This window comes from Primulina eburnea, chromosome 4 (assembly GCF_022965805.1).
Source record: "Primulina eburnea isolate SZY01 chromosome 4, ASM2296580v1, whole genome shotgun sequence".
Taxonomy (NCBI): Eukaryota; Viridiplantae; Streptophyta; class Magnoliopsida; order Lamiales; family Gesneriaceae; genus Primulina; species Primulina eburnea.
Window position 1 is genome coordinate 30,511,924 of NC_133104.1, and position 72,089 is coordinate 30,584,012.

Genomic DNA, 72,089 nt, shown 5'->3' on the forward strand with positions numbered 1-72,089 from the left:
ATATTTGACTTCATGGAGCAGACGGACGCTGACAGGGTCAGATGTGCTATATTCTAGCTGACAAGGGACGCTAGACTATGGTGGGAGAGCGCATCAGTGGCAGTCAATCTGCAAGTGCTGCCTTTGAATGGATTCAAAGAAGTTTTCTACTCAAAGTACTTCACTGAGGAAGTACGCTCCCGCCTGACCAGGGAGTTTATGACACTGAGGCAAGGGGATAGCAGCGTGGCAGACTTCGTCAGAAAGTTTGAGAGGGGGTGTTACTTTGTACCCCTCATTTCGAATGATGCCCAGGCAAAGCTAAGGCATTTTATGGACGGTTTGCGGCCGATCTTGCGCCGGGATGTGAGGGTAGCTGGTCCTACTACGTATGCAGTCGCCGTGTCCAGAGCTTTGGCGGCAGAACAGGACCAGCGAGACATAGAGGCGGATAGACAGGGCAAGAGTCCCTACCAGGCACCGCCGCAGCACCACGAGCATCAGAATCAGAGGCCCCAGTTTAAGAGGCCGTTTCAGGGGCCGCCAGCTAAGAAGCCTTTTCATGGACCACCAAGGGGCAAGTGTCCAGTACAGCAGCAAGGGGCGCCTCAGAAGCCCGTTAACTTTCCGGTGTGCCCTAAGTGCAACCGCCAGCACCCGGGACCATGCTTATATGGATCGGGCAAGTGCTTCAAGTGTGGAGCCAGCGACCACATGCTGAAGGAGTGCCCGCAGTGGAAGCAACCAACTCAAGGGAGAGTTTTCGCCATGCATGCCCAGGAGGCGAACCCAGACACTACACTACTGACCGGTAAACTTTTCTACCTAAGCTCAGCATTACGTTGCCTTGCATGTGGAATTCTATTTGGGATTACTAGTGTGTTATTATTATTTTTGAGTAACTTGGGATATTGGGTACTTCTATACTTAAGTTTTATGTTAGTAAATTTTGAGATATAAGTTAGTTTGTGTGATAACGTCTCTCAGGAAACATTTTTATTAAGAGATTATCCACGACTGCACTAATAGACTCAGGAGCCACTCACTCCTTCATATCGGAGACGTTTGCTAATCATTTGGACCTCAAGTCCATTGGCCTAGACGTGAACTTTTCAGTGACAGTCCCATCAGGGGAGGAGCTGTTAGCTACCAGTGTGGTCAGAGATATCGATTTAGAACTGCATGGCCACCTAGTATATGCAGATTTAATCCTACTGCCAATGCCAGAATTCGACATCATATTGGGAATGGACTGGCTGACTAAAAACAGTGTTCTTATCGACTTTCAGAAGAGATCAGTGTTAGTCAGACCATTGGGTATGGAACAATTTCTTTTTGAACCAGACAGATGGAGAAGTTTCCCTCGCATGATCTCGTGCATGCAGGCGAGGAGACTAATTTCCAAAGGGTGTCAGGCGTTCTTGGCCAGCATCAACTCAGCACCTGACATGCCCACTCCGTCACTATCAGATGTGCCAGTAGTCAGAGATTTCCCAGACGTCTTTCCTGACGACGTCACAGACCTTCCACCAGAGAGAGAGGTGGAGTTTGCAATCGAACTCATGCCAGGAACAGTGCCAATCTCTAAGGCACCATACAGATTAGCTCCAGCAGAAATGTTAGAACTCAAGCAACAGATTCAGGAGCTCTTAGACAAGGAGTTTATCCGCCCGAGTTTCTCACCGTGGGGAGCGCCAGTGCTTTTTGTGAAAAAGAAAGACGGTAGCATGAGACTGTGCATCGATTATCGTGAGCTGAACAAGGTAACGATCAAGAATAAATACCCACTTCCTAGGATCGAGGACTTGTTTGATCAATTGCAGGGAGCTACAGTGTTCTCTAAGATAGATCTTCGATCAGGGTATCACTAGCTGAAGGTGAAGGATGCAGATGTCCACAAAACAGCCTTCAGGACTAGGTATGGGCATTACGAGTTCTTGGTAATGCCATTTGGATTGACGAATGCTCCAGCAATTTTCATGGACCTCATGAACCGAGTATTTCAGCCGTTCCTCGACCAATTTTTCATAGTATTCATTGACGATATTCTCATCTACTCGAAGAGCCATGAGGAGCATCACCAGCATCTGAGGACAGTATTGGAGATTTTACAGAGCCGTAAATTGTTTGCAAAGTTTAGCAAGTGTGAATTCTGGCTGGAGAAAGTTGCATTTTTGGGTCATATTATATCTAGCAGTGGAATTGAAGTGGATCCATCTAAGGTTGCAGCCGTCAAGGAATGGGTTGAGCCAAAGAACGCATCAGAGATTCGCAGCTTTTTGGGTTTAGCCGGTTACTACCGTAAGTTTATTCGAGGATTTTCGTCCATAGCGGTGCCACTCACTTCACTCACCAAGAAGAATGCTAAGTTTGTGTGGAGTGATGATTGTCAGAAGAGCTTCGATACGTTGAAGCAAGCTCTTATTTCGGCGCCAGTGCTATCCATGCCAACAGGGCAAGGTGAGTTTGTACTTTTTACCGATGTATCTAAGCTCGGATTAGGCGCAGTGTTGATGCAGCAGGGTCGGGTCATAGCTTATGCATCCAGGCAGTTGAAAGTGCACGAGAAGAACTATCCGACTCACGACCTAGAGTTATCCGCCGTTGTCTTCGCCCTGAAATTTGGAGACACTACCTATACGGCGAGAAATGTCAGATTTTCACCGACCACAAGAGTCTCAAATATTTCTTCACGCAGAGAGAGCTGAATATGAGACAGAGACGGTGGTTGGAACTTGTGAAAGATTACGACTGCGAAATTAGCTACCATCCGGGAAAGGCTAATGTTGTCGCGGACGCATTGAGCAGGAAAGTGGCAGTTGTATCTCAGTTGTCAGTGCAGAAACCACTTCGGTCGGAGATTCAGAGATTTGGTCTAGAGATTTATCCTGAGGGCAGAGCCCCTAGACTGTCTAATCTGATAGTCAAATCTGATTTGCTAGATCGTATTCGAGCAGGACAGTCTTCAGATGAGCAGTTGCAGAAATGGAGACTGAAAGACGAAGCCAAGGGCAGTGTGCTGTACACAGTTTCAGACGACATTGTGAGATACAGAGGTAGAATGTGGGTGCCTAGTGTTGGTTCGGTCAGACGGGATATTTTGACAGAGGCACACGCATCTCCGTATTCCATTCACCCAGGAGGTACCAAGATGTACAAAGACCTCCAGATATTGTATTGGTGGCCAGGGATGAAGCGAGACATCCGTAGATTCGTATCAGAATGTTTCACTTGTCAGCAAGTAAAAGCTGAGCATCAGAGGCCAGCAGGACTGGTTAAGCCACTCCCCATCCGCGAGTGGAAGTGGGAGAACATTACTATGGATTTCGTGGTTGGGTTGCCAAGGTCAGTCAGAGGTTCGAATTCTATTTGGGTTATAGTGGACCGACTCACTAAGTCAGCGCATTTTATACCAGCGAAGACGACTTTCTCTATGACGCAATATGCGGAGCTTTACATCAAGGAGATAGTCCGGTTACATGGGTTTCCAGTTTCGATTGTGTCCGACAGAGCCCCGAGGTTCACATCGTCCTTTTGGAAGAGCTTACACGCAGCCATGGGGACGAAGTTGCTTTTCAGCACAGCTTTTCACCCGCAGACAGATGGTCAGTCTGAGCGAGTGATTCAGATTTTAGAGGATTTGCTAAGAGCCTGCATGATTGATTTTCAAGGAGCTTGGGAGTCTAGACTATCTCTAGTGGAGTTCACATACAACAACAGCTTCCAAGCATCTATTGGTATGGCCCCCTATGAGGCACTGTATGGGAGGAAGTGCAGATCACCAGTTCATTGGGATGAAGTTGGTGAGAGAGCAGAACTTGGTCCTGAGATAGTTCAGCAGACTGCCGACGTGGTGGTCAAAATTCGTGACAGAATGAAGACCGCCCAAAGCCGTCAGAAGGGCTATGCTGATAAGAGGAGGAGAGATCTAGAATTTTCTGTTGGTGATCACGTATTCGTTAAGATAGCACCTATGAAGGGTGTTATGAGATTTGGAAAGAGAGGCAAGTTGAGTCCGAGGTTTATTGGACCGTTTGAGATTTTGGACAGAGTTGGGACACTAGCCTATCGTGTTGCCCTTCCGCCGAATCTGGCCGGGGTACACAATGTGTTCCACGTTTCGATGCTAAGGAAGTACCTAGCCAACCCTTCGCACATTCTGAGTTATGAACCAATGCAGTTGGCTCCAGACCTGTCTTACGAGGAAAAACCAGTCCAAATCCTAGACAGACAGGAGCGCAGGCTTCGGAACAAGACGACCAAGTTGGTCAAAGTTCAATGGCTGAATCAACCAGTGGAAGAAGACACTTGGGAGTCAGAGGCCGACATGAGACTTCGCAACCCGGAGTTGTTCGGTAAGACTTAATTTCGAGGACGAAATTTTTATAAGTGGGGGAGGAACTGTAGTGCCCAAATTTAATACACGTATAACCCATGCATTCATTTAATTATTAAATCATTTAAATTAATTTTAAATGAGTTTTAGCGATGCATGATTTACTTAAATGCGTTATTTTCAAATTATTTATGTTTATGTGATGCACGTTAAAATGTCTTTCGAGTTCCATGTTTCAGGCGATCATTCGAGGCGGGATTGAAGAAAAGACCCGGTGACGATTTGTGGCAATTTAAAATGTGGTATTTTATTTTAAATTGAGAATGGGGCGTTTTAAATAATTTATTGAGTTGTTAGTATTTTTAAAGCTTTAATAATGTATTGAGTGAATTAAGAGTTTAAGACCTTTAAAATTAGTGTGTAGATATTTTAATTGTAGAGTTTGATTTAACTAGTGTGTGTTAACTTTTTATTATTATTTTAAATAATTTATTTAGTTAAGAGTTTCTCCTAATTAAAACGCACACACACTTTACACACACTCACACACACTTACACGTTTTTACACACACTAAACACACACACTCACCTTAAGTTTCAGTTTTTATTATTTTGAGGAGAGAAAACCTAGGGTTCTTACTCCTTCAAGCAGCCGCCCCCTTCCCTCTTCGATTTCCAGCAATTTTTCGTGTGTTTCCTTCGAAGATTTTAGCGCCACGTTCGTCCCGGATCAACCTCGCTTCCATCTCCGCTTCGGTGTCGTCGTACGGTATTTTTAAATATCAAAAGGCACGTATATTCTGTTCTTTCTGCATCGATCTTGTCATAGTATGCGTTGTGTATTTTTATGCGTGAAAATTTATGTATGACGTTCGTCGTTTGAGCGGAAATTGATTTGAATGCGTTTGAAATACTTTTTAGATCTGAAATCTCGTAACTTGCTGTTCTTCTCAAAACTGCGATTTTTCCGTCGGGAATTTGAGAAAACTTTCAACTACGAAATTGTAGAACTTTTCGATACCTTCGTTTTGATATAAAATTCGAGATTTTTGGATGAAAATTGAGTGAGTTATGGCGTTTTTCTTGGGACTGCTCAAACTGCGACTTTTACGATAATTGTGTTCTCGAAGTTTATTTGTTGCAGGCTTCGTTGGAGATCGATGGACGATCGTTGTTGCACCTAGGTATGATTATTATGTTGTTGGGTCGATATGTGGTACGTCGGTTAGTGTCGATAGGCACTCGAATGCATTAGAATTCGTAGGAAAGAAATTAGTGTCGTTTGTCACGTTTTTGAAATTGTATGCATCGTAAGATGAACGTCGTGGCTTGAGATGTTGTACGAAATTGGTTTTATGTTATGGTATGCTAGGATGGGTCTCGGGGTGTCGGTTCATAGTTCGTGCAACCGGGCCTAGAAAGTTAAGCAAAGCATGTACAAGAATTTTCGTAAGTTCGCGATCACAGAGCCTGCACGGACCCTGGCACGGGGTCTGTGCCCTTGTTCTTCCGGAGTGCCCTTTTTCCAGAGCCGTCACGGACCCTTACACGGACCCTGGCACGGGGTCCGTGCCGTTGTTCTTCCGGCGTGCCCTTTTTCCAGAGTCTGCACGGACCCTGGCACGGACCCTGGCACGGGGTCCGTGTCCTCATGGAGTCTTTCACCCGAGTCTACACGGACCCCTACACGGAGGTAGGCACGGGGTCCGTGTCCCTTCTTCTTTCTGAGTGTCACTGCACCGCACCTAGACGGACCTGTACACGGACCCGGGGTAGGGGTCTGTGTACTCACTGTTTGGGAAAGAATTGTAAGTATATTTTGGGATTTGACGTCATGGTTTAGTGCAAGGATTTTCAAGGTCGTGTCATGGGAAATGTTAGAACGTCCTAAGTATTGATTGGACTTGAGAGTAAGTATGATTCCTACATTTAAGTTATGCAAATTCATGTTAGTTGGTGCCGCAACGGCCCCGCTCGAAGTCCAACGAATCCCTCAACGGCAAGTAAGTATGTTGACGTGCAAAGAAAATATGTCAAGTTTTTGAGGTATGCTAAATGTCTTGTGACCAAATTATGTTAGGATTGAAAAGCGTTAAATTATGAACGAGGACCAATCCGCCCGTTAAATTATGAACGGGTTAGATCATGGTTGGAAAGCGTTAAATTATGAACGGGGACCAACCACCCCGTTAAATTATGAACGGGAATCTTATGTATGTGGCAGCGGATACGTCCCTGTCAGCCCAGTACTGTGGTGTGTCTGATCAGGCGTTTATTATGTTATGAGTCACTTGCTTTGAACATGCCTCTACGCAAAATGATGAAGTTATGTATGTTTACGTATGCAGTATGTTTAAGAAAGTTTATGTTGATGGCACGTCTAGTTTTGTATGTACGTACGTTCAAGTTCGAGTTATGTATGTCCTATTTTAAAGTTGCATGTGATCTTATTACGTAGTACTCGTTATTCCAGTTTATACGTGTTGAGTCTTTAGACTCACTAGACTTGATCGATGCAGGTGAGTATGTTGATGAGGAGGCAGGAGGTGGTGACCAAGGGACAGGCTTGGACTGAGCGGCAGGCTAAACTCGAGGACCGCCTATGTTATTTTACGATCCTTTTTATGCAAGTTTAAAATACTCTGATGTTATGTTTCATTTCAAAACTTTTGGAACAGTGTTTCCTTTTAGCAAATTTTATTGGTGATGTTGATTTCAAATATTTTATTGATGAAGGATGTAGTGACGACCGTATTTGATTTCATTTCCGCATTTCATTTAGTTTAAAAGAAAATTTTTAATTTTTCCGCAAATTTTAAGTAGTAAAGAATACGGTTCGTTACACGATCAATCTAGTGTCATTGCATAATTCAAGAGAATGATCTATGTTGGAGATAAAGTACTAATTCTTAAAGAAACATTTATAACGATAACTCACAAGATAAATTTTTTCAAGTATAAAAAAATAGTAATTGGTATTTAATATAAATTTATTTAACATGGATTATTAATAAGAGCCTACTAACAACCCCATAATCAATTTTGGCCTTGAAGTAATTTAACAAACAAAATTTGCCTGTTAAATATGTCAAATTCCATACATATATTTTAATTCTAAATATGTTAATTACCAATTTTTTCTTGTTTATATTATTTTGCATGAATAAGAAAATAATAAAAATGATAGTTTATATTAAATTGACTTACAATTATTTTTTAATAATCTATAATAATTCGAGAATTGTTGGTCTAAGATTAAAGTTAATATATTGAAGAGAAAAATGATTTTATACTATTACTGAAATAAATATATTAGATCTCAAAAATAAAACCAAATTAAAAATAGTTCATCTAAAATATAGATGAAATTTTTTAATTATAATAACTTTACATCTATATATATGCGTCATTAATTTTAAATTAATAAAATAATTTCAGCGGAGCACAATTTTTGAAACATGTTTCAAAATTTCAAAATTCATATTTAAATTTTGAATAACAATTTGAATTTGGTTAATAATTTCCAGAATGAAATTTTATTTCTGGATTTTAAATTTGAAATGTAATTTAATTTAGTTTGTAATTTCTAAGAAAGATTCAATCTTCAAGCAGTTATACATACAGACGTTAATATACAGTTTTAATAATGAATTAAATATTTTTAGACATTTATTATAATATATATTGTAATGCCCGAGATTTTATGTCGTGTTAAATTACGATTATAGATTTTTAATCGAGACGATTATGAAGGGGCTAACCAAAATACGAAATGAGATCACGTGTGAAAATTGATGTGCAAGAACAGAAGGATTGGCGCACATGCGCGACTATATGCGCGCACATGCGCGGGGGTTCCAGTAGGGTTGGCGCACATGCGCGAGACAACCCGAGAAGGGGGTATTTGGAGCAGACGCCTCGCGCATATGCGCCGAATAGGGCGCGCATATGCGCGGGTCGCGCATATGCGCGGAAAGTGGCCGCGCATATGCGCGAGACGTGCAGTATGCACATTGAGCCACTCGTCCTTTGCATGTACGTTGGTTTGTATATATATATATATATATATATATATATATATATATATATATATACATGCAAATCGTTCCTCAGAAGAAAGGAAACGAAAGCTTCAGGGGAAAAGTGCTTTTGATTTCAAAATTCGATTTTACGATAAATCCGTCCGTTAGATTTTAAATCCGACTTCAGTACTGTGTTCATATCAACGCAGGCTACTACAGGACGTAAGTTTTATTACGTTTTGACATGTTTTTGAATTATGATGTTGTTAGAATTGAATACACGTCATATATGTTGTTCTTCACATGTTAGACAGCGTAGAATCGAAGTCAGATTAAGAAACGGACTGAATATGGAATTGTTATGAATTTCAGAATGAAATTGACTAGAATTGATATCAGATTTGTACAGTGGTTGATTGTAAATTATTGGAATTGGTATAGACTGATATAGTATTACCAGTATCGCAAGATTGTACTGTTGTACTGTCAGAATTCGATAAAACAGAGATGTTGTGATTTGATTAGAATATTGATACAGAATATTGATATTTTCATTGTCAGATTGAACAGTGACAGACTTTGAATCCAGACTTTGATTGTATCAGATCGACAGCAAGAAATGTATAAATAAATGTTGATTCGGGATTGCACAACTCGAGTTAGGTTTGACTTGAGTTTCCCTAAATCACATACTTTATTTTATTGCATTGATATTTGCCGATTATCAGATTGATATGTTAATCTATGGACTTAGAGCCGAGTCAGAGTCCGAGTCTAGGGCAGATCAGCCTAGCTAGGGCAGAACCGCCGAGTCTTTCTCAGAACCGATAAGACTCTAGACTTACGGTGTATCGAAGAGCCTTAGATGTAGATCGACGTCTATCTCAGACATTCGATACAGAATACCATAGTCTAAATTAGATTGGGATCCCTAGATTTGAGATAAGATAAGAATAGATCACGAGTCATTGATTCATGTAATCAGATTAGATACATGTTTTGATGTTTGTTTATGCTTTTGTATATGTTTTATATGATTGTATTTACTACATTGTTTATACTGGGATATTTATATCTCACCGGAGTTATCCGACTGTTGTCTTGTTTGTATGTGTGCATGGCAACAGGTGGGACATGTTCAGGGTCACATAGATGAAGAAAGATCGAGTTAGAGTGGAGACTACGGACTTGGACTAGAGATAGGGTTTAAACACTTGATAGTTAGTTGTTGAACCTGAGATATGTATGATTGTATATTTTACCAGAGTTATACTTTTATACTGATATGTATAGGAGTTTGATTCCATTACCTTCCGCATTTTTTTAAAAAAAATTTTGACCCTGATTATTATAATTGATTAATTAGTCCCAATCACGATTAAAGAAGATGATTAGCGTCCGGGTCCCCACAACAGGTGGTATCAGAGCGATAGATCCTTTAGATTGAGATAGAAGAGGCTAGTGAGCGGGGTAGATTGAGGTTTTCTTTCATGCTTTTGAATGCTAGCATGTCTTACTGCTTTATTACATGTTACTTGTTTATCTGATTTGATATAGTAATATGTTTTATTGAGATTGGATCAGTACTGATTCTAGATCAGCAGTAAGATGATCAGAGGAGGATTGAAACAGAATTGTGGTATTTGTTGCTAATCTATTTGATTATCAGATATGCCTCCAAGATGAGTACCAGAACAGGGAAGTACATCCAATCCTACAATGGATGTCACACCGAATCCAATGGAAACGTTACTGAAACGATTTCAGGCATTTCATCCGCCAACCTTGAAAGGCACAGAGAACGCTGTGGAGTGTGAGAGTTGGCTTGATGATATAGAGATGTTGTTCGAATCCTTGGAGTATACAGATGAGAAGAGAGTGAAATTAATTGGACACCAGTTACACGACGTTGCCAAGGACTGGTGGATTACGAGGAAGAGAGCCATGGAGCATAGAGGTACGAATATTACCTGGAATATATTTAGAACTGAATTTTATCAACGATTCTTTCCAGTGTCGTACCGGAAGGACAAGGGGCGGAGTTTGCCAACCTCAAGCAGGGACAGATGAACATAGAAGAGTACGTATCAAAGTTCTCCTCCTTGCTGAAATTTGCTCCACATGTGGCTGACAGCGAAGAAGCTACTGCTAACCAGTTCATCAATGGCCTGAACCCCGACATTTTCACATTGGTGAACACAGGGCGACCGAATAATTTTACTGATGCCCTGAACAGAGCTAAGGGAGCAGAAGCCGGTCTGATGAGACAGAAAGGGGCTTCATTTGTGCCTCCGGCACCGAGACCACAACAACCACCTCCCAGATTTGAGGGTGGCAGCAGTAGTGGAGGGAAGAAGGAATTTTTGAAAGCCAGAGGAAAGCAATTCAAGAAATCTGGCAACAGTTCTTCCAGCTCCGGCGGTTCCAGACCGAGCCAGAGTTACACTGGAGTTTATTGCAAGACCTGCGGAGGAAGACATGCTACTGAGCAATGCCAGGGAGTGACTGGTAGTTGCAATTTTTGTAAACAGCCGGGACACTTTGCTAAAGTGTGTCCACAGAAAGGTTTGCAGAGAGCTCAGGGGGCCGAGTCATCGGGATCAGCAGCATGAGAGACGATCAGCTGCTGTTCATACATTCCAGCCAGCGCCAGCTCAGTCACAGCAGAGGCCAGGAGGAAGCCAGACAGTTGGTCAGCCTCCGAGACAGCAGGCCAGAGTCTTCGCATTGACATAAGAGCAGGCCCAGGAAGCACCAGATGACGTTGTGGCAGGTAACTGTTCTTTATGTGGTTATCCCGCTTACGTATTAATTGATACCGGTGCTTCAAACACATTTATTTCTGAACGATTTGCATTAAGTCATGCATTGCCTGTAGAGTCTTTAGCTACTGTAGTGTCGGTATCTTCGCCTTTGGGGATAGGTTTGATATCTGTAAATTCTGTTGAACATTGTATGCTACAGTATGATGGGCATGAGATTGAGTTAGATTGCATCGTACTTGGATTGTCTGATTTTGATTGTATTGTCGGTATTGACATGCTAACCAAGTATAGAGCGACAGTTGATTGTTTCCACAAGATAGTGAGATTCAGACCAGATAAGGCTGAAGAGTGGAAATTTTACGGTAAGGGTTCTAGATCGAGAATTCCTTTAATATCCGTATTATCTATGACTCGATTGTTACAGAAAGGAGCAGAAGGATTCCTTGTATATTCAGTAGATTTACTGAAGTCGAGTCTAGCATTGGCAGATCTGTCAATGGTACGTGAGTTTGCTGACGTCTTCCCAGATGAGATCCCGGGATTACCTCCAGTTAGAGAGATAGACTTCAGCATTGAACTGATGCCAGGTACAGTACCGATTTCTAGAGCTCCGTACAGAATGGCACCAGTTGAATTGAAAGAATTGAAGGATCAGTTGGAATATTTACTGGCCAAGGGGTACATCAGATCGAGTGTGTCTCCTTGGGGTGCTCCAGTAGTATTCGTAAGAAAGAAAGATGGGTCGATGAGACTCTGCATCGACTATCGGCAACTGAACAAGGCAACGATAAAGAATAAATATCCTTTGCCTCGTATAGATGATTTATTCGACCAGTTGCAGGGTTCTTCAGTATATTCCAAGATCGATTTGAGATCGGGATATCATCAGTTGAGAGTCAAAGATTCTGATATCTCAAAGACGGCATTCAGAACTAGGTATGGACACTATGAATTTATTGTCATGCCGTTTGATCTGACGAATGCTCCAGCTGTATTCATGGGATTGATGAATCGGGTATTCCAGAAATATCTCGATGAATTTGTGATTATTTTCATCGATGATATTTTGATTTATTCAAAGAATATGAGTGAGCATGCTGAACATTTAAGAACTGTATTGCGAATTTTAAGAGCTGAGAAATTATATGCTAAACTGTCGAAATGTGAGTTTTGGCTAAGACATGTAGTATTTCTGGGTCATATTATATCTGGAGATGGTATATCAGTTGATCCCAGTAAAGTGGAAGCCGTAATTTCTTGGCCAAGACCGACATCAGTACCTGAAATTCGCAGTTTCATGGGTTTAGCAGGATACTACCGTCGTTTCATTAAAGATTTCTCGAGTATAGCTAAACCAATTACTCAGCTGACTCAGAAGAATGCTCCATTTGTTTGGTCTGAAGAGTGTGAGACCAGTTTTCTGGAGTTGAAGAAGAGGTTGCCAGTGCCCTGGTGTTGATTATTCCATCCGGTATTGGTGATTTTGTGGTTTATTGCGACGCTTCTCACAGAGGGTTTGGGATGTGTGTTGATGCAACGAGGGCATGTTATTGCTTATGCCTCAAGACAGCTTAAACCACATGAGACCCGTTATCCAATTCATGATCTAGAATTGGCAGCCATTGTCTTTGCATTAAAGATATGGCGACATTATCTTTACGGGGAGAAGTTTGAGATATATTCTGATCATAAGAGTTTGAAATATCTGTTTTCACAATCTGAATTGAATATGAGGCAACGAAGATGGCTTGATTTGCTTAAAGATTTTGATTGTGAAATCAAATACTATCCAGGAAAGTCTAATGCAGCAGCTGATGCACTGAGTCGAAAGGTATGTTCTTTGTCCTTATCGACGATTGGTGTTTCAAATTTGATAGAAGACTGTTGTTTGTCTGGATTAGAATTTGAAACAGATTATAGACCGTTGAGACTTTATACGGTGCAAGTAGAACCAGAGCTGATTATGAGAATTAAGGCAGCTCAGAAAGTTGATCAGAATGTACAGAAATCAGTATCGATGGTTAGAGCAGGACATCGATCAGAGTATCAGGTACGTGATAATGTTTTATACGTGAATAATCGTCTAGTTGTGCCAAATATTTCAGAGTTGAGACGACAGATATTGTCAGAAGTGCACAACAGTCGATTCAGTATTCATCCTGGTGGCAGAAAGATGTACAATGATTTGAAAAGACAGTTCTGGTGGAAACAAATGAAGAATGATATTGCCGAATTTGTTTCCAAATGTCTGAATTGCCAACAGGTGAAAGCAGAAAGAAAGAAACCAGGAGGATTATTACAGAGCTTGTCTATTCCTGAATGGAAATGGGATCACATTTTCATGGATTTTGTGACGCAATTGCCGCGTTCCTCCCGAGGTTGTGATGCGATTTGGGTCGTGATTGACAGATTGACCAAATCCGCATGTTTTATTCCGTAAAAGATAACGTACAGATTTGACCAGATGGCTGAGATCTATGTCAGAGAAGTGGTCAGATTACATGGAGTGCCGAAGTCTATTGTATCAGACCGTGATCCTCGGTTTACTTCGTACTTCTGGCAGAGTTTGCAGCAAGCTCTCGGTACGAAGTTACATCTGAGTACCGCATATCATCCACAGACCGACGGACAGTCAGAGCGGACTATCCAGACACTGGAAGATATGATGAGAGCAGTAGTGCTTGATTTTAGCACTAATTGGCAAGATGCATTGCCACTTTGTGAGTTTTCGTACAACAACAGCTATCAGACGAGTATTGAGATGGCACCATTTGAAGCGTTGTACGGAAAGAAGTGTCGATCCCCTCTTTATTGGGATGATATCTCTGAAGTGCCTGAAATTGGACCTGACATGATCAGAGATATGACAGAAAAAGTGAAGCTAATTCAAAAGAAAATGAAGGCAGCACAAGACAGACAGGCCAAATATGCCAATGTTCGACGTAGAGCGTTGGTATTTGAGGTAGGAGACCGAGTATTTTTAAAGATTTCACCTTTCAGAGGAGTTGTCAGATTTGGCAAGAAGGGGAAACTGTCTCCACGATACATTGGGCCTTATGAAATTCTCGAAAAGATAGGAGATCGTGCCTATCGACTTGCATTACCGCCTTCATTATCTGGGATACATGATGTCTTTCATGTATCGTTATTAAGGAAGTACCTTCCTGATGCTTCACATGCTATTCAACCAGACGAGGCCGAACTAGATGAGACGTTGAGCTATGTTGAAAAACCGATTCAGATTATTGATCGCAAAGAAAAACAGCTCAGAACGAAAATGATTCCACTTGTGAAAGTGCAATGGACTCGTCATGGTGTAGAAGAAGCAACTTGGGAGACTGAATCAGATATGAGACAAGAATTCCTTGAGTTATTTCGATGATGTAAATTTTTATACAGTTTTGTATATATACTCCTTGTTGATACGAATAAAATGCCTGTGATTTCGAGGACGAAATCGTATCTTAGGGGGGGAGAAATGTAATGCCCGAGATTTTATGTCGTGTTAAATTACGATTATAGATTTTTAATCGAGATGATTATGAAGGGGCTAACCAAAACACGAAATGAGATCACGTGTGAAAATTGATGTGCGAGAACAGAAGGATTGGCGCACATGCGCGACTATATGCGCGCACATGCGCGGGGGTTTCAGTAGGGTTGGCGCACATGCGCGAGACAACCCGAGAGGGGGGTATTTTGAGCAGACGCCTCGGGCATTTGCGCCGAATAGGGCGCGCATATGCGTGGGTCGCGCATATGCGCGGAAAGTGGCCGCGCATATGCGCGAGACGTGCAGTATGCACATTGAGCCACTCGTCCTTTGCATGTACGTTGGTTTATATATATATATATATATATATATATATATATATATATATATATATATTATATATATATATATATATATATATATACATGCAAATCGTTCCTCAGAAGAAAGGAAACGAAAGCTTCGGGGGAAAAGTGCTTTTGATTTCAAAATTCGATTTTACGATCAATCCGTCCGTTAGATTTTAAATCCGACTTCGTTACTGTGTTCATATCAACGCAGGCTACTACATGACGTAAGTTTTATTACGTTTTGACATGTTTTGGAATTATGATGTTGTTAGAATTGAATACACGTCATATATGTTGTTCTTGACATGTTAGACAGCGTAGAATCGAAGTCAGATTAAGAAACGTACTGAATATGGAATTTTTATGAATTTCAGAATGAAATTGACTAGAATTGATATCAGATTTGTACAGTTGTTGATTGTAAATTATTGGAATTGGTATAGACTGATATAGTATTACCAGTATCGCAAGATTGTACTGTTGTACTGTCAGAATTTGATAAAACAGAGATGTTGTGATTTGATTAGAATATTGATACAGAATATTGATATTGTCATTGCCAGATTGAACAGTGACAGACTTTGAATCTAGACTTTGATTGTATCAGATCGACAGCAAGAAAGGTATAAATAAATGTTGATTCGGGATTGCACAACTCGAGTTAGGTTTGACTTGAGTTTCCCGAAATCACATACTTTATTTTATTGCATTGATATTTGCAGATTATCAGATTGATATGTTAATCTATGGACTTAGAGCCGAGTCAGAGTCCGAGTCTAGGGCAGATCAGCCTAGCTAGGGCAGAACCGCCGAGTCTTTCTCAGAACCGATAAGACTCTAGACTTACGGTGTATCGAAGAGCCTTAGATGTAGATCGACGTCTATCTCAGACATTCGATACAGAATACCATAGTCTAAATTAGATTGGGATCCCTAGATTTGAGATAAGATAAGAATAGATCACGAGTCATTGATTCATGTAATCAGATTAGATACATGTTTTGATGTTTGTTTATGCTTTTGTATATGTTTTATATGATTGTATTTACTACATTGTTTATACTGGGATATTTATATCTCACCGGAGTTATCGACTGTTGTCTTGTTTGTATGTGTGCATGACAACAGGTGGGACAGGTTCAGGGTCACAGAGATGAAGAAAGATCGAGTCAGAGTGGAGACTACGGACTTGGACTAGAGATAGGGTTTAAACACTTGATAGTTAGTTGTTGAACCTGAGATATGTATGATTGTATATTTTACCAGAGTTATACTTTTATACTGATATGTATAGGAGTTTGATTCCATTACCTTCCGCATTTTTTAAAAAAAAATTTAGACCCTGTTTATTAAAATTGATTAATTAGTCACAATCACGATTAAAGAAGATGATTAGCGTCCGGGTCCCCACATATATATTACCACATTTTTCGTTTATTTTACTTTTTAGAATGTCATTTAGGCGGGCACTTACTAAATTTAGCAACAACTCTGCTTTATATATATATATATATATATATATATATATAGATTTTTAACACTGAACCAATTTTATTTTTAAAAAATTTAATAAATTAATTAAATATTGTATTTGTTTTTAGTAAGTAATTTGGGCAGTAAATTACTTAAATTAGGAAAAATTATTTTTGAATGATTTACCTCATGAGTGATACTGAACATCACAATCATTTTTATTTTAAATTTATTTATACAATTTTTACTTAAACAGATTGATATAATTAATGCAAAAAATTTTAATATAGTTTACTTTTTCAATATAGTTTAGTTTTAATTTGAGTAAAAAATTTAAAACATATAATACATAAATTACATTTGAAATATTATAAAAATTAATTAAATTCGAAATTGAATTAAATGAATTGATGTAATCAATGTATACAATAATTGAAGCGGTCATTTATTGCAGTGCACGTATGTCAATATTGGTGATAAAACTTTCCTTTTTTAGAAATGATATTTTGGCGAGAAATTATTATTTTTGGCAAAAACTCTGCTTTTATATATATATAGATATTTGTATATGTCTTTTAGCTATTCTATCTATTTACTTGTTAAAAGATCAATCAATTAAACATATTGTAACTTATTAGTACCAGCTAGACCTTTCCAAACTTTTAAGTGGTCTAGCTAGTCGAGTTTCATGCATTAGCAACTAATAACTATTAAGGCCAACTCAAATTTAGAAATTTTTTTTTAAAAGATTTTATTCAACCTCTCTAAAGTTTGTTTCGATCTTTATCACAAATAGTTAATTAGATCATAAATTTGATAATCTTATACCAATATTTTTCAAAAATAATTATAAATGTTAGATCTTAGAAGAATAATTTTCAAATAACCTATTTAGATCCTTAGATCGAAAATATTATATCAATATTTTTCGAAAAAAAGTATAAGTATTTGTTTGTCACGAAAATTTGCGGGCGTGCCAGACACGTGTTCGTGCCAAATTTGTGAAAATTATCTGACTTCTTTTACCAAACGTTGTGTTTCTCGATTTGATCGTTCGTTCTAATTCCCTCGAAATGTCTCCAAAAATAAGAACATAAAATGAAGAATATACTGAAATTAAAGGTGGAATTCATAAACAACATCAACACTCATTATGCTGCCATGAATTTGATCGACATTTTCACAAGAAAGTTGGAGGAATATGCGAAATCTGAAGAAACTAAAATACTGGAAATTGGAAAATATGCAGATAAAATATTGAGAGAATTGAAGAAGCTTTGTTGTAGCTTTTGTTGGATTGATTTGTCGAGAGACTCTTTCTGATTCCTCCTTCTGCTTTTGTCGCATTCTACACATCAGTTTTTCCCTTCCACGATCACCCCACGTTCTTCCACCTTGGGTCATGGCTCAACTCCCGGCATCGTGCTTTTCTTGGACCAAACTGCAACTCTTCTTGGTCTTTTTCATTGGGCCTCCCCACATCATGCTCAACATCCTGCAGGCTGTTATTATTAATGGGCTTCCAAAGTTTGGGCTAAACAATTGCCCCCCTAACCAATTTGGGCCATTGGCTAATTTGGCCCAATTTTGGCTATTTGGTTGATTTTACTGATTTGGCCCAGTGGGCCAAACTAGTTATTCACATATGAGCTGAGCGTGGAGTCTTATGATAGAAAAGAAATGTCCCATGGATTTGAAGATGAATCGACAGCTGAAACACATCTTTTCCCTCCACCAAGTTAAATCCAAGTGTGCATTCCCTGAACCCCCAGTTCTTCATTTCCTTCCCCTAAATCTCCATCGGCGCCCACCGATCTTCCCCAAGAAACCACAATTTACATCGCCTTTGTGATGCCATCCAAGTTTCTGAAAGTTTCCATCATCAATCTCCTTTACCTCATGCCACACCTTCTCAAGGTAAGGATATTTCATCAATTTATCCAATCCCCCATCACAAAAACATTGTAGAATATAACACATTTAATGATGCACTCAAGGTGTTTGTTAATATGTCTGAATGAGTTTTTTTATGAGTAACACCTTGCAACACCCACTTCTTGCATCTTAACAGGGCGGCTCCCTTGGTGCGCATATTCAAAACTTGGCCTATAGCTGGTGCAACTTCTGTAATCTTCCATGTGCTTAAAGGAAATGCACCAACACAAGGAATTGTGATGCTCCACCAAATTCACTGAGGATGAGATCTCATTTTCTGGAATCTTAAAAACCAATAGAGATGGAAAATCCTCATGGTAGTGCAGTTGGCCCATCCGAAAGATAATTACCAAGCTTTGATGAATATCTCTGCCAGCAGCTGAACATATATGTATGGATGAGTGTCAAACACATCGAGAGGAAATGAAATATGTAGGCTAGGGACAGTAGGCGTATGTTTTTACACTTGTTTGCCATGATTTGGCAAGTGTATTTTTCTGATGTGTAGAGTTGAGAAAGTGGCTTGAAAGCCAAACTTTGTTGGTAAAATGCATTGTTGTTCTTGCATATGTTGCTTGGGACATATTTGCAGGTGTTTACAATTTTGGCATATCACATTTATAAAGGAAACTCTGCCAAAATTTTTCTAAAAACTAAAAAAAACGGCCAAAAGCCTGTTTTCTTTAACATTGACGCAAACATTGCGGGCCAACTCTGTCTGTTACCAACCAACGGTTGAACAACATTTTTCAAATAATGCCCTCCAAGGTTCCAAGGCATGCACTGAACGAAATTCATTTTGTCCTCAATTTGACCAACTAACACAACAAATATTCCTCCCCAAAATTTACCAACTACAGCGGATTCCATGAGCACTTATTTTTATTTATTCACAGATGCTCCATCATTATTTACAAACAACTTCAACAAAGAATGGCTTAAAGTTCAACAAGGAATGGCTTAAAAGCCTATTCCTCACATATTTACATAAACTTCTTATAGGCTAATATGACAAAATTAACCAAAGTGGCCATCCAGCCTACTTTGTACAATACTTTCCATCTTTTTCATCTTTATGAACCACCTGTCTCCGGCTGTCGATCTTTCATCTGAGCCGGAGCTAAGATGAAATCCTCTATTTGTAGCTTTTCTTCCTCACTACCTCCACAGTCCTCCTCAAATATTACTTTAGCTCCATCGATATCCCACAACTCTTCGTTCACCAGCTGCTGCATTTTGTCTTTCCACTCGGAAGTTGCAGCGACTTCCATTTCTTCTTTAGTGAACTTAATCATCGACCACCTCGATAATGGGTCGAACCATGGGTCTAGGAGAGACCATGGCAGTGGGTTTGAGAATTTTTTCAACTGCTTCCCTTACTTTCTTGGTGTCCATGTAGACTGCTCTTTGCTGCCCATTCACCTTGTAATCACGAATTCTGATGGGTCCGAAGGCTCCATCATAGTATCTAGCTTCTACTGCGTTGGAGTTTGACTGGTACGGCTGTGAATCAGCCTGTACCACTTCCACCTCATCTCCTTTCCACATCAATAGCAACTGGTGCATGGATGATGGCATACAATGATTGGTGTGAATCCAATCCCTTCCTAGCAAAGCGTGGAAACTAGCACTGGAATTTACTACGAAAAATGCTGACAACGAAGATCGGGACCCTACAGTGACGTTTGCTGGCAACACTCCCAAAGTTTTTGTAGATTCCCCGGTAAAAGCCGCCACCGAGACTTCGGTAGGAATCAAATCTTCAACATTCTTGCCCAATTTTTGAAGGATTCTGAAGGGTAGAATATTCACAGCCGACCCATTATCTATTAGTACCCTAGACAATGGTTTTCCATTCATGTGTGCTACAATGTAGAGTGGCTTGATATGCTTAGTCATTTCGTTGGTGGGTCGCTTCATCAATACTCTTTTCTCTTCATCGACAAGAACACCAACGCTCTCATCCACCATATCAGATTGAATGGATTCTGTGCCATTTTGATCTCCAGTAAATACATCGGTCTCACATGTCCCTTTGCGTTTGAATTCCTCTGGCAACATTAACGAGCCAGTGGCACACTCAAATGAAACCAAAATCTGTCCCACTTTGAAAGTAGCCCTCTTGACTGGTTCACTGTCTTCCTCCGATAATAGATCATCATCTTACTCGTCATTATCTTCAGTAGCCTTCCTCCCAAATTTTTTCTTCTCTTTAAATGACTCCTCTATCCCAGACCTACGTTCAGCAGCTTTTTCTCTCAACAAACGTCGTTTTTGGGTTCTAGAAAGAGGCTTTGGGAATTTTGGATGTTCTACTCGCCTCCATACACCATCAGGGATTGCTCTGGGACGAACAACAAAGCGGGAATTCCTCTCATATTTTTTATCGGTGCTCAGAAAAGATGGCCTCTGTATTATCTTATGAAATGACTGCTGGCCACTTCTTCTCTCATTATTCATCGACCAAGAATGTGGGCTCCTTCTGAGGTACTGGTTCTCCGGCCTTTTGGCCATGGATTCCCTGTCATACCTCATATTCCTTCCAGTATAATGCAGATCCTCCCCACTGTAGTAGCGATCTTTCCCATGAAAAGTTTCTGCTTTCTTCTCCCTAACCTCAAACATCATTTTTCGAGGCACCCAACACTTCTTTATAGTAATTCCTGGCCTAATGGACATGTCCCTGTTACCACTCCTTCTCTTCTCATTAATTAACAAAATGCAAGTCAGTACTGTTCATGTTTACATTGGCTACCGGGGGAAATGGATCTTCATTCACTATCATTGCTTCTTTTTTCTCAGGGAATTTCAGGATTCCCTTGTTGATTCTTTCCTGCAAGACATTTTTGAAAGCCCAACAAGCATTAATATTATGGTTGAAGGAATTGTGATACTTACAGTAATCTCTTCCTTTCAATTCCTCCCTAGTGGGCAGCTTGTGGTCTGGGGGGAATGTTATAAACTCTTCCTTCACTAAGTAATCGAAAATTTCCTCCGTCTTTGATGCATCGAAAGTATATGGTGTTTGCACTGGAGGAATGTTTTTCTTGGAGAGTTCTTCACTCTTGCGTTTCAAGAAAGGGATAGTGCGTGATCCAGAATTTGCTACTTCTGCCAATGCAACTTCCTCCACTTCCTGGAAATAAGAGCCCACTGTAGACTTTCTTTTATGACTCTCTTCTCGTAACAATTCCTCATACTCTGACACCTTGGCAGCAAGCTCATAAAAATCGCGGAATTCCATCCCTTGGAATTTCTTTCTCAACTCAAAGCCAAGTCCTCGCTGTGCCATTTTCACATATTCTGATTCTGGAATGCAAACTTTGCACCTACTCCTCACTCTTTTGAATTCGCAAATGAAATCATTGGCAGATTCCCCGGGTTTTTGGACCACCCTTGACAATTCTGCTATACTAATCTCAGGTACTGTTCTGAAGAATTGTGTATGGAATTGACGTTCCATATCATGCCAAGTCATAATAGAGTTCCGAGGTAGTGTTGCATACCATGTGAAAGCAGTACTGGTCAGGGAATTGGGGAACAGACGTAACTTATAATTAGAAAAGTTCTCCAAATTCGCCAATTCCCCACACTGAATTGTAAACCTGGCCACATGTTCCACGCTGGATTGACCGTTTTCCCCGGAATATAACGTGAAGTCTGGAATGCGGTATCCTTTTGGATAAGGGTTGTCACGATCCACAACATCAGGATACGGTTTATGGAATTCTGGTCTGTTGATTGGCCTCACTCCAGGGCCATACAACTCTTGAATCACATCACGTACCATCTCAAAATCCAACGTTGAAGTTTGTCTTAACTGGTGAGGAGGATAGATTGCCCCCCGAGTGTTATTCCCCAAACCTGGCGCTGAATATCCACGCATTCCCCCATCAACATACATCCCTGGATGTAAGTTAGGAGACGTCACAGAGAACACGTTACCAGCCATTTGTTTACTGTTGCCGCAGTTTTGGAATTTCAACCCCAACTCCTCATCCTTTTTGTGCGGAGGAGTGTATCTTCCTTCTTTGGCAGATTTAGGAATCAGTGCCTCCCCCAAGCGGCGACTTTCACCTGCTTGAGAAACCCCTGATCCTTGGCCTTGAACTTTTAGCAAATTAACGTCAGTTTCTTGAAGTTCAACATTTTCTGGTGTAACAGCCTCTCCTTTTGCAGACTTCCTCCATTCCTTCATTTCTGCCACAAATTCCATCATAACAGTAGAAAAAGTTTGGGTCATTTCTCTGAGATCACTGCGGATATTTTTCTCAATGGCCAACATAAAGTTCAGTGGAGACCCATCACCACCAGAAACAGCAATTCCTTCCTTCATAGTCTCTTCCTCGAACTGGTGTACAAGCCTTTCAACCGTTCTTCCTTCTACATCAGTTTCCTGAAACTCTTCTTGTGAACGATGGACTTTCCCCTGTGATGGAGGAATTCCCTCATTCTTCTCAGTACGCTTTGGAGGCATTTGGTCCCACCGGGCGTGCCAACTTGTTTGTCACGAAAATTTGCGGGCGTGCCAGACACGTGTTCGTGCCAAATTTGTGAAAATTATCTGACTTTTTTTACCAAACGTTGTGTTTCTCGATTTGATCGTTCGTTCTAATTCCCTCGAAATGTCTCCAAAAATAAGAACATAAAATGAAGAATATACTGAAATTAAAGGTGGAATTCATAAACAACATCAACACTCATTATGCTGCCATGAATTTGATCGACATTTTCACAAGAAAGTTGGAGGAATATGCGAAATCTGAAGAAACTAAAATAATGGAAATTGGAAAATATGCAGATAAAATATTGAGAGAATTGAAGAAGCTTTGTTGTAGCTTTTGTTGGATTGATTTGTCGAGAGACTCTTTCTGATTCCTCCTTCTGCTTTTGTCGCATTCTACACATCAGTTTTTCCCTTCCACGATCACCCCACGTTCTTCCACCTTGGGTCATGGCTCAACTCCCGGCATCGTGCTTTTCTTGGACCAAACTGCAACTCTTCTTGGGCTTTTTCATTGGGCCTCCCCACATCATGCTCAACATCCTGCAGGCTGTTATTATTAATGGGCTTCCAAAGTTTGGGCTAAACAGTATTAAATTGTAGGTCTAATATTTTTCGTGAATATAGACAGATCCTTGTATCATAATTTTGATAATTTTATATCAATATTTTTCGAAAATATTTATAGATCTTATATATCAAATCCCAGGTATAATATTCTTTTAGAATATATACATATCCTTATATTGTAAATTTGATAATCTTATATCAATAATTTTAAAAATATTTATGGATCTTAGATATTAAATTCTAGATCTAATATTCTTTGGAACTATAGATAGATCCTTATATAATCTTATATCAATTTTTTTAAAAATATTTTTAAATATTAGTTCTTAAATCTTAGGTCTCATATTTTTTGAGAATATAGAAAAATTCTTATAATGTAAATAATATATTCATTACCGATTCTTTAAATCAATATTTTTCGATAATATCGATAGATCTTACTAAATTTCAATATAAAATTGTGTTGTATCACTCTAGAAAAGATAATATAAATACAATTATAAGATTGTGCTACTTCAGCATAACAATTTCAAATGAAAAAATATTGCGTTTTATAAATTTAATTTAATAGAAATAGATTGTAGAGAAGACACTACAAAAAAAACGGAAATGGCCGTCGCTAAATCCGTCGCTAATTTACTCAAGCGACGGTTTTAACGACGGTTTGGCTATCCGACACCAAAGCCTCCGTCGTCTTTTAAAGACGACGGTTTCACTACCCGTTGCTTATATTAGCGACGGGTTCTTGAAGAACACTGTCGCTATTAGCGACGGTTATAAAACAACCGTCGTTAATATAAGCGACGGATAATAAAAACCGTCGCTATATGAAGCGACGGATTTAATAAAAAGACCGTCGCTATATTAAGCGACGGCTATTTTAAAACCGTCGCTATATGGTTCGGAGGTTTTTTAAAAATACCGCCGCTTAGGAGCGACGGTGTTTATCGTAGAAATCGATATAAGGCGATGTTTATTGGTAAAAATCATAAAAAACCTATACGCAAAACGTAAAATCATGTAGTAAAATTTCTGTATAAAAAAAATTTGAAACCTGATTTGTGCAAAGATTTGCAGCTCCCACGTAGTGTTGGAAGATCAGATCGATCAGCAAATCTACGAGATAAATACGAAAAAATGTTAGTATGAAATAAAAAAAACGAAACTTCGGAAAAACGGACGAGAGTTTAACATCTAACCTGATATAGACGAAATTGTTTAAGAAAAAGATTGGGAAGGGCAGTATAAAAAGAAATATAGCGATGGTTTCTTAAAACCTGTCGCTATATAGCCACGGTTGCGAATAAAACCGTCCCTATATAGCGACAGTTTTAACATGAACTGTCGCCGATCTAGGTCGGCGACGGTTCTATTAAAACAGTCGCTCTACGAGCGACGGAGTTTAAAAACCCGTCGCCGATCTTGGTCGGCGACGGGCTATCTTAATACTGTCGCTATGATAACGACGGGTATAAACAAACCGTTGTTATACTAGCGACGGTTTATTGAAAACCGTTGCTTATCTAATGAGGCGACCGTTTTAAATAAAACCGTCCCTATTTTTTAGCGACCGTGAGACCTAAACCGTCGTTATAATATTGCGACTGTTTTATAAACCGGTCGCCATTTTTGAAATGGCGACGGGTAAAAAACCCGTCGCACAAAATAACGACGGGTTTTTAAAACAGTCGGAATTTTAGCGACGTTTTATCAAAAACCGTCACTAAATAGCGACGGTGTAAATGTAACTGTTAGCGACAATTTGTAGGGAGAATGAGTTAAGATAATGATTTCAAATTATTATTTATAACTGAAAATTTCTATTTACTGATTATAATAATACATCAACGAAAAAAGATTAAGATACTATCTTAACTTAAAATCTATCGACATAATTATCAACATTCATATATAAATTTTTAATTTTAATTAAGTAAACCTAAAGATTTAACCAAATCCTGAATTAAACTTTCCTTCTCTTCGAAGCAAATAAAAAAAAGATTTACCTTTTTTTTCAAAATTTGAAAAATAAATAAACAAAATAGATTCCCATCCTCCACTCAACTACGTCTGACCTCTCCTCTCTCTGCAATCTTCTCCTATTTCCCCTCCGCCTCGCCACCGCCCTCGCATACATTCAAAATTTTCAACCCCGTCGATTTCAATCCAGTTTCTCAGTCAAATCTTCCGTAAAAAATGTCTTCGTTCAATTCCCAGATTCAATCTCTGTTATTAACCCTTTTCATCACTGCATTACTAATCTTCGCACGACCCTTGTCCTCCTCCGCCGCGCTGGAATCTTCACCGGCTCCTCAGCCGTCAGGGGATGATATTTCCCCGCCGAGTCCGAGTCCGAGTCCGAGTCCGAGTTTGAGTCCGAGTCCTTCCCCCTCGCCCATTGTGTTCTCCCCTCCCGCTCCTACGCCGTCAGATCTGTCTCCGCCACCCGCTTCCCAGGCTCCTGCGCCTGGGACAGATGAGAAGAAGTCTCCAACACCGGCCCCGGCTGTGGCGGGTGATGTTAACCAGCGGGATGTGGATGACATGGAGTCGAACGAAGAGTCCTCCGGAGGGATGAGTGGGCCCAAGAAAGCCGGGATTGCGCTTGGAGTCATCGCCGGAGTGTGCATTGTCGGATTTTCCGGTTTCGTCTACAAAAAACGCCAGCAGAATCTCCGCCGCTCGCATTTCGGATCCGCCGCGAGGAGGGATTTTCTGTAACCCCGCATTGATTTGAATTTATTTCAGGAAATGGCCATTACTATAATCGATTGGTGGACGCGAAATCTTGCTTTTATTATTTGATTTGTTTGATATCATTAATTTTTTAACAGATCCCATGGATGCAAGATTGTTTGTTTGTTGAGTTGCTTATGAATTATCTGAGATTTTTTACAATCACTTGGGTAAATTCATATCATTATCTTATATTATATGATTGGCAATGTATTTTGTTCTTAGCACCAATTCGGGTTTAATTTGAGAAATCACGTAACAGCATGTATATTTTGATTTTTTTTTATTTAAAATATAGAGTGACTTGAAAAAGTTTAAGTATAATAAGAAGTATAATTATGAAATTAAATATTTTGGTGTTCTCAAAGGTAAGTTCTCACATTTAATATAATAGTATAAATTATGCCAGCAAAATTTTGAGTTAACCCCTGCTATCGATTAAAAAGGTTTATCAAAATATATATGGTAAATTTTTTAATTTTTTTTATAAAATATCAAATTAAACTATTTTGAATAAAATTGGGTTTCTCTAGTGGCATATTGTCTCACAAAAAACGCGTCAATTTTGTCCATATTTTACGACAAAAAATAGTTTTTTTGGTACAAAAATTAATTTTTTTAATAGATAACTCAAATAAAAGATTTATGTAACAAAATTGATCAATCAGATTGTCTCACAATAATTTTGATGAAATCTAAAACACGTTTTCTTTTGGTTTGAAAGGCTGTCCAACTACATGGTTTGATTGATATTTTTTTTTCCTTTCGTGTTTAAAACAAATTTGAACAAGGAAGAATTTATTGGCTTAGCGGTAAACATTGATGCCTCTAAATCCATATGGTTTTAGGGTTATTTTAGATAAGAAATCCACTCATCCTCGCTGTATAAAAAAAAATGCGGTGTTGTAGTGTGTAGTGTATGTAATTTATTTTATGAGTGGGTCTCATGTGAGACCGTCTCACAAATCTTAATCTGTGATATGGGTCAACCTTATCCATATTCACAATAAAAAGTAATATTCTTAGCATAAAAAGTAATATTTTTTAATGGATAACTCAAATAAAAGATCTGTCTCATACAAGTTTTTTCCGTATTCTACTTAGTTATATGTTCTCAGTTGGAAAATTCGATAGTATGCTAAAAATAATCGAATGAGCAAATTGCGTATTTATTTTAGGGCTGAACCATTTTTTTTATAAATAAATACCCAAACTGCCCAAAAATTAGCGATACACAATTTCTGTAGATGACACGTGTACTTCAAAATCTTCCAAAAAAAAAAAAAAATTCCCCAAACTGCCCAAAAATTAGTGATACACAATTTCTGTAGATGACACGTGTACTTCAAAATCTTCCACTTTAACAAGGCAATTATTTCCTTACCATTTAACACTAAAAGAGAGTTTTCTAATTTGGATTATGTTTTTTTGATGCACCGAGTTAAAATTCATTTGGTCAATATGTATAAAATTTCTAAAATATATCTACACAAACAACAAAAAATAATATGTGATTCATGATTTATGCCAATAAATTTTTCGGGAGAGTAGCATGTGTTGAATTTAAAGATTATTTATAGATTCCCGTTTACCAAAATAATCTTTACCATAAAGTTGGCAAAAAAATTAAAATTTTAAATGATTAAAAAACTTGCAACGTTTTTCCTAAAATTTCGACACTAATTTTTTCACTCAAGACATCTCACATCATCGTCATCATCGCACACTCTTGCTAGTTGTGTGATCGGACTATATTAATGTTAGTTCTCCAAACTAAACGATTTTTTACATTTGTCATCTTTTAAATCAAGATCTAAGATATCCACATTAACAACATTTATCCAAGTTTTCAATGGTCTACACCTCCTACTCTTTATATTAACTTGCCAATTTAAGATATATCTAATTGATGTCGTATTTGGTCTCCCCTTCACATGATCAAACCATGTTAGACGTCTCTCCTTAATTTTATCGTATACGAGGGCTACGCCAAAATAGGTCATAATCATTTTATTTATAATTCTATCTTGGCAAAAACTTGTGTGAGACGGTCTCACGGGTCGAATTTGTGAGACGAATCTTTTATTTGGGTTATCAATGAAAAAATATTACTTTTTATACTAAGGATATTATTTTTATTGTGAATATCAGTAGGGTTGACCCGTCTCACAGATTAAGATCCGTGAGACGGTCTCACATGAGATCCACTCTTCTATCTTTGCACGTGTTTTCACACATTCATATTAATATACGCATAATTGCTATCAACATCTTATGCATATGTAGTTATATAGTGATATATCACTCCGACCCACAAAAAATAGTTGTTCGAACAATAGTTTTATAATATTTTCCTTTCAATATCGTTGTCATCCTTATATCGCATAAAACTCTTGATGTTATCATCAAAATGCATCCATTCTGCTTTAATCTTATAGTCTATATCATCTCCAATAAGATCCTAGTATTTTAGATATATAATAGATTATAAATATAGAAAATTTTCATACTCTGAGACTTCTCGACCTTCAGCCAAAGTTACAAGCTGCTAAATATTTCGTTTTTGATTGAAAAATACCAAAAATTCTGCTATCAAGAATTTCACATCATCTATATAATTTTTGATTTACATAATCTTTAATTTCATATATCAAAACAATATCATCATAAATAAGAGTAAAAAATATGTAAATAAAAAGAAGCCGTTTGTTGAACACCTTCATATGCAAGCATATGAGTAATTTAATTTGCAGATCTTTGACAGTGTTTAATAAGGCGCTAGGAGTTTGAGAGCAAGCTTGTCGAATTTCTTCCACGATTGGAGCTTCAATCGCAAAATGTGTAAGATCATGCACGGCTTTAACCGCCAACAACCGTTAGTTTCAACAATCCAAGGTTGCTTAGAGAAATGGATATCAGCCATAACACCTTCACAATGGCAAAACGTTCTGGAAGATGAAGAGAGCTCAAAACCTTGCACACAACGAACCAATCCAAAAAATATTGTTCAATGTCATCTCGCCCAACTACGCCGAGCACAAAAGAAAGAACCGATGGGAGAACCGATGCATCCACGTTAATTTTAATAAAGCGACGATTTAAAAAAGTTGTTAGAGTAGATGTCATGCAAGCCAACTGTTAGCTAATGAATTTATTGACTCAGTTGTAATAAACAGTCTTTATTTAAATATAATTTATATTTCATGATTTCGGTTTACTTTATCTATATACACATTCAATCATTATAGATAAAGATCTTGATTATACTTTATTACAAATTAATCGTATTACGATCTTGAAACTCATTTGTAAACATTGTATATTCTAAATTTGTTCTTAGTCTATTCAACCGCCAAAAAATAAGGATAAAGGTCTCTTGAGCTGGACACTAGCATCTATGATGTTATATATCGTGTTTCATGGTAAGGGAATAGAGGTGTCTAATCATGCAGATGAATAATCATATAATGATTGTTTGTTCGGTACAACTCTCCCTCAAACTTTCCAACTGGTTATCATTCATCGAGAGGAAAAGTATGTGTTTATGATTATACATAATTAATACTAATGACTCGGGACAATAGTAAGACTCTACATACTTTTATTATGCTTTGACTAGTTTACCGACTCCACGAGGGTCACAAGGTGACAAGGTTGGTGCAATTGCGAAATGTGTAGGAGCCAGTAGAACTCTCATCATAATATGTTCTTTATTTATTCTTTGTTGTCTCGCCCGATGAGCTCAATTCGCCGCTCTCTATAATTCTTTCTTGCCATATTTTAGGTGTCCTAAATGCATACTTCATGGGTCTGTCATTGTACATGCAAACAACCAATTTACACAGTGCTTCTACTTTATCAATGATTTCTCGTAATTTAAGAACAATAGAAACATCAACCGAATGTGTATATATATATATATATATATATATATATATATATATATATATATATATATATATATAAATGGCCATAAGGCAGACTCCCTTCACACTTAATTTCCTTTCTAGAAGCCTGAAAGATACCGTGGGCTCGAATAATCATTATTCAAAAACAATTTGGTCCCTGAAAGTGGCTGTAGAGTCCACTTGGTTCTCCATATTTCACAATATGCGAGTACTAAAAAACAAAGATATGCCAAAGTGGCCAAAATACCAACTCCCCGCTGGATATCAACCTCTTTCTTCTCTTTACTCGCTCCCTATTTCTTTTTATTCCCTTATACTTGGAAAGTACGGCTTTCAATATTTGTAATTTATGCATCTTTTATGTGGTTGGTCATCTAAACTTGTTAGCCAATATGCATTTTCGTCTAGGATCTTGTGTATCTTAAATGGGCCTTCCCAATTTGGGGACCATTTGCTTAAATCTCTGTCCTTTGTTCCTAGTGGTAGTACGTTTTTCACACAATATCTTTTTCTTGGAATATTTTCTTGTTGATTCTTCTGTTGTAGATTCTTTCCACTTTCTGCTTTTGTAACAACAAAGTGTTATATGCATGGATTTTCAGTTTCATCAACTTCTTCTAACTCCATGATCATTGTCTCACCGTAATGTTCATGGGAGAGTACGTTCTGCTTTGCCACTAGCATTGATGGTATCATAATCTCTAATGGCAACACTACATCGTGGCCGAAGGTAAGGGCGAATGGACTTACCACAATTGCAGCCCTTTTAGATGTCGTATACACCCATAACATTTCTGATAGTAGTCTTGGCCAATCTCTGGGATATTCTTCCATCATCTTCTATAGAATATTTATCAACACGTTATTTTATGTCTCAGCATGCTCGTTGACTGTGGGTAATGAGGGGATGAGTTTATCAACTTGAATCTGTAATCTTCTGCGAACTCCCTCATATAAGAACTCGTGAACATAGTTCATTGATCTGTGCTTAGTGACTCTGTAATTCCGAATCTTTGGATGATGTTTTCTTTCAAAAAGTTAATGACATCCTCTTATTTCTGCTTTCTTCAAAGGCACTGCTTCCATCCATTTAGTGAAAAAATCTGTTGCTGAAAGGGTAAACTAATGGCCTTTAGATGACGTGGGTAAATTTTCCCTATTAAGTCCATGTCCCAGCCCTTGAATAGCCATGGTTTGACAACGCTGTTGAGCTCATCTGCCGGAATCCTTTGGATATTTCCATGCCTCTGACATGGTTGGCATCTCTTCACATATCCGATGCAATATTTCAGAATGGATGGCCAGTAGTAACCATACCTTCTTATCAACTATCTCATCTTCACTCCCGATTGATGCGCTCCACAAACTCCCTCGTGAACTTGCTTCATGATCTCCAATGCTTCTGGGAAACCTATACACCTGAGGAACAAGCCATATAGCACTTCCCTGTACAAATCCACTTCTACTAAAACATAATTAAGAGCTCTCATTCTTATACCATGCGAAATATCTCTCTCGAGAGGTTCCAGCACCTGTTTTATGTCATCTCTCCAATCACCAGCTTCTAGTTTATTCTAGCATAACTAGAAGTTAATAAAATTATTTTCAAAAGTGATAAAGAAATAAATATAAAATAAGAGTGGGTCTCATGTGAGACCGTCTCACGGATCTTAATCTGTGAAACGAGTCAACCCTATCCATATTCACAATAAAAAATAATTCTCTTAGCATAATAAAGTAATAATTTTTCATGGATGACCCAAATAAGATATCCATCTCACAAATACGACCCGTGAGACCGTCACAAACAAGTTTTTGTTGATATAATATATATGCATTGTACATTTATTTAATAAATATTTTATTTGATTATTGCAAGACCGAATGCATGCCACTTTACCAAAAATTATTGTTGATAATAATGATATAACTCAAATATTTTAAACTGGACAACCATAATTTAATCGTTTCATACAATAAAGATAATTATTGCACTTAAACAATTATTAAAAAATTCGTTTGTGTATATGTGTGTGTGTGTGTGTGTTTATATATATATATATAAAGTGTTTTTTCAAACCTTTTTTTCCTGAAGAAACATTTTAAATCAGATAGACTTTCGATTTTATAATTGGTTTGATTTTGATCAAAATGCTGATATCATGTCGGATATACAACTAATATCCAATAGCTTGATTTTGTAACAACTTTATCTTTTTGAAAGACATAGCAACGCTTTATTAAAAAAAGCAAACCCCAAGAAAAACAACGTGTACATGCTGGAATTGTAAACCAACGGAGAAACACTGCACTTACAGCTTATTCCTCCTAACTCGATCATACGGACCGTGAACCAACGTCTCGAGACCCATCCTAGGATGTTACGACATTAACTCAAACCCATACAAACGCCCCAAATGACGACGCACTCCAAACAACGCAACACAACCCGTTTACGACATTTAACACAAAAGCTTTTCATACGACTTCTAATGCACCCAAGGACCATCGACACGAAACGAAGTATCAAAACTCATCCCAAAATCATACTCACAATACTTAAACACATCAGCAATAACCCAACGGTTCCAAACGAAGCCTGCAACAATTAAACTTCAAGAACACTTCAAGAACATATTTTCAGAAAATTACAGTTTGAGCAGTTCTACAAAAACAATCATAACTCACTCGTTTCTTATCCATATATTTTGAATTTACTGTCAAATCGAAGATATCAAAAATTTCTACGGTTTATATGTTGTTTTTTCAGAAAATCGACCGAAAAGTCACAGTATTCAAAATGACAGCAAATTTTGAGTTTTCAGATCTAAAATCATTTCAAAATCGATCCAAATAATTTTTCTTAAATTTGTACAACATACATGAATTTTTACATATAATAAACATAAAAATAAATATTATGATGAGATCGATGCATAACGAAATAATATACATGCCTTTTGATATTTAACGTTACTGAAACGACAACACCGAAGCGAGAAAGATACGATGGTTGATCTGGGACGAACGTGGCACGAGTTTTCTGAGAAAACTTAACGAGAATTCTCGGAAAAATTCAGAGGAGAGGGGCGGCTGCTCTTACTCTAAGAACCATAGGTTTTATTCTAAAAAAATATGAAATGAAATGTGTATGTCTGTGTTGTGTGAATAGGCCTGTATTTGTGTGTGTTAGTGGTGTGTGTGCATGAGTTTAGATAGTGGGGAGGGGACTAGGGGTTTTAATTATGGAAAATAAATTGCTTAATTAATAAATAACATGTTAATAAAAATATAATTCCCACACTAATTTTACAAAAACTCCCCTAATTACAATAAATGCACATGTGACAACTCTTTAAAAGTTTAGAATCATAAGATCACTTAATAATTAAATTATGTTTTAAACTGCTAAAAACTTAATAAATCATTTAAAATGCCCCAATCATAATTTAAAATAAAATACCACATTTTGAAATTGCCAAAATCGTCGCCGGTCTCTTTTCCTCGATCCCACATCGAATAATCGCCTGAAACATGAAACTCAAGAAAATATTTTAACGTGCATCACATAAACATAAATAATTTAAAATAATGAAATTTCACTAAATTCATTTTAAACTTAAATAGATAATTTAACAATTTAAATAAATGCATGAGTTTTACGTGTATTGAATTCGGGCTCTACATAAATTTTCTTTTAATTTAATTCGGTTCATCAATTGTGACTTTCGTATCACCTCTATCATATCAATTCTATTCTATGGATCCATCTAATATAACCGCGGTACCCGACGGCAGAGACATCAACGACAACATTACCCGTCCATTGAGCCTTGGCCTCAGCTCATAATATCTCATATAATCGTATTAGTCACAACCAACTCACATCCTTTAAAACGTGTCATCATATTCATAACTTATTAAAATCATGCATATACGTAAATTTCCTTAAAATCAAGCATGCAACGTATTTCATAAATTCATAAAAAATCAAATACATGATAATATAAACATGCCAAAAACGTGCTTAGGGCGCTGACAGGACTAAAAACTCAACTCGGTGCAAAATGACTATTTTGCCTCTGGAAACCCTAATTGACCATTTTATCCTTGGAAACCTAATTGGCCATTTTACACCCGAACCCTTAAATTTCGTTCCGAAGTCAACCAAACTCGTCAAAACATATTTATAATAATTTCATAGGCATAAATTCGAGTCTGTTTCAAAATTTACACGGTTTGATTTAAAACTTGGACCGGGGTGTAATGCCTGAAGTAAATATCACAAGTTGTTGATTTAGTAATGTGAGATTACTAAATAATTAATGAATTTTAAAGAATGAAATATGACATATCTTGATCATATGAAGTCCAAATGATTTGAAATTTGGATATACCGTAGAAAACTCAAAGATATAGAAGTTTCATGTTTTGAGTTTTGAAAAATTTGATCGTTTGACTGGTCTAAAAGGATGTACCGGTGTTAAAATGTTAAATATTATATATTATATTATATTATATTATATTATATTAATATAATATAATATTAATATAATATAATATAAAATAAAAAATTTTAAAAAAAAAGATAAGATAAAGTTGAAACTCACTTACGTGAGTTTCAATATTTTCAGAGAAAGCAGAGTAGCGAAAACGAGAGAATATGAACAAAAGTTTTCGATTTTATTCTTTTCAATCGTGTGATTTATCGGTTTATCCAATCGACGAACCGATTTCAGTTCTGGAATCGTTGACACGAGGTCTTCGATTTGAGGTACAAATTATATAGTTTTGGTGATGTTTGAAATTCGTCGATTTCTGGAATAAATCTGATAAATTGTTAAATCATACTGAAATTGAATATTGTTGAGTAGTGTATGATTTTAAAGAAGTATAGAAGATTATAGTGATGTTGTTTAGAATTATTCCTAATTTATTATAATTAGGGATTTTTAGTCGTTGAATTAAAATTTGGTGAATTGTTTGTCAGTTGTTATTAATTCTGATTATATATTCGGAGTCTACGAAGTATAGGCTACACGTTGATATAAAGTTTTCGTAATTTGACGGATGTTGTAAAATAGCCTATTATTTGAAGTTAATTAATTAGGGTGTATTTGATGGTAGTATTGTGAATTAAATACACCAGAATATTAAATTGTTGAACAATACGAATTTATAATCGAGTTTTATATTTTGTTGAATTAATTGTTGTTGGGCTATTTGATGTTATATATTGAGGCTGTTATAACTGTGTTGATACGGTGATAATGATCTGATAATTATTGTTGAATTATTTAGATACTTCACAAGCCTCGGGATCAAAGAAATAGCCAGATTGTATATACACTCGATTATCAGGTACGTGTTGACGTACGAGCATATGTTGTTATTGTTTAGTATTGATGAATACTATTGCGTTCAACAATGATAAATCACCGGAATTGGGTGATTTGATATTATATTTGTTGTTGTTTATTATTGTTGATATTGTTGACTATTTTTGTTGGGAGACTTCTCGTTGATGTTGTCACGTTGATGTTGTTCGTTCAACGATATTGCTGTCGCCGGAGTTGGGGTGCGACGTATCGTTGATGTTGTTATTCGTTCGATGATATTGCTGTCGCCGGGGTTGTGGTGCGACGTATCGTCGATGTTGTTGTTCGTTCGACGATATTGCTGTTGCCGGTGTTGGGGTGCGACGTATCGTCGATGTTGTTGCATTGTGATGTTGTTGAGGTTGTTGTTGGCTGATTGTCCAGAAACGGCAAATGGGGTATTTCTATTATGATTTCAGTTATATTTTATGTTGTTAATATAACTGTTATGTATTACGATGATGATTGTTGTATATGCTCACCCTTTTAGGGCTGTTTCTGTTGGGCAGGTTACAGGACTATACGTGAGACATGATAGTGGTGAAGGACTAGGTGTGTCTAGTCAAACAGTCCTGTAGTTGATAGTAGATAGAGACAGTATAGCTTATTGTCTTATTTGAGTTGTATGTGTGTATTTATTATATTGTTTCTGCTACACTGACGTAGATAGTGGGGTGGTTGCACTATTTTGTCGTATATGCATTATATTATTACGTCGTCGAAAAGAAAATTTTTATGCATATGACGTCACCTGTTGAAAGATTATGTGGCGAGGTTTGGGGCGCCACATTGGTGGTATCAGAGCATATGTTAGATGTCTGGGATGGTTAGGAGTTGGGTTTGTAATGAGAGAGTTGGATAGCGATATTATCTGCGTGTGTCTGTGCATTTGACTTGTTTTGATGATTTCTTGATAGATGGATTGTTCTTTAGTTGCGTGTGCTTTCGTGTGAAAGGTGTGATGATGATTACTGGATTGTAATTGTTAAATGTTATGATTAACAATTTGATTTCCAGTGATGGCAGCTAGAGAACAGGTACATCCACACGAGGAAACAGACGAGGTTGACAGTGGGTTTGGACAGATGAATCCATTGCCACCTCCTCCTATGGGACAGGCACCTGCAGATCAGCCTTTATTACCTGGTGTGTTGACTTTGGCACAGTTCAGCAGTTATTTTCCGTCGAGATTTGATAGTTCTGAGACTGGTGAGCGAGCAGAGGAGTGGATTGAGAGGATAGAGCAGATATTTGTGACCGCTCTGTGTGCTAGGTCTGCTTGGTTACGATTGGCTACATTTCAGCTTTCGCGGAATGTATTATTGTTGTGGCAGACGACTGAGTCCGGATTGAGAGCTCAGGGTCATACTGTTGATTGGGATGTATTTCGATCTCGTTTTCTTGATAAATATTTTTCTATAGCAGCCAGACAGAAGAAAGAGAAAGAATTCGAGGATTTGAGACAGGGTAGTATGTCTGTTGCTGAGTATGAGTCTCGGTATTCTGCATTGCTGAAATATGTGCCACATATTGCTACGAATGTTCATGCTAAGATGAGGCACTTCTTGAAAGGGTTGAAGTTAGAGTTGTTTGATCGTGTTCAGTCAAACAACCCGGTATCATTTGAGGATGCAGTGATGAGGGCTGAGATGGCTGAGTTGGTTATGCAGGAGTATGGGGCTCAGGGACGATTATCAGAGCCGACTAGGGAGTCATTGCGACCTCAGGGACAGTCTTTTAAATATCAGAAGGGTTCATCTTCTTCTTCAGCATCATCTGGGAAGCGTCGATTTGATTCACGACGTGTTGAGAGTCGTGGGGGCAGTTCTCAGTCTGTTCAGGGGAAGAGAGGAGAGTCCAGAGCAGTGAGATGTTTTCGTTGTGGAGGACCCCATCTGATCAGAGAGTGTACACAGACCGAGATCACATGTTTTGAGTGTGGCGGTGTGGGCCATATAGCCAGACAGTGTCCTAGTCATGAGGGACAGCGAGAGCCTAGGAGTGCTAGAGGTAGATCCTCAGAGAGAGGAGGACGACAGCCTCAGCAGTTTACACCACGACCTTCTGGAGGACAGCCACGTATGCAGGGAGCTGGTCTGCCTCAGGCAAAGGTGTATGCTTTGACACGAGAGCAGGCAGAGGAGGCACGAGAGGAGATGATAGCGGGTAAGTGTTATTTATGTTCTTATCCTGCTTATATTCTTATTGATACTGGTGCCTCGCATACATTTATATCGAAGAGGTTTGTGGTTGAGCATCATATGCGCTCGTCTCCATTGTCTATGCCTCTTTCTGTTTCGACACCTTCTGGAGTTGATATATCAGTTGTATCGATGATATCAGATGGTATTATTTCTTATGAGGGCTATGAGCTGAGATCTGATATGATTATTTTAGATATGACTAATTTTGATTGTATTGTGGGAATTAATGTGCTGAGGAGATATTGTGCGACTGTTGATTGTTATCAGCGGGTAGTATATTTTTACACAGATGAGAAAGAGCGTTGGACCTTTTATGGTAAAGGTTCTCGTCCTTGTGTTCCGTTGGTATCTGCCATCCGGATGTCTCGGTTATTGGAGCATGGACATGAGGGTTATCTTATTTATGCTGTAGATGTGACAGAGAAGAAGAAGGAGGTGGAATAGAGGAGATACCTATAGTTGCTGAGTTTGCTGATGTATTTCCTGATGAGAGCAAGTTGCAGGACTTGTTGGACAAGGGATACATTCGCCCTAGTGTATCGCCTTGGGGTGCACCAGTCTTATTTGTAAGAAAGAAAGATGGAACGATGCGGCTTTGTAATGACTATCGACAGCTGAATAAGGTAACGATTAAGAATAATATCCCCTCCCTCGTATTGATGATTTGTTTGATCAGTTACAGGGAACATCAGTATATTCGAAGATTGATTTGAGGTCAGGATATCATCAGATACGAGTTAGAGAGGAGGATATTCAGAAGACAGCATTCAGGACCAGATATGTGCATTACGAGTTTTTTGTTATGCCATTTGGGTTGACGAATGCTCCAGCTGTGTTCATGAGTTTGATGAACAGGGTATTTCAACCTTATCTTGATCGATTTGTTATTGTGTTTATTGATGATATATTGATATATTCCAGGAGTGAGGCTGAGCATGTTGGGCATTTGCGTTCAGTGTTACAGGTGCTGCGAGATAAATAGTTGTATGTCAAACTCAGTAAATGTGAGTTTTGGTTGGATCAAGTGGTCTTCTTGGGTCATGTTATATCGAGAGATGGGATTTCTGTTGATCCAACGAAGGTCGAAGCCGTGTTACAGTGGTCCGCACCTACATCTGTACCAGAGATCCGTAGTTTCTTGGGTTTAGCAGGTTATTATCGTCGATTTATCGAGGGGTTTTCAAAGATTGCTAAACCTTTGACACAGTTGACCCAGAAAGGTGTGCGATTTCAGTGGTCTGAAGCATGCGAGAGGAGTTTTCAGGAGTTGAAGCTCCGACTGACGACTGCACCGGTGTTATCAATTCCTACAGAAAACGAAAGGTTTGTTGTTTATACTGATGCATCATTACATGGTTTAGGATGTGTTTTGATGCAGGATCGACATGTTGTGGCATATGCCTCGAGACAACTGAAACCACACGAAACAAGGTACCCTGTGCATGACTTGGAGTTGGCAGCCATTATCTTTGCCTTGAAGATATGGCGACACTATTTATACGGTACCTCGTTTACGATTTATAATGATCATAAGAGCTTGAGATTTCTGTTTACACAGACAGAGTTGAATATGAGACATAGACGATGGCTAGATTTGTTAAAGGATTATGACTGTGAAATTGAATATCATCCTGGTCGAGCCAATCTTACAGCTGATGCATTGAGCCGTAAAGTGAGTTGTACAGCAGAGGATGTGAGTCGTTTATCAGCTATGATGATGTCTTGTTGTTCCTTGGGATATGATTTTGATATCTCGACGACTCCTATCCAGGTATCTACCTTATTAGCTGAACCTGATATATATGGTTGTATTCGTGATGCACAGATGACAGACGAGAGAGTTCATCGATGAAAAGAGTTAGTTTCTCAGAAACAAGATACTCATTTTAGAGTGGCTGATGATGGCAGCTTGAGGATGAATGATAGATGGGTAGTTCCTGATATATCTGAGTTGCGCCAGGGCCTGTTGCGGCATGCACATTGTAGTCGATAATCTATCCACCCTGGTGGCAAGAACATGTATAAGGGTCTACGTTCTCAGTTTTGGTGGAAGGGAATGAAACGTGATGTGATTGATTTTGTACGTCGATGCCTCAATTTTCAATAGATCAAAGCTGGGAGGAAAAGGCCAGGAGGTGAATTGAGGAGTTTAGAAGTACCGACTTGGAAATGGGAGCACATATCGATGGATTTTGTGACTCATTTGCCAAGAAGCACTGGAACTATTGATACTATTTGGGTGATTGTTGATCGATTGACGAAAGGTGCACATTTTATACCCTATACCATGAGTAGTACGTACTTGACGATGTCACAGTTGTATATACGAGAGATCGTACGGTTGCATGGGATTCCAGTGTCTATTATTTCTGATAGAGATCCTCGATTTACTTCTCATTTTTGGGAAGGATTGCAGACTGCGATGGGGACAAAGTTGAGATTGAGTACAGCTTATCATCCTCAGATAGATGGTCAGACTGAGCGTAATATTCAGACGCTTGAGGATATGTTGCGTGCTTATGTTATGGATTTTAAATCTGCTTGGCAGTCATCTATTCCATTGGTAGAGTTTGCGTATAACAATAGTTATCAGAGTAATATTCAGATGGATCCATTTGAGGCATTGTATGGGAGACGTTGTAGATCTCCGTTATACTGGGATGATGTTGATCGAGCTGCAGTTACCGGTCCTGATATGATTCATGAGATGGAACAGAAAGTAAAGTTGATACATCAACGATTGAAGGCAGCTCAAGATAGATAGGCCGCCTATGCAAATAAAAGACGAAAACCATTAGAATTTCAGCAGGGCGATCGAGTATTTTTGAAAGTTTCTCCTTTTCGTGGCACAGTGCAATTTGGTATGAAAGGAAAGTTGGCACCAAGGTATGTTGGCCCGTATGAGATATTACAGCGGATAGGCACTTTGGCTTATCGATTGGCTCTACCTCCATCTTTATCTGGTATTCATGATGTCTTTCATGTGTCGATGTTGCGGAAGTATGAGCCAGACCCTTCACATGTGTTAGATATTTCTGAGGTTCAGTTAGATCCTGATGTGTCTTATGTTGAGAGACCAGTTTGTATTTTGGATCGATCTGAACGGAAGCTTCGTAGTAAGCTTATACCGATGGTGAAGGTTCAGTGGGAACATAGAGGTGTCGAAGAGGCCACTTGGGAGACAGAGCGGCATATGAGAGAGCTCTACCCCTACTTATTTTGATGGTATGACGTATCTTTATTTATGCATGTTATTACTGTTGTTGATTAATTTCGGGGTCGAAATTCATTTAAGGGGGTAGAAATGTAATGCCTGAAGTAAATATCACAAGTTGTTGATTTAGTAATGTGAGATTACTAAATAATTAATGAATTTTAAAGAATGAAATATGACATATCTTGATCATATGAAGTCCAAATGATTTGAAATTTGGATATACTGATAAGTGCAAGTTTTGCACTTAATTTATATTAGAATCCATTTTGAATTATGCTTGTTTCGAACAGAATTATGCGTTTTTTGGTTTGTTTTTGTTGTCATTTCAGGAATGGTGAAAATATCGATCACGAAGCCAAGTGAACCAAGAGAACAATGAAATGCCATGAACCCTCGGACAGAACCTCGCGCGCGCCCGCGCGAGATCACGCGCAGCCGCGCGCAATGAGATGCATGATGATCGACAGTGGTGCGCGCGCCATCGCGCCAACTCTTGCGCACTCGCGCGCACCGATACAAGCGAATGACCAGTGGTGCGCGCGCCACAGCGCCAAAACACGCGCTATCGCGCGCACAAAGATGCAGCAGAAAACCCGAGAGCAGACACGCCATCGCGCCAACTCTCGCGCACCCGCGCGAGCTAGCACTCGGCAGATGAGCAACACCATGCGCGCCACTTCATGCGCCATAGCGCGCGCCGCGAGTCCAGAAATGTATAAAAAGCGCGATTCTTAGGTCATTGAGGGGGGACGCAGCCGTCACGGGAGAAATACCTAGGAGAGCTAAAGAACTCAGAGACGAAGATCCGGAACGCGAAGATCGATCACAGATACGAAGAACGACGGATCTGGACACAGAGACGACACTTCGGATTTGTCTTTTATCTTTCGTTTTTATATTTTCGTGTAACTCAATGTCTGAATCAACAAACATGCATTGTGTTTATCTAGATTTCGTGATGAACTAAATTCCCATTCTAGAGAATGACGTAACTCTGTTGATACGATGACTTGACACCGTTGTTTATGTGATTGAATTCCGCTTTCGTTTAATTGTGTTCTCTGCGTTTACTGCACTGCAATTTACTGGCCATAAATTGTTTGTTGTTTGATTAATCTTATAACTCGGGAGAGGGACTAGGATTATAGATCATTAGAGACACATCGTTGAATGTTTATAGCGTTCGGAAGGCGTATAACTTTAGCGAGGCCTAGTAAGAACATTGTATGCGCTTATCTATGAAACGTAGATTCTAATTAGGAATAATTGAATCGAAGTTGATAGATACACTTTATTCGTCACTTGGAAAAGGGGGAATAAAACAATCTAAGTGTTCTTGGCCATTAATCGATTGGAATTCAGGAATATAAATTAAACTGTGAATAATTATCGTGGAAACTTTGTGAAATCATTTCTCTAGATACTTTCTCTCATTATTATCTCTCAATCCGGTGATTTAATTTATTCATTGCTTTCAATTAATTCGTTTAAACAAACAAAACTGATTATTGATTTTTCTAGATAAAGTCTAGGCTATTTTAATTACAAGAATTGATATACATTTTTATACACACTCCTCGAGGGATCGATACCTATACTCTAACCAGTACTAAAACTTGACACCGTATACTTGCGGTAGTGAAAACACGCAACAAGTTTTGGCGCCGTTGCCGGGGAGTGTCAAATTTGAATTTATATCAGTATTGTTACCAAGTAGACTTGACTTTAATTTAGAGTTTATTTTTATTGTTTTACTTTGTTATTTTATAATCTTCTCTGTTTTTACAGTGCATGCGAAAATATACAAATCCCGACTTGCTGGTTTTTGATCCTGAAATCGAAAGAACTGCCAGGAGATTAAGGAAAGCAAGACGAGAGGAGATTAAAGAAATGGCCGAAAACAGAGATCATCAGAACGAGCTCCCACGAGAGGTGCCAATCTGAGAACATTTCCGCCCAGTCATTAACGCTCACTATTCTGGAATAGCTCGTGGAACCATTGCTGCTAATAACTTCGAGCTAAAGCCCGCACTGATCAACATGGTTCAACAGAACCAGTTTGGAGGTGCAGCCACAGCAGATCCCCATCTTCATCTCAGGACTTTTCTAGAGATCACGGACACGGTAAAAATTAATGGTGTTTCTGACGAAATTATTCGATTGTGTTTGTTTCCGTTTTCTCTCAGGGATCAGGCAAGGAGCTGGCTCCAATCTCTGCCGCTAGGGAGTATTACTACATGGGCAGATTTGGTCACAAAATTTCTGTCAAAGTATTTTCCTCCTGCCAAGTCTGCTCAGCTGAAAATAGACATCACTAACTTCAGGCAGAGGGAATTTGAAGTGTTATATGAGGCTTGGGAGAGATACAAAGAACTGCTCAGAAAGTGTCCGAATCATGGATATGCAGAATGGGTTCAGATTGAGCTCTTTTACAATGGTCTGGATGGGCCAACGAGAGGCAATGTGGATGCAGCCGCCGGAGGTACTATTTTTTCTAAAACACCTGATGAAGCTTATGAATTACTTGAACAGATGACCATCAACAGTTATCAGTGGCCAAGTGAGAGATCAGGAGTACAGAGAACAGCTGGAGTGTATGCCGTGGATCCAATCACATCACTTACTGCACAGGTTTCAGCATTGACCACACAGATTGCAGCAATGAACAAAGCAGGCCAGTCTACGTCTGATGTAGCACTGGTGACTGCCGAAGAGTCGCCTATTCCTGAAGAAGTGCAATACATCAACAACAAGAACTTTGGAGGCTTTGGCGGATATCGAGGTAACCCTCCCCCTAACACTTATCACCCTGGTTTGCGAAACCATGAAAACTTTTCTTATGCAAACAATAAGAATGTGTTGAATCCTCCACCGGGGTTCAACACATCAAATGGGGAAGGGAAGCCATCATTTGAAGATTTAGTTGGAACGTTTGTGGTTGAATCTGGTAAAAGGATGTCTAGAACTGAGTCTAGACTGGACAACCTTGAGACACACATGGCGAGCATTGGTGCGACATTGAAAATCCTGGAGTCACAAGTGGGGCAGATAACGAATGCACTTACGTCTCAACCGTCAGGCGTAGTACAAAAGACTGCAGATCCAAATCTGAGAGAGGTGAATGCCATTTTTATGCAGCATGAGGAGATTGGTATGTTAGGCAGCGAAGAGAAGGAGGTTGAACTCACACAAGTTCCGAATGAAAAGCCAACTCCAAGCAAAAGAACCCGAGGTAAGAAATCTGAGAGGTATGAGTTAAATCAATGCATTGATATTTCTTTACTTCCCTACCCCCAGAGATATTTACAATTACAGGCTGAGTTTCAAAAAAAAAAGGTCTTGAAGATCTCAAGAACCTACACTCTAACATTCAGTCTACAGAGAAAGAAGAGGTGGCAATCACTGGAGGAGAGAATAAGGGCATGCAAGGAAGTCTTCCTCAGAAGCTGCAAGACCCCGGAGAATTTGTTATACCATGTGAAATAAGGGGGCAATTAGTGGAAAAAGCTATATGTGATTCGGGAGCGAGCGTGAATGTAATGCCAAGTTTTCTCTACGAGAAACTTGGACTGAGTGTGATCAAACCCACAGGACTAAGTTTGCAAATGGCGGATAAATCGATCAGGACACCGCTAGGTGTTGTGGAAGATGTTGAACTTAAGATTGATAAAATAAGGCTTTTAACTGATTTTGTGGTGCTTGACATGGGGAACAGTCAGAATGTTCGTGCTATTTTAGGACGACCATTTTTGGCTACTGCAGGAGCTATTATTGACGTGAAACGAAGAAAGATGACCATGGAAGTTGAAGGTCAGCTTGTGGAAATAAAGGCATCCAAGATAGCATACAATCCACCATGAACAGGATGGGTATAGTCGGGCTGATGACGTTAAACCAAGCGCTGTGTGGGAGGCAACCCACAATTTATTTTCTTTAGCATTCATTTTGTTTTTATTATTTTATTTTATTTTACGTCCTGAGTTGTTAATTTTACCCACCACCGGATCTATCACCGCCGCTGCCCATGGAAATGGATGACTCAGATGCTGCGGACAACAACTCGAGCCCCGAGTTCTGACATTCGGGAGCGAGGTATGTGTTGTCATATTCTTTATTTCTATACATTGAGGACAATGCATACTTTAAGTTTGGGGGGTAACAAATTGCTTGTTAGAATTTTTCTGAATTTTTTTTTTATTTTGCACAGTAGTTAGTTTGATTTTTTTATTATTATTTTTATTATTGCATTCTATATTTGTTAGGAAAAGTCATGTAAGTAAAATGTGTGACCGATGATGAAAACTTAATTGCGATCCTGAAATTTATATGTGTCATGAGAACCTAAGCGTCACAAATATTTTGCACTGTCATGTTTATTGATACTATTGTTGCTTAGAGACAAGTTGTATGCCTGTGATGCTAAACAGACGACGGATATCTGATTTTTGGTAATTCTTGCATGACATTGATTGACACTTTTACAAACATAGAAATGATCTAGGCGGTTTTTCACAATATCTTTGGGCCTGTTTTCTTTGTTACTGTCAATTGTAGCCCTTTGAGACTCGAAGTTTTTGAGATGCTTAAATTTTCTTCGTGCACCTATTTCATATATCATTTTTGCTGAAAATTGCATGTGATTGGTTTGTATGAGTTGACTAATGGGTTGACGGAAGTCTAGAACTTGTTTGAACACTTTTCGAGGCGAAATACGGATAACATGTGACATAGGAATGATTTAGGCGATCTTTGGAACCGTTTTGAGCCTTCGAGCCTACCAAATGAACATGATATATCCCTAGTGTCCCATTTTGAGCCAACTAAAAAAAATCAAGTGGTATGTGTCAATGACACACAATTAGCCCCCTTGTATTTATTCTACTTCCCACAACGACTACCTAATGAAGCTTATACACTTACTGTCCTACCTAATTTTGAGAGAAATAAGTTCATGGATGTTGTAATGATTCAAATACTCCTTGAAAAGAAAAGAAAAAGTTAAATGTGTTGAAAGAAGTTCAAAAAAAAAAAAATGTGAATCAAAAGTGGTGAAAAAGAAAATATGGGAAATGAAGGATATGAATGAAAAGAAAACAATAAAGTGGAGGGTGGTTGAAAAGAAAATGAAAATGAGTGAAGTTGATGAAGTTCAATTATTTCTCTCAAATTTTGAATTCCATACCTTTTATTGTAGCCGTGAGCCGTGGCCTAACGTTACAAGCCTACAAGACCTATTAACCTTGTCACATTTATCCAATATACTAGTGGAGAAAAGTTGTTCAAATCAAGCTTATGGATACCTGAAAAACATTGTCAACGAGTATAGACTCTAATCACTTGCTTGCAAGCATCTCATTTTGTGATTTCATCTTTGGCATACTTGTGTTGATCATCTTTCGAGCCAAATAATCACCGAAAAAGTCCTATGTGATCTGTGAATGCAAATGTTGATGTTGTGTAAGTTGAACTGAACTGAGGATTTCTTGATTCTGTAAGGCGAATGGGCATTACAACTCTATTTGAGCATTCGATGGGGTAAACGAACATTGACATATCACACACACACGTGACTCTTGGGAAATCATGAATTACATGAAATTAGATGAGTCGGAGGTCAATATCACTTTTCGCATATCCATGACTTTAGTAATTTGCGTATTTCTTTATTAGCTGTTATTCTATTTTGCTCGGGACTAGCAAAAGTTCAAGTTTGGGGGGTTTGATAAGTGCAAGTTTTGCACTTAATTTATATTAGAATCCATTTTGAATTATGCTTGTTTCGAACAGAATTATGCGTTTTTTGGTTTGTTTTTGTTGTCATTTCAGGAATGGTGAAAATAGCGATCACGAAGCCAAGTGAACCAAGAGAACAATGAAATGCCATGAACCCTCGGAAAGAACCTCGCGCGCGCCCGCGCGAGATCACGCGCAGCCGCGCGCAATGAGATGCATGATGATCGACAGTGGTGCGCGCGCCATCGCGCCAACTCTTGCGCACTCGCGCGCACCGATACAAGCGAATGACCAGTGGTGCGCGCGCCACAGCGCCAAATCACGCGCTATCGCGCGCACAAAGATGCAGCAGAAAACCCGAGAGCAGACGCGCCATCGCGCCAACTCTCGCGCACCCGCGCGAGCTAGCACTTGGCAGATGAGCAACACCATGCGCGCCACTTCATGCGCCATAGCGCGCGCCGCGAGTCCAGAAATGTATAAAAAGCGCGATTCTTAGGTCATTGAGGGGGGACGCAGCCGTCACGAGAGAAATACCTAGGAGAGCTAAAGAACTCAGAGACGAAGATCCGGAACGCGAAGATCGATCACAGATACGAAGAACGACGGATCTGGACACAGAGACGACACTTCGGATTTGTCTTTTATCTTTCGTTTTTATATTTTCGTGTAACTCAATGTCTGAATCAACAAACATGCATTGTGTTTATCTAGATTTCGTGATGAACTAAATTCCCATTCTAGAGAATGACGTAACTCTGTTGATACGATGACTTGACACCGTTGTTTATGTGATTGAATTCCGCTTTCGTTTAATTGTGTTCTCTGCGTTTACTGCACTGCAATTTACTGGCCATAAATTGTTTGTTGTTTGATTAATCTTATAACTCGGGAGAGGGACTAGGATTATAGATCATTAGAGACACATCGTTGAATGTTTATAGCGTTCGGAAGGCGTATAACTTTAGCGAGGCCTAGTAAGAACATTGTATGCGCTTATCTATGAAACGTAGATTCTAATTAGGAATAATTGAATCGAAGTTGATAGATACACTTTATTCGTCACTTGGGAAAGGGGGAATAAAACAATCTAAGTGTTCTTGGCCATTAATCGATTGGAATTCAGGAATATAAATTAAACTGTGAATAATTATCGTGGAAACTTTGTGAAATCATTTCTCTAGATATTTTCTCTCATTATTATCTCTCAATCCGGTGATTTAATTTATTCATTGCTTTCAATTAATTCGTTTAAACAAACAAAACTGATTATTGATTTTTCTAGATAAAGTCTAGGCTATTTTAATTACAAGAATTGATATACATTTTTATACACACTCCTCGTGGGATCGATACCTGTACTCTAACCAGTACTAAAACTTGACACCGTATACTTGCGGTAGTGAAAACACGCAACATATACCGTAGAAAACTCAAAGATATAGAAGTTTCATGTTTTGAGTTTTGGAAAATTTGATCGTTTGACTGTTCCAAAGGGATGTACCGGTGTTAAAATGTTAAATAGTATATATTATAATATATTACTTTATTAATATAATATAATATAAAATAAAAAATTTTAAAAAAAAAAGAAAAGATAAAGTTGAAACTCACTTACGTGAGTTTCAATATTTTCACATAAAGCACAGTAGAGAAAACGAGAGAATAGGAACGAAAGTTTTCGATTTTATTCTTTTCAATCGTGTGACTTATCGGTTTATGCAATCGACGAACCGACTTCAGTTCTGGAATCGTTGACACGAGGTCTTCGATTTGAGGTATAAATTATATAGTTTTGGTGATGTTTGAAATTCGTCGATTTCTGGAATAAATCTGATAAATTGTTAAATCATACTGAAATTGAAGATTGTTGAGTAGTGTATGATTTTAAAGAAGTAGAGAAGATTATAGTGATGTTGTTTAGAATTATTCTTAATTTATTATAATTAGGGATTTTTAATCGTTGAATTAAAATTTGGTGAGTTATTTGTCAGTTGTTATTAATTCTGATTATATATTCGGAGTCTACGAAGTATAAGCTACACGTTGATATAAAGTTTTCGTAATTTGACGGATGTTGTAAAATAGCCTATTATTTGAAGTTAATTAATTAGGGTGTATTTGATGGTAGTATTGTGAATTAAATACACCAGAATATTAAATTGTTGAACAATACGAATTTATAATCGAGTTTTATATTTTGTTGAATTAATTGTTGTTGGGCTATTTGATGTTATATATTGAGGCTGTTATAACTGTGTTGATATGGTGACAATGATCTGATAATTATTGTTGAATTATTTAGATACTTCACAAGCCTCAGGATCAAAGAAATAGCCAGATTGTATATACACTCGATTATCAGGTACGTGTTGACGTACGAGCATATGTTGTTATTGTTTAGTATTGATGAATACTATTGCGTTCAACGATGATAAATCACCGGAATTGGGTGATTTGATATTATATTTGTTGTTGTTTATTATTGTTGATATTGTTGACTATCGTTGTTGGGAGACTTCTCGTTGATGTTGTTCGTTCAACGATATTGCTGTCGCCGGAGTTGGGGTGCGACGTATCGTTGATGTTGTTATTCGTTTGACGATATTGCTGTCGCCGGGATTGTGGTGCGACGTATCGTCGATGTTGTGTTCATTCGACGATATTGCTGTCGCCGGTGTTGGGGTGCGACGTATCGTCGATGTTGTTGTTCGTTCGACGATATTTCTGTCGCCGGTGTTGGGGTGCGACGTATCGTCGATGTTGTTGCATTGTGATGTTGTTGAGGTTGTTGTTGGCTGATTGTCCAGAAACGGCAAATGGGGTATTTCTATTATGATTTCAGTTATATTTTATGTTGTTAATATAACTGTTATGTATTACGATGATGATTGTTGTATATGCTCACCCTTTGAGGGCTGTTTCTGTTGGGCAGGTTACAGGACTATACGTGAGACAGGATAGTGGTGAAGGACTAGGTGTGTCTAGTCAAACAGTCCTGTAGTTGATAGTAGATAGAGACAGTATAGCTTATTGTCTTATTTGAGTTGTATGTGTGTATTTATTATACTGTTTCTGCTACACTGACGTAGATAGTGGGGTGGTTGCACTATTTTGTCGTATGTGCATTATATTATTACGTCGTCGAAAAGAAAATTTTTATGTATATGACGTCACCTGTTGAACGATTATGTGGCGAGGTTTGGGGCGCCACACGGGGTCCCGGTTTTAACCCGAATCAACCCGAAACTCAACCAAATCTTCTTAAACCATTACTTAGTAACACAAGACCAGGCCTTCAACCACCCAATTCAAGCCACTTATGGCCTTAAAAACCTAGCTGGAACTTGCTGAACTTTTTCTGCACCAAGGTACCCGAAAACCTTAATTAACTCCTAAGACAACTTATGCCCTAGTTCGATCCTAGCCCAACACCAGACCGGACCAGACCCCACCAGGTACCCTAGGACCTCGACCAGACCCTCCTGGACCCAAACAGTCATGGCAAGTAGTCCCACGCATGCAGCCGTGCAGCCATCGCTCCAAGAACGTGAACCCGACAAATTCTAAGCTAGCGACATAACCAAGGACCACTACCAGTTGTGCACCGACGACCTAAGACCATGACTCAGACCCTCACTGGTTTGAACCATGGCTTAGAGTAGGCCTGCACATAGCCATGAGCCCACACACACAGTTCGAACCTTAAAATGCCCATGAACGACATCACTCGCTCGACTCCTTCACAACTCCGTACAGACTTAATCCTAACACATCAAAACACTCCCAACCTGCTGTAACACATGTCCCGTATTCTAAGCCTGGAATCTCCATCAAAACCGAGAGGAAAAACGTGAACCTCAAGATATGGGGTTCGGTTTCTTCATGTACATGCATCCAAAACTCATAAAAACGTTAACTCTTAAACATGTCATGCATAAACAATCGAAAACACGTAATATAGTGTGAAAGAAGAGAAAAACAAAAATTTTTGGTCGTGCCTTTGCATTTACCTACTCGAGGACCTAGACGTAGAACATGTACCGGAGGAGATGTTTACATTTGAAACCTTTGAAGAAAATAGATGGTGGCTGTTGTTTTCTTAGGTGATAATGCTGATGCGAGAGACGGAGGGGGCAGAAGAGTGCTTAGGAGTGTAGGGTTAGGGTTTAGGTGGTGGTTTAATATAATATGTAATGTATAATGGGTCCTTAATTAAAATAATTAAGTTTAAAGAGGATATTAGGCCCATTATGAAATAAAATAACCCCATCGAGTCTAAAAACACTCTCGAAAAATATTTCATTTTGGTAGATTTTTGAAAATATTACCCGAACCCTAAAAAGTCCTCCGAATCGTTAAAATTTGCGTACCGATAAAAATATGACCCGACAAGTAAAAATACCCAACCAATACGCATTTTCAAAAATAACACTTAATTACACCATATATTAAATAACTAATAATAAATATTTAATAAAAAAAATTTTCTGATTATCTCCGGTCTTCGTTACTCGTTCGAGCGCGAAATGCAACTTAAAGCTCTAATGCATGAAATCTTAACAAACCATGCAATAAACACCTCTCCATGCAATAATCATGAATTAAGATGCATGAAAATCAATAAACACGCATTTTAATAAATCTTATATTGCATATAGTCAGGTTATGTAGTTCGAATTTTCTAGAACTTACAATTCAGGTGAGCATATTATTGAAGAGACTGGAGGCGCCGAAGACTGAGAATGCGGAGCTGGGGGTGCACATGAAAACCCGAGGACCTTGCATTTCTTCCGTATAATATGATTATGAGACATCAGATGAAGCAACATTTTTAAATGATTATGAATCTTGTTTTACGTTGTCGAGTTGTCAGGCTTTTGACATTACGCTCGAGTTTGACTTTTAAAACAGAAGACTAAGAGATTGATTACATTTTAAGATTTTGTGTAATTGCAATTATTTTTATTAAGTGATTGGATGAATTTTAAAACACCTGATTAAATTATTTAAATGTTTATGAGTGTGTATTTTCTGTCATAGCTTAAAAAAATATTTCAGCAGTTATTTTAAGTCGTAAACGTTTCACAAACACTAATTAAACTTACTTAATTTTATTTTTAATTTAATAATTAAAATTTATGAGATTGATATAAGTGTGTAAACAAACCGAGTCGTTTCGGTATCAATTTGAGTCGAATCAAAAAATATTTGATTCGTATTCGAGCAGAACTCGAATATGTTTGAAATTTTTTCGAGTCGAACTCGATCCCAAATTATTTTGTTTGATAATTTGCGACCGCTCGCGTACTTTAATATTTTATTAATATAATATAATTATATATTATATAAATTTAGAGTCTTTCAAGTTTATTTTTGATCAATAAATCGAACAATTTGCAAACATGTTTTAATCTTTCGAATCTTATTAGAACTCGAGTTTTAATTCGAATCGAATTTGAGTCAAAATTTTTGAACTTTGAATCGAATTCAAACTCGAATAAAACTTATTGGAATCAAATTCATGTTTTCAAATTTTTGTCATATACAACTCGATTTATCGTTTAATCATGGTTTGATTCAAAAAAACTAATAATTGTGCCGATATAAATCACACCAACCGGTTTATTCCGACGGGCCCAGCCGCGAGTAAATACACATGCAATATTAAAAGCTAGTCACTTTCACACCTATGTTTATTTGACACGCACTCCAACAATCATCAAACAAACGTACAATCAAACCACTTCACAGTAATATTAATATTCGTCCCCCATCTCCATAAAGATTCATGCTCCGAAGAATCCTTCACCATTCTACAATTTTACAACTCCATTTTCAAACCACAGTCTCAAATCTTGACACATTTACGCCTATATTTGACTTACCTTAGCTCCCATTATGATAAATATGTAATTTTCAAGCTAATTCTATAGCATGAATGGAGATCAAGATGGGAGGCGAGTGGTTTGAGTTGATTGGGAGAAGGGTCCCGAGAAGCGCTTGGCTTGGGTTTCAAATGTCAATGGGATTACTGGTGGGTGGAAATCACACCTCCTCCAGGTTTTGCTCTCGCTAGATTGTACTTCTTGTTGGTTTATTTGGGATTTCTCGCGACTTTATTTTAGTTGAGTTAGTCAGTAGCTGCTCTGTCATAGATCTCTGGTGTTTTGAATTGGTTTCATGATTTTAAGTATTGGGCTGAAAAGGGGAAATTGATTTGAGTTGGGGAAAACATGGACTTGGATTTCTTGAAATGGCAACTGCTTCGAGGGTCCTTGGTTAGGCGTGTTGTGTTGAGAGCATTTATGCTTGTGGTGGCATTGATGCTGGTCTCACTGGTGCAAATAGTCCGGGTGTTTCGGGTGGTCGAACCAATAATGCCTAGTTTCGATGAATGCCCATTGAATTTGAACTCGAGCTCCAGTGTTAATTTCACTGGATTCTTGAATTTTGCACCGGGTTTTGCTCTTCCTCAGTTCAGGGCCTCTGCCATAGGCGGTAGAGACAGTGAAACCGTCTCTAAAGCCATGTTTAAAGTGTTAATGGAGAAGAACTTCTTGTCATTGAATGCCAGAGCATTGTGCGTTGGCGAGGGATTCGCTTCCGACTTAATGGTATTGCGCGAGTTGGGATATTTCAATGCTGTCGGTGTTGATATTCACCCTTCATTTTCCCTTGTGAAGAGAAGATTTGTGTATGTGCTCAAGTTTGAGGATAATCATTTCGATTTTGTGTTGTCAAGGGGTCTTGACAGGGTTTCAGTTCCATCTCTTCTTGTGTTAGAGATTGAGCGTGTACTACGCCTAGGTGGCACAGGTGCCATTCTTTTGGGAAGCCACCAATTCTCCTCGGGAGGATTGGTAAGGCCCTTTTTGTCGCTCTTGAAAAGCTCCAATGTTGTTCATGTGTGCAAGATTGGATCTTTCACACTGGTGATCTTTATAAAAGGACACGAAAACTTCGCCTCCTTTGAGCATTTTCAACTTCCATCCAACTGTCCTTCTGTTAAACAAAACAAGCCATGGGTGAAGAACATCGAGCCCCTGGTTGATAAAAACTCAAAGCAGTCGAAACCGGAGCTTTCTTATCTACCTAAATTCTTGAACATTTCCTCAAGAAACAAATTGCTTTACATCAACATTGGTGCTGGAGAATTCGCTAAATCAAGCATCACAAAAATGTCAAAGGCCTATTGCTCCGACCACCATACAGCTTTCGAGGTGTTCATTATCGATTATAAAACCTCTGTCCTCTCTTCTTACGTGATGGATCGGGGTACAACCTTTGTCTATCATCCAGCCCTCGCTGGAAATGCTGCTGCTACTGCTCCCGACATCAGCTCCGACGAGTTTTTCAGCGCACCATCGGATGACGAAGGGTTTGACATTGTTCAATGGTTCAATGAAACAGTAACAGATGACGATTTTGTAGTTCTTATGATGAACGCAAAGTTGGTGGAGCTAAACATTCTTGTCGAGCTATTTAAAACTGGTTTGATTTGTCGAGTAGACGAACTTTTCCTCCATTGTTCAGATGGAGAAAACTGCAAGAAGCTGTGCAATAGTCTGAGGAAGAGTGGCGTTTATGCTCATCAATGGTGGGGAGATTGAGCTTTCTTCCTGCACAGCAATGCTCGTGTTTTACAATGTGTTTTGTGTTTCTTATGTTGAAGAATAAAAGGAGGGGTGTTGGTGGATTCAGCACACGATTTACAGCGCTAACCTCCGTTGAAATTGGTGTGAGTTTATTGTGTTGTTTGAATATATGTTATATTTCCTCTGCTGGCTGTGGAGGAAGGTATAGTAATTCATAATAATTATGTTTCTGTTTGTTTATAATCAAGTTCTGTTTGCCTTTTTCTTTGTTTTATAATTTTTTTTTTTATTATATACATGTTTGGGGTGACTTGAGTATAATTTCCATACTAGCTACTCTGCACACGCGGTGCGTGTGTACAATTTTTTTTTATAATTATTTATGGACTAAAATGAAATTTGACAAATTATCGAGGTACTAAAGTGCTATTTGAATAATTGTAATAAAAAAAATAAAAACAAAAATGTTTTTTGAAATAAAAAAAAAATGTAATTTTGATATCAAATAGGGGCAAAATAGGGAAATCAAAAAACAGATCAAAGACACCAAAAACAGTTATTCTAATATTCTTAAACTTAATAAATAGTAAAAGATATATTTTTAGAATCCCCATGCCTAAGAAGTTGCACTAGCCATGATTTTGTTCAAAACTACTCTTTATTCTGAATGAAAATTGAGATTTGATTCCCCATGAAATGGATGAGGTTGAAATTGAATTACAAATCAAGAGCCTGATTTTAACCATTTATTTAATGATTGAATTTCATGTAGTTGAGTTGACCCTTCGTCTTGACATTCTATCACGTTAATGATAATGGAAAAGTGGACGGTTAATATTCGATAGTGTGGAGCGTTGGTTAAAGCATTATTATTAAAAAGCTATGAAATGAGATTCAACCTGGAGCTCAAGTAAAACGAAATAATTTGGTTAAAAATGGGGAAACCACTGGTAAAGCGACGGTTTATCATAAGTTTTAGAGCTAAAAAAAATACTAATCAAGTTACAATTTGGTTAAAAATGGGGAAACCACTGGTAAAGCGACGGTTTATCATAAGTTTTAGAGCTAAAAAAAATACTAATCAAGTTACAATATAAAAAATTATTTCGTTTTACTTGAGCTCCAGGTTGAATCTCATTTCATAGCTTTTTAATAATAATGCTTTAACCAACGCTCCACGCTATCGAATATAATGGGGAAACCACTGGTAAAGCGACGGTTTATCATAAGTTTTAGAGCTAAAAAAAATACTAATCAAGTTACAATATAAAAAATTAAATGAATAAAAATATCAAACATGTCCAAAATGATCACTAAAAAACAACCTGCCTAACAATTTTAGAGCTAAAAATACTAATCAAGTTTGTATAATCAAGTTGTTCAGTAATTTCTTTCTCAATCGATAACATAGTCAATCCATTCAAACTTTCTTGTGACATGGTTGATCGGGGAAAAGTTTTGATGAGCTTTAACTTTGAGAAACTTCGCTCTGCACTTGCTACTGTGATCGGGACAGTCAACAAGATTTTATAAGCAATATGAGCATTTGGGAAACACCCATCCATTTTCTTCAAGTAATTCACTACATCAATGGCCGATTTTGCTTTTCTTGGTAATGAGCACCTCAAGAATGTCAACTCTGAAAATAGATCATCCCCATTAATATCAGAACAACCCTTATGAGTCAAAGAATTTCAAGATTCTTGCAAGACCTCAACAATGTTTCTTTATTTGATATTTTATTGATTATTTATATTTTAATATTTATAAATTAAACAGGCTTTTATTCATATATATATATATATAATATATATATATATATATATATATATATATATATATTAATTTTTTTTTAAAATTTTAGGGCCCTAAAAAATTATGGGCCTGAGGCCTTGGCCTCTTATGACTCTGAATAGGATCGGCCCTGCTTCCACGGAGGGTAATTTTATTGATCAACAAGTGTGAGATACAAGAACTTGAGTGGTCTCATGTGAGACCGTCTCACGGATCTTAATCTATGAGACATGTCAATCATACCAATATTCACAACAAAAAGTAATACTCTTAGCATAAAAAATAATATTTTTTCATTGATGACCCAAATAAGAGATCCGTCTCACAAATACGACCCGTGAGACAGTTTTTCATAAGTTTTTGCCCAAGAACATAGGAACAATTCACTCTTTGTAATTTCTTCTTCTCTCAAAATACAAGAAATTAACGTTTTTGAATGTGTCTCACGTTCCTCTCTATCTCTTCTTGTTAGAATAGATGTCCATCGATTTTTGATTTAGACCACTCTTATGTAAAAAAATCTTTATTTCAATAATATTTTGTTGTTTTATTTAATTATGATATTTACGTTATCTGTATATCAATGCAAATTGCATAGATAAAGTCATTGAATATAAAATAGGTACCATGAGGTCTGTCTCTCAACGTAAGATAATGAAACTCATTAAGAAGCATACGACATTTTCTAAACTAGTTCTTAGTAGATATAACCGCTTAAAATAAGGATAAAGGTTGCTCGAGCTTGAAACTAGCATCTGTAATGTAAACGTCCATTCATACAAATGAGTGATCATTTGATGATGCACTGAACAATCCTCCTTCTGACTTTCCAAGTGATTATAACTTATCGAGTAGAATAGTCTGCATTTGTAACTATTAATCCTTTGACCCATGATAATGTGGGGGCTCTACGTACTAGCATGAACTTTGATCCTTTCACCAAATCCATTGGGTCATTAGGGGGCGAGGTTCAATGTAGTTTCAAATACATAGAGTCAATGCATTTTAGTCGTAGATTCACCCCTGACCTACAGTTAAAGATATCATATTGATATGGTAAGTTAATAGGGCAAATAATCTCTGGCTAGAGTAAGACATGTGCAACTTAGAAAGAAGTTTCCTCCATAGCACATATAATATCACTATTGTTACTCAAATATACATCAAATCATTGTCGAATTCATTTGCAACTTCGATATATCAATGGTTAAAGATTCAATCGAGATATATGAGTTGAAGTGAATGTATTGCACGTTAATCATAACTTAAGTTTCTTGAAAGAATTATCACTGATACCTAGGAGATCGTGGGACGATAATATTAGACACTTTTATCTTGATCCGATATGTATAATCACACTTGAGTTCTAACGATCTTGATCAAAAGGTCGATGAAAAGAATGATGTTGATTAGGGTAAGCCCGAATATGAACAAATATTGTTCTGAATCACATGAAGTTGTGAATAAACATTTAGCTGTATCCCTGAACCATTGAGAGTCACACAAGTATTGGATTATGTGTTCCCATTGAGACGCTCAAATCGAAGGAGTTGAATTTGGCGACTGTAGTTTTATGAAGATCAAATATATTGCTTATAAAAGAGTTTATAAGTTGATTTCATGTAATGAAAGTTGTGAAAGTTAGCTTAACTGCTAATAAGTAAATAGATTGGAACTGCCAGTTTTAGTGAATGAGCTCACAAAACTGGTGGAAAAAATGGATTAGCAGAAAATTTTGTCAAATTTTCATTTTTCATTATAGAAACGACATTTGTACTCTCTACACATCGGCTCTGTCTGATCGTTGATCGAGATTATAATGAGTTTACAATTATTTATTTAATAAATTTAAAGTATTATAATTAAATAATTAATTAGAAGTAGTGATTACTAAATGCAAAATTCTGATGAAACATTCAAGAAAAGTCTTGAATAGATTAATTAATAATTAATTGAGTAATTAAATAAAAGTTATTTAATTTAGAGCATAAATAAATATATATTCTTTTATATGTGTGTGTATATATAGATTATATTATCAAAATTCAAAAATAACTTAATTGTACATGGTATTCTCAAGAGTGAGAAATACATACGTGAGAGTTCTTGAATAATGAAAAAAATTATCCTAATAAAGGAGAGTGCTGATTAGATCAAGCGTCGAAATTAATGAAATGAGGCGAAGAAGTTTACCTTGCAATGATAAGTAAGGTTAAGAAAGGGGCCGAGGTCAAATAAAAGACATTACAGTGGTTTGAGAATTTGCAAATGTTTTTTTTTTATAGAAGATCTTCTTGACGCGCCCCTGGACCGAGAAATTGAACTCAACTTGGCAACTTGGGAAACACCTAAAGAGCAATTCTATGATTTTTTCTATGAGAAGAAAATTATGCCAAGAGCATCACCTTGGGAAGAAAATGTCTTATTTTTCAAGAAAAATGAAGTAAGTATGAGATTGTATATCGATTACTGAGAGTTGAACAAGATCAAAATCAAGAACAAGTATCCACTTCCTAGAATTGATGACCTCTTTGACCAACTAAAAGGAGATAAAGTATTTTCAAAGCTCTATTTATGATGAGAATATCATAAATTAAATATTAATGCAAAAGATATTCCTAAAACAGCCTCAGAACAAGATATGGACATTACGACTTCATGATGATGCCTTTTGGGTAAAGACCACCATAGCTTGCATGAATCTCATGAATCAGATCTTCATGTTATTCCTTGAAAATTTTTCTGGTAATATTTATTGGCAACATCCTTGTCTACTCTTCAAGCAAAGAAGACCAAAAGGAGCACATTTGGATAATATCTAAACCTTAACGGAGAATGATATTCATGTCAAATTCAAGAAATGTGAATTTTATATAGATAATGTGACATTCTTGGGCGTGTCACATAACATCCGCTGAAGGTGTATCAGTCAACCCATTAAAGGTAGAAGCTATCATGGAATGGCTAAATCTGAAGGCAATAACAGATGTATGAAGCTTTCTAGGGTTTGAGGGGTAAAAAGTATTGTTTGTTGAAGTATTTTCTTTGATAGCATTTTCACTCACAAAACTCACACAAAGAACTATAGATTAAAATGGAGTAAGGACTGTGAGAAGTGTTTCAAATACTAAAGAAAAAGTTAGCTGCTACTCCAGTCCTTTTACTTCCAACCACGGACAAGGACTTCACCATTTATAAAGATGCATTGAAACAAGGACTCAGATGTCTATTCGTGCAAGCGAGAAGTGTGATTGCACACGTGTTATTTTCGGAGGCACTACCTATACTAGGCTAAACGCAATATATTCACTGACCACTAAAATCTCAAATACTTATTTAGACAAAATAATTGAATATGGGACAAAGAAAGTCTATAGAACTCCTGAAAGATTAATATTTGACAATTAACCGTCCAATTGTAAATTCCAACAAAATATCTGATTCTTTGAGTCTCAAGAAAATGGGAAAGACGATTCTCGCTTCTGTATCTGCTGAACCATGTCTACATGAGAGAATGAAGCTAAGTCAGGACCAAGACCCTAATTTGACAAAAATCAAAGTACAATTCAAGGAAGGAAAGAGTTCATAATACAAAATTGGCCACAACAGTGTGCTCTGGATTCCAAAATATTAAGCACTTCCAAACCTTGAAAACTTAAGAAAATAATCATGTAAGAAGCACACATGAAACGTCAACTATTCGTTTTTCTTTAAATTAAGCATTCGGCCGAAAGTATACATTAATATATTTTAAAGTACTTCTGAATAATATAAAATAAACCAACCAACTATTATTTGAAAATCCAAAAGAACGCATTTGAAACATAAAACCGTAAACATCGAAAACCCTAAGCTAACATTATTTCAAAAATAAATTTAACTCTAACATCCCCTCAAAAACCTCTCAAAAACATCATAAGTCATAAAATATTTAAAGTAGCTTAAATCTTAAACATAATTTTGCGAAAAACTAGCGACGATTCTCAGGTTTTGTGCACCTTCAGTCCAGCTAGTTCAACCATCAAGTCCTCCATTAATATCATGCTCATCTGCATCGATTACACCTAGTGAGTCCATTGACTCAACAAACATTAACTGAAACGTCCACTACTCGTTTTTCTTAAAAAATACTAGAAATGTTTTTTCTCCCTTCCTATACTATTAGGCCGAAATATAAGTAAGTATACACACACACACACACACACACACATATATTTGACACAATTTAAATATAAACCAATCAACTATCATTTGAAAATCCAAAAGAAAGTAACTCAAATCATTAAATCATAAAACATAACTAACGTTTTCAAAAATAAACTCAACTCTAACATCCTCTCAAAAACCTCTCAAAAGCATCACAATCATAAAATTTTTGAAGTAATAATAAATCATAATCATAGTTTTATTTGCGAAAAACTAGCGACGGTCATCGGGTTATGTGCACCTTCAGTTTAGCAAGATCAACCATCAAGACCTCCATTAACATCAATCTCATACTCACTTGCATCAATCACAACTAGTTAGTCTATTGACTCAGCAAACCTTAATCATGATAACAAATAATACATGTACATCCACAAGCAACAGTAAAAATAATTCTACTTAAAATAGCTTTTTAAGAACATAAACTTTAAAGTTTTCTTTTCAACATATCACTTCATATTTTCTTTAATCATATATGTATACGTTTATCTGTTTATTGAATTCAGATCCTCAATTGTGACTTTCTTATTAGCTGAAGGTTGATGGATCCATCTACGTATTACCACGGTATCTGGGGGCGGGGACATCGACGACACTTTCACTGTCAACCGAGCTTTGGCTTTACATATCATCATATCATCGTATCATCTAATTAGTCACAATCAATTCACCTCCTTCAACTTTTCATATTTCCATCACTTATAAAAATTCAAGTATATATAAATCATTTTTCTTTTAAACCAAGCATGCAACATGTCTTTTAGCATTAACATTTCATCATAAAATTACATAAACACTTGAAATAAACATTTTAACATTTATTACAGCATGCAAAGCACTGCCAGGACGTCTAAAAGTTTTCAGCTGCAAAATGACCATTTCCCCCTGGAATATAACATTCCCGATATATCCTTAGACCTTAAGAGAATGACCAAATCATTCCAAACATAACCTATGACCTTAAAAAAAACCATAAATATTTCATAGACGTAAAATTAAGCAACTCGACTAATTTTTCAATTCGTTTTTAAACTTAGACGTACATTTTGATTTTGACTCGTATTGAATCGAAACTTAACCAAACTCTAACTTGAACCATAGCAAAATAACACCTAGTTATACCATATATAACCCAAATCAAGACAATCAAGACCCATTACCAAGCATAAATCAACTACTGAATTATGTTGTCCCAATATGGAACCCTAGCCCTATGTGGTGCGATCCTTAGCATGCCTCGGCTCCAACCACTTAGCCACCATGTCCAAACCTTAGTTGCCCCTCGTAGGACCTAGAATTACCCATCAGGATCCCCTTACACACCTCACACGTAACCGTTCATGTTTCCCCCAAGCTCTCGGCCGCGGCTAGGTGATGCCCTAGCCGTGTGCCCTCCTTGACCAGCAACCCGCTAGCCAATCTAGAACCTTGTATAGACCCTATTAGGCTCCATACACATGTCCCTACAGTAGCTAAGGACCATGCCTTCCTAGGAAGCCAAGTTCGAAACCCTAGCCCATAGAATTCAAAATTTTTGTTCTTCTTCCTTCCCTACTTTGTCTAGCCTTCAAGCATGCTCCTAAGGATCCTTAAACATGTGGAAAAACATCCCTTCAAGTTTCCCTACCATGGCAACCCCTTTGTACACCATTAGGAAGAGTTTAAAAAAAAAAAAGCAAACTCTAGTTTTATGCTATATAGCCATAAAACGAAAATAAAAGTAGTGCATCATATTCCTCATGCAAACATAATTAAATATACTTAAGGATCGTCTGTTGGACACCATGGGGTGCTTCAAACACAATATTCTCCAATAGCTGCAATAGCTCGTGTTCTAAGAATGTATACACCGACGAATTAGATAGAGTTGGGTATTAAACCAAGCAGAAAACACTCGTAATAATCATTCGTTAAGAAACACTTATATATTTTATATCCTGTGTAGCCGAATAATTGAAAATAACACGAATCATTTGTGACATATATAAGTTCAGTTTTGGTGAAAAAATGAACCAGACGGATGCTCTTACTGATCAAATCAGTTTTAAAACAATAGTTAAAAAATTAAATTGTAACGTCCAGAAAAATTTGAAGGGACACGTAAACCACACGCATGCAAGTTATCAATTTATTGGGTTTTTTTAATTAAATTATTTTAATGCACTAAATGCATGGTTTTAACTTGAATATGTATATGTTTAATTTTATGATTATTTAAAGTTTCACGCATTAGAGTTTTAAGTTATATTTTGCGCTCGAACGAGAGACGAAGACCAAGGATTTATCAAGAAAATTATTTTATGAAGAGATTAATTTTAATTAATCAATATGGAGTGTTTTAAATTTATTTTTCAAGAAATGAGCTTTGTTGGGTATTTTTACCCGTCGGAGTATATTTTTAACCGGTACGCTAATTTTATCGAATCAGAGGACTTTTTGAGGGTTTGAGCATTATTTTCAAAAACTTCTCTAAACGAAATATTTTTCGAGAGTGTGTTTGGACATAATGGGCCTAATTTTAAGTTAAATGAACCCCAATCCATTTTAATATCTTTTAAAACAAAATTTAGGCCCATAATCTTTTGATTAACTAATTAAATATTATGCTAAACCTACCCTAAACCTAATTACCACTAAATAGCCGCCCACTCCCACTTTTCAGAAGCCTTCCTCGTGCATCAGTAGGGTGAGCATTCGGTTACCGACCGAACCGAACCGAACCGAACCGAAATTATTAGCCATAATCGAACCGACCGAATTAGTTTTCATAACCGACGAAAACCGAACCGAATTAAAATCGGTTAATTCGGTCGGTGACTGAATTAACCGATTAGTTGAAAAAAAATTTGTGATTTAACTTTAATTAAATATGTAATTTTTTTTAACACTACACTTTACACAAATGCATAAAAACATAAAATCACACACATCACAAATGTATAAGTTTTATTTGAACACAATTAATACATATTATATCGATTTTAAAATTAAAAATTAAAATATTTATAAAAATCGATAAGCAAAATTGTTTTATTAAATAATAATATTTATTATATCGGTTAATTCGGTTAACCGATTTCAAAACTTTGAAAACCGTAACCGAACCAAATTAACCGATATAACCGAATTTTTTCAATTTGAAAACCGAATTTCCGAAATAACCGAACCGAATTTCCGAATTGGCTCGATTCGGTCGGTTAATTCGTTTTAACCGAAATCTTGCTCACCCCTATGCACCAGCAACTTTTCCTCTCTCCCTACAGCTGGACATTTCGGCCATAGCCTTTCCCATCAAGAAAAAATTATCCGGCTCTCCTCCGACGCTCGTTTCTTCGACGTTCTTGCGTAGAATACATCAAGGCACGCTATGTTTTTCCTTTCTCATCATTTACACCATGATATATGCTGTTATTTTCGGTTTTTGCATGAAAAATTCGTTGGTCATTCATGAAGCGTCATATTGTGAAAGTTTTGACATGAACTTGCATGTTTTGACGCACAACACGTTTTCTTGAATCTTTGTGAAAGGGTGTAGTACCCGAAAAACCAATATGCATATATATATATGTGCATAATTTCTATTATTTAATTTTAAATGGTTATTATTTTAAGAAAATTTTGATTTAATTGCATTTAATTCATTTACGTAATTTTTAAGGATTTTTAAAATTGCGTATTTCAAATTTTAGCTTTTTAGATATATACGCAAGACCGGACCGGAGATAGGAAATCGGAGATGAATTTTATGATCCAAAAATATTCCTAAATTTATTCCGAGCCAAGAAATAATTTATTTTGATGAAATCAAGTGGATTTAAGTCTAATTTAATTAATTAATCACCAATTTAATTGTAGGCTTCTTAATTCATCAAGATTATGCTTAATTAACCTTTTAATCAAGCTTATCGAGCCTAGGATTCTACTTATCAAAACTTAAACAAATCCTACACCAATTGGAAAGACAACTCTCGGTGAATTCCACTCCACACAATCCCAACTTGACACCATTTAACTCCCCCAACAAGAAAACAAAGACCACCCACCATTTATCATGCATGTGCCCCCCCCCCCCCCCCCCCCCCCCACCCCCAACTTGACATTATTTACTCCCCCATGCACTACCTTATTTGACCACAAGTCTTCACCACCTTCTTTACTCCACCTAGCACGAAATTATCAGAGTTTAGATGCTCCCATTCTCGCCCAAGATAGCAGCAATTTCAAGGTTTCTTCATTTTTGTTGTCGTGTATCCCGGTCCGACGTATTGTGTTGTTTATTGTAAAAAAAAACAACCTAAAGCATGTATATACGTTTCTTTCTCTCCAATCAAGTCATATATTTATTTTTAAACATCACATGTACATGATTTTATTAGAAAAACCGAAATAGGACAACAACCATGCACAAAAATTCTATGCAGTTTTTTCGGCTTCCCTTGTGTGCTTCACGGGTTGGCTTGTTCTTTTGATTTCAAGGTCTGGCTCGGTTCCAGGCATTCAAGGCTACTCATGGTCATGTCATAGGGTGTGTTAGGAAGGGATTAGTCCATTGGTTTAAGTCCCTTTCCCCAAAGCAACACTGAATGGACAACAACTCTCCATAGTGCAGATTTGAGTCTCGAATTTTCTTGGTTTGTTGTCTAAGGTATGTGTTCGAACCATGGCTGTCCTAGGGGCTATAGCTATGGTTAGAATACTTCCTTAGCATGTCCTCTGACGTGACCAAGATGACCTTTCATGGCTTGGTTCATAGTCTCATCGGTTTTTAAAATAAACAAGACAAGTGCCCTTCGGTTTTCATCTCTGTTTTGTGTGAGTAGTTTTGGTTTTGAGGTTGGGGGTGGATCTTGGTTGGCTTCTAGCCCTTAGCCATGGTTCACACAATACCTCATGATGTTTAGATCATGTCACGGTCGATAATATGGTCACTGGAATGATACATGATAGCAAGAACAAGCAACACTTCCCACGGTACATCATATGTGTCCTCGGGTGAAGCTTTGGATTGTTTTGGGTGGTTGCTTGGATTGTGGTTGGGTTAGGGCCCTTAGCCATGGTTCAAGCCACACCTTAAGATGTTGGTAAGAGGTTCTGGTTGGTGGTTCAAGCCCCAATGGCCAATAGCCTCGTAAATGAAGCAAGGAAGCACAGCAGCAGCAGCTGCGTTTTTTGACAGCAGCTTGATCTTTGGTTCAGAGGCTTGTTTCGAGTTCTTGGTTAGATTTTAGCCTATGGCCTTGGACTGGACAGTACCTTATTGAGTTAGAAAGGTCATGTTTTTGGCCGTTTGCGATTTGGTTAAGTTTAGAGGTCGTACGAGAATTTACGGTGCAATGTACCAAAGTGACTCTCGAAAGAGCGTTTCATTATTTTGGCCTCCATGCACAATTTTCGTGTATTACAGCCCTTGGTATATATTCTCCAGTATTTTAGGTGTATTTTAATCATGACTAAATGATGGTTCGATGTTGGTTCAGGTTGGTACGGAATCATGGTTAGATACTAAGTTTCTTGGGCATAATTGTCTCGTTTTTAGTTCGATTATGAAGTGTTGGTCATGTTGAGAATATTTGCATATGTCTCATGTTAGAATATTTGCCCTTAGCCATTGGGTTATTTTACGAAAGTTTTCGATGCAATTTTGTTCATTTAAAGAGAAAGTTTTTAATAATTCCGCAAAATTATGAATACGAAATACGAGCCCTCACAGTTGGTATCAGAGCGATGTTTCTTGTAAAGGGTTGTACTTACTACTGATCTCGAGAAGCTCACGAAGTCACGTCTTTAGTCTATAAGTCCTACTTTCACGTATTACATTTTTTGAGCATGAAATAGTTTACCTGCATGTTCTCATGAAATATTTAATGTCAAGATTATGTTTTAGCAAATATATATTTAAATTTAAAGAAAAATAGTAGAAATATTGCGTGTTGGTTACGCAAGGATTTTACATGGTACAGTATGCCTCCTAGACAAGTTATTGACCGCCCGAGGGGTGCTGAAAGCGAGGCTGATGAGATTCAGAGCTATTATGAGGATAGAGGTCCACCGACACCTCCTCCACCACCTGTTATGCATACCCAGATGATGGCGGGTATGACTCAGTTCTTTGCATAGTTCGCGAGGAACAATGCTGCAGCGGTAGCTAGGCCGCCTAGACCCGAGGCTATATGTGAGTGGTTCATGAGGATGAACCTGAAGGAGTTCACTGGGACATCTGATCCCATGGTTGCTGAGGGATGGATTAAGTCCCTAGAGGTTATTCTCAGATTTATGGAGCTGGAGGATGTTGACAGGGTCCGCTGTGCGACCTATCTTTTTGGAGGAGATGCCCGTCTGTGGTGGGAGGGCGCATCTGTAGCTCTGGATCTAGCTACTCTCAGTTGGACGCGCTTTAGAGAGGTATTCTTCTCCAAGTATTTTACTAATGACGTGCGTTCGAGGTTGACCAGGGAGTTTATGACCCTGAGACATGGTGATATGACTGTTACGGAGTTTATTCGTAAGTTCGAGAGGGGTTGTCACTTTGTACACCTGATCGCGAACGACGCGGGTGCCAGACTTAGGCACTTCATGGATGGATTGCGGTCGATCTTGCGTCGTGATGTTAGGGTTGCTGGCCCTATGACATATGAGGTTGCTGTCTCTAGAGCTCTTACTGCAGAGCAGGATCAGAGAGATATCGAGAATGACCGCCAGGGTAAGCGGCCATTCAGGCGCCCCACCGCCCTCCTCAGCAACAGCAGCATAAGAGGACTTTCCATGGCCCATCGAGGAGCAGAGGGCAGTAGCAGGGACGTGTGGTCCCGAGGATGCAGGAGTACCCGGTCTGTGCCAGGTGTACACGCCGCCATACCGGAGTTTGTATGTATGGCTCTGGGAAGTGTTTCAAGTGTGGCGGTACTGGCCATTTGCTGAAGGATTTTCCTCAAGGGACATTGCCTACTCAGGGCAGAGTGTTTGCACTCCATGCAGCGGAGGCGAACCCAGGGACTATGTTCTTGACAAGTATCTTAAATCTTTAAGTTTATATTTGGGAAAATTTTGGCATATTTAATTCAGCATTTTGGGATTAATTGCTTTGAATTATTGGGTTATAAGATTTGAACTTAGAAATTGTGATAAGATTGCATGTTCTATTCGGGTCGTTTTGAGAATCTAAGTTAGAAGAACTTTGACCTTTGCACGTCTATGGGATTAATTCTGGTAAATTATTGGATTTAGATAGATGTTCCAACCTTTCAGGAAGAATATTTATAGGCGGAGCTTCTACGAACGTCTTGATTGATTCAGGGGCCACTCATTCATTCATATCTGATACCTTCACGAATTCCATCGAGGTCAAGAGGATTAAATTGAATGCGGCGTATTTTCTGGTTATTCCATCTGGCGAGGAGATGGCAGCGACTAGCGTAGTACGAGACATAGACCTCGAGCTTCATGGAAATCTTGTCTATGCGGATTTGATCGTGCTGCCAATGCAGAGTTCGATATTATCCTTGGGATGGATTGGCTGCACAAGAACAGAGTACTTATTGATTTTCAGCGGAGATCTGTTATAGTCCGACTGCTTGGAAGGGAGAAGTTCCTATTTGAGCCTGACGGGTACTTTAATTTGCCTATCATGATATCTTGTATTCAAGCTAGGAAGCTCACGCATAGGGGTTGTCGAGCATTCATTGAGACCATTATATCCGTTCCCGAGGTTCTCAGTCAGTCAGTTGCCGATGTCCCAGTTGTCAGGGACTTTTCAGACGTTTTTCCCGATGACGTCTCTAGTAGACCACCGGTACGAGAGGTTGAGTTATCGATCGATCTTATGCCAGGTACCACGCCTATCTCTAAGGCGCCATACATATTAGCACCGTCAGAGATGGTTGAGCTCAAGAAACAGATTCAGGAGCTTCTTGACAAGGAGTTTATTCGCCCGAGTTTCTCTCCATGGGGCGCGCCTGTCTTATTCGTGAAGAAAAAAGACGTATCTATGAGGCTTTGCATTTACTACCGGGAGTTGAACAGGGTTACAGTGAAGAATAAATACCCACTTTTTAGGATCAAGGATTTGTTTGATCAGTTGCAGGGAGCCTTAGTATTCTCAAAGATAGATATGCGTTCCGGATATCAGCAGTTGAGGGTGAAAAGACGCCGATACTTTTAAGACTGCTTTTAGGACTCGTTATGGGAACTTCGAGTTCCTTGTGATGCCGTTCGGTCTGACAAATGCGCCAGCGATCTTTATGGATCTCACGAATCGTGTATTTCAGCCGTATCTTGATCAGCTCGTTAGTGTATTCATAGACGACATTCTCGTCTACTCAAAGAGTCAAGAGGATGACTACATGCATCTGACCGCAGTATTGCAGATGTTGCAAAGGCACAAGCCGTTCGCTAAGTTCAGCAAGTGCGAGTTCTGGTTGGAGAAATTGGCATTCCTAGGCCACATCATATCTAGCAGTGGCATTGAGGTAGATCCCAGCGAAGGTTGCGACAATCAGAGATTGGGAGGTGCCGCAGAGTGCATCAGAGATCCGTAGTTTCCTTGGTCTAGCAGGATACTATCGGAAGTTTATTCAGGGTTTCTCCTCTATCACAGTTCCACTCACGTCATTGACTAAGAAGAATGCCAAGTACGTGGGAAGCGATGAGTGCCAGAAGAGCTTCGATTCTTTGAAGCAAGCTCTTATTTCAGCACCGATCTTGGCCATGCCTTTAGGGCCCGGAGATTTTGTATTGTATACCGATGTTTCGAAACTCGGTCTAGGCGCAGTGTTGATGCAGCATGGGAAAGTAATAGCGTATGCTTCTCGTCAGTGGAAGATCCACGAGAAGAAGTACCCTACTCATGATCTTGAGTTAGCTGCTGTAGTATTTGTCTTGAAGATTTGGAGGCATTATCTATACGGAGAGAAGTGTCAAATCTTTACCGACCACAAGAGCCTCAAGTACTTCTTTACGCAGAAAGAGTTGAATATGCGTCAGAGGCGTTGGTTGGAGTTAGTCAAGGATTATGACTGTGACATTAGCTACCATCTTGGTAAAGTTAATGTAGTAGAGGATGCTTTGAGCCGGAAAGTCGCAGTGATGGCTCATTTGACAGTTCAGAGGCCTCTTCAGAATGAGATTCAGAGGTTTGATCTAGAGATTTATACTCGAGGTAGAGTTCCCTGTCTATCTACGTTGACGATTAAGTCTTATTTATTAGACCTTATTCGCAGCGGTCAGTCATCTGATGAGCAGTTGGCGAAGTGGAGGCAGAGAGATGAGGCGAAGGGAAGTGTTTTGTACACAGTGAGTGATGGCGTTGTTCGTTATCGAAATAGGATATGGGTTCCTAGCAGCGATTCTATTCGAACAGACATATTAGTTGAGGCCCATATGTTCCCGTACTCTATTTATCCTGGGAGTACGAAGATGTACAAGGATCTGCAGATGTTATATTGGTGGCCCGGTATGAAGAGAGAGATCCGGAGATTTGTATCCGAGTGTTTGACTTGTCAACTTGTAAAAGCTGAACATCAGAGACTAGCCGGCTTACTCAAGCCACTTCCCATTCCCGAGTGGAGGTGGGAGAACATTAACATGGATTTCATGGTTGTTTACCGAAGTCGGCTAGAGGTTCGAATACTATATGGGTGATTGTTGATCGTCTTACCAAGTCAGCGCATTTCTTGCCTATTAAGACGACTTTCTCCATGATTCAGTATGTCGAGTTATATATCCGTGAGATAGTATGATTGCACGGTATCCCAGTCTCTATTGTTTCTGACAAAGATCTGATATTCACTTCCTCATTTTGGAAGAGTCTGCATTCATCAATGGGTACGAAGTTGTTGTTTAGCACAGCTTTTCACCCTCAGACAGATGGTCAATCAGAGAGAGTTATTCAGATCTTGGAGAATCTTTTCCGTGCTTGTGTCATCGATTTCTCAGGGAGCTGGGAATCAAAGTTGCCATTAGTGGAGTTTACCTATAACAGCAGCTTTCAGTCGTCTATAGGTATGGTTCCTTATGAAGGACTGTACGGAAGGAAGTGTAGATCGCCTATTCATTGGGATGAAGTAGGCGAGAGATCAGAGTTAGGACCAGAGATCGTTCAGTAGAGGGCTGATCTAGTAGTCGTAATCTGTGACAGGATGAGGACTGCTCAGAGTCGACAGAAGAGTTATGCCGACCGGAGGAGGAGAGATCTAGAGTTTGCTGTTGGCGACCATTTTTTCGAAGATAGCACCGATGAAAGGTGTCATGAGATTCGAAAAGAAGGGGAAGCTTAGTCCGAGGTTCATCGGACCATTTGAGATCCTCGACAGAGTTGGGACATTAGCATATCGTGTTGCTCTTCCGCCGAATCTGGCCGGAGTACACAATTTGTTCCATGTATCGATGTTGAGGAAGTATTTAGCAAACCCTTCTCATGTGTTGAACTTTGAGCCGTTGCAGTTTTCTCCGAACTTGTCTTATGAAGAGAGACCAGTGCAGATCTTAGATCGTAAGGAGAAGAAGCTTCGAAACAAGGTGATCAAATCAGTGAAGGTCAAGTGGCTTAATCATTCCGATGAGGAAGCTACTTAGGAGTCAGAGTCAGAGATACAGAGTCGATTTCCAGATTTATTCGGTGAGTTTTTAATTTCGAGGACGAAATTTTATTTAAGGAGGGAGTGTTGTAGTACCCGAAAAACCAATATGCGTATATATGTGCATGATTTCTATTATTTAATTTTAAATGGTTATTATTTTAAGAAATTTTTTATTTAATTGAATTTAAATCTTTTACGTAATTTTTAATGATTTTTAAAATCGCGTATTTCAAATTTTAGCTTTTTAGATATATATGCAAGACCGGACCGGAGATAAGAAATCAGAGATGAATTTTATGATCAAAAAATATTCCTAAATTTATTCCGAGCTAAGAAATAATTTATTTTGATGAAATCAAGTGGATTTAAGTCTACTTTAATTAATTAATCACCAATTTAATTGTAGGCTTCTTAATTCATCAAGATTATACTTAATTAACCTTTTAATCAAGCTTATTTAGCCTAGGATTCTACTTAGCAAAACTTAAACAAATCCTACACCAATTGGAAAGACAACTACCGGTCAATTCCACTCCACACAATCCCAAATTGACACCACTTAACTCCCCCAACAAGAAAACAAAGGCCACCCATTTATCATGCATGTTCCCCACCCTCCCCTCCCCCCCCCAACTTGACATCATTTACTCCCCATGCACAACCTTATTTGACCACAAGCCTTCACCACTTCTTCACTCCACCTAGTACGAAATTATTAGAGTTTAGAAGCTCCCATTCTCGCCCAAGATAGCAGCAATTGCAAGGTTTCTTCATTTTTGTTGTCGTGTCTCCCGGTCCGACGTATCGTGTTGTATATTGTAAAAACAAAAACAACCTAAGGCATGTATATACATTTATTTCTCTTCAATAAAGTCATATATTTATTTTTAAACATCACATGTACATGATTTTATTAGAAAAACCGAAATAGGACAGCAACCATGCACAAAAATTCTATGCAGATTTTTCGGCTTCCCTTGTGTGCTTCACAGGTTGGCTTGTTCTTTTGATTTCAGGGGATGGCTCGGTTCCAGGAGTTCAAGGCTGCTTATGGTCATGTCATAGGGTGTGTTAGGAAGGGATTAGTCCATTGGTTTAAGTCCCTTTCCCCCAAGCAACACTGAATGGACAGCAACTCTCCATAGTGCAGATTTGAGTCTCGAATTTTCTTTGTTTGTTGTCTATGGTATGTGTTCGAACCATGACTGTCCTAGGGGCTGTATCCATGGTTATAATCCTTCCTTAGCATGTCTAGGACGTGACCAAGATGACCTTTCATGGCTTGGTTCATGGTCTCATTGGTTTTTAAAATAA

General features: G+C 38.2%; 3 protein-coding genes across 3 annotated transcripts; all 3 read left to right on the top strand.

Moving 5' to 3' along the window:
• Positions 1–25,465: 25,465 nt before the first annotated feature.
• Positions 25,466–26,383, top strand: LOC140829818 (uncharacterized). Its single transcript, XM_073193106.1, has one exon. The coding sequence runs from the start codon at positions 25,624–25,626 to the stop codon at positions 26,146–26,148; it is 525 nt and encodes a 174-aa protein (XP_073049207.1). The 5' UTR covers positions 25,466–25,623; the 3' UTR covers positions 26,149–26,383.
• Positions 26,384–35,842: 9,459 nt separating this feature from the next.
• Positions 35,843–39,505, top strand: LOC140830189 (uncharacterized). The gene is made up of 5 exons (XM_073193474.1): positions 35,843–35,847; positions 35,940–36,001; positions 36,467–37,994; positions 38,066–38,276; positions 39,032–39,505. The coding sequence occupies exons 1-5, from the start codon at positions 35,843–35,845 to the stop codon at positions 39,503–39,505; spliced, it is 2,280 nt and encodes a 759-aa protein (XP_073049575.1).
• A 13,334-nt stretch (positions 39,506–52,839) lies between these two features.
• On the top strand, positions 52,840–54,216 carry LOC140830190 (uncharacterized). Its single transcript, XM_073193475.1, has one exon. The coding sequence runs from the start codon at positions 52,840–52,842 to the stop codon at positions 54,214–54,216; it is 1,377 nt and encodes a 458-aa protein (XP_073049576.1).
• The last annotated feature ends 17,873 nt before the right edge of the window (positions 54,217–72,089 follow it).

Coding starts and splice junctions, on each gene's coding strand:
- LOC140830189 (XM_073193474.1), top strand. Junction 36,002..36,466: donor TGATAGTGGTGAAGGACTAG/GTGTGTCTAGTC, acceptor TTTGATTTCCAG/TGATGGCAGCTAGAGAACAG. Junction 38,277..39,031: donor ACTATCGACAGCTGAATAAG/GTAACGATTAAG, acceptor GTTTTGATGCAG/GATCGACATGTTGTGGCATA.
- LOC140829818 (XM_073193106.1), top strand. CDS start 25,624: ATGTCTTCGTTCAATTCCCAGATTCAATCTCTGTTATTAACCCTTTTC.
- LOC140830190 (XM_073193475.1), top strand. CDS start 52,840: ATGGACTTGGATTTCTTGAAATGGCAACTGCTTCGAGGGTCCTTGGTT.